Source organism: Oryza sativa, chromosome 9, assembly GCF_034140825.1.
Source record: "Oryza sativa Japonica Group chromosome 9, ASM3414082v1".
NCBI lineage: Eukaryota > Viridiplantae > Streptophyta > Magnoliopsida > Poales > Poaceae > Oryza > Oryza sativa.
In genome coordinates this window covers 5163737-5235432 of record NC_089043.1, presented here as the reverse complement: position 1 = coordinate 5235432, position 71696 = coordinate 5163737, and the positions used below count along the sequence as shown (strand labels likewise).

At 41.8% G+C, this 71696-nt stretch overlaps 4 protein-coding genes and 2 non-coding genes across 8 annotated transcripts in view; 3 read left to right on the top strand and 3 right to left on the bottom strand.

Annotated features, from left to right (window-relative positions):
* The window catches only part of LOC4346409 (polyadenylate-binding protein 2), a 5049-nt gene extending 2608 nt beyond the window's left edge, over positions 1 to 2441 (top strand). Inside the window, exons 6-9 of the mRNA XM_015756412.3 lie at positions 247 to 384; positions 1315 to 1485; positions 1607 to 1813; positions 1905 to 2441. Of these exons, the coding sequence (XP_015611898.1) occupies positions 247 to 384; positions 1315 to 1485; positions 1607 to 1813; positions 1905 to 2153 (765 nt within the window). The 3' untranslated portion in view covers positions 2154 to 2441. The remainder of the gene's footprint in view (positions 1 to 246; positions 385 to 1314; positions 1486 to 1606; positions 1814 to 1904) is intronic.
* A 1584-nt stretch (positions 2442 to 4025) lies between these two features.
* LOC9270469 (uncharacterized) lies at positions 4026 to 16367 on the top strand. Its single transcript, XM_015755992.3, has 3 exons — positions 4026 to 4419; positions 4491 to 4604; positions 15718 to 16367. Exons 1-3 carry the CDS (start codon positions 4303 to 4305, stop codon positions 16150 to 16152), a joined length of 666 nt encoding a protein of 221 aa, XP_015611478.1. The 5' UTR covers positions 4026 to 4302; the 3' UTR covers positions 16153 to 16367.
* Positions 16368 to 34699: 18332 nt separating this feature from the next.
* On the bottom strand, positions 34700 to 34771 carry TRNAE-CUC (transfer RNA glutamic acid (anticodon CUC)). The gene has a single exon. It is a non-coding gene; the product is annotated as a tRNA-Glu (tRNA).
* Positions 34772 to 42507: 7736 nt separating this feature from the next.
* Positions 42508 to 46589, top strand: LOC4346404 (probable inactive histone-lysine N-methyltransferase SUVR1). The gene is made up of 4 exons (XM_015755851.3): positions 42508 to 42672; positions 42941 to 43063; positions 45215 to 45507; positions 46330 to 46589. Coding segments are annotated over exons 1-4 (534 nt in total). The 5' UTR covers positions 42508 to 42555; the 3' UTR covers positions 46331 to 46589.
* Positions 46590 to 47126: 537 nt separating this feature from the next.
* On the bottom strand, positions 47127 to 47199 carry TRNAE-CUC (transfer RNA glutamic acid (anticodon CUC)). Its single transcript has one exon. It is a non-coding gene; the product is annotated as a tRNA-Glu (tRNA).
* Positions 47200 to 47602: 403 nt separating this feature from the next.
* On the bottom strand, positions 47603 to 57393 carry KIN4A (kinesin-like protein KIN-4A). Of its 3 annotated transcripts, none has more exons than NR_175402.1 (25): positions 56734 to 57393; positions 55482 to 55628; positions 54992 to 55141; positions 54656 to 54915; positions 54103 to 54253; positions 53876 to 54000; positions 53666 to 53702; positions 53294 to 53385; positions 53054 to 53164; positions 52835 to 52945; positions 52518 to 52611; positions 52242 to 52357; positions 51776 to 51871; positions 51570 to 51677; positions 51373 to 51489; positions 51197 to 51277; positions 50911 to 50982; positions 50541 to 50634; positions 50400 to 50428; positions 50220 to 50317; positions 50027 to 50122; positions 49567 to 49788; positions 49029 to 49185; positions 48560 to 48715; positions 47603 to 48484 (listed from the first exon to the last, which is right to left on the bottom strand). NR_175402.1 is itself a non-coding variant. In NM_001403707.1 (25 exons), the coding sequence occupies exons 1-25, from the start codon at positions 56854 to 56856 to the stop codon at positions 48257 to 48259; spliced, it is 3108 nt and encodes a 1035-aa protein (NP_001390636.1). In that variant the 5' UTR covers positions 56857 to 57393; the 3' UTR covers positions 47603 to 48256. The 3 variants fall into 3 exon arrangements, 2 of the variants coding, with proteins under 2 accessions (NP_001390636.1, NP_001390637.1); NM_001403707.1 differs by having other exon boundaries at positions 54103 to 54290; NM_001403708.1 differs by having other exon boundaries at positions 52242 to 52354; positions 54103 to 54290.
* Between the last annotated feature and the right edge of the window lie 14303 nt (positions 57394 to 71696).

Genomic DNA, 71696 nt, shown 5'->3' with positions numbered 1-71696 from the left:
TTGAGAGTAGCATTGTGTGTACTTTTTGCACGTCACAATGTGAGTGCGGGTGTTATTTATGCATAGAAGAGTGCGGTAGCTAATATTCTGTGATGTCTCGCATTTTGAATAGAATTCTGGCATACCAATAAACAAGCTGTCATTAGATTGAATTTTCTTGGCTCACATAACTTGCATGTTTTTCATTATAATGCTTATTATTACTTTCTGTAGTATGATGTTGGTGGCTATTCCTTACTTTTGCAGGCACAATTTTCACAACTGAGGCCTGTCCCACTTGCTCCTTCAGTTGGTCCTCGCATGCCCATGTTTCCACCTGGTGTTCCTGGAGTTGGACAGCAACTGTTCTATGGTCAGCCCCCTCCAGCGTTTATCAACACACAGGTAAATAAGGCTTAATTTTCTTATTGATGTGTTCTTTTGACATCTTCTCTTTCCATAATAATCCCCCTTTTTTTTGGTGTTGTGTGTTAGTGTGCACAATTTCTTTCTTTCATAAGTTTTAGTGGTATCTTCTTACTGCTTTCGCTTGTGACCATTTGCTTTGACTATTTGGCGGTTGCATAGTAATAAGTTCTTGCTGACAAATGCAAGATCATGATGTAACGTTTAATGCCACTGTTTAATTTCCAGTCCTATTTATAAAGATTATTCCTGTAAGAATATAGCAAACAATCATGTCCTAAAGGCTTTTATGATAATTATGAGGTGATCGAATGCTAGTGTTGTTTCCTTTGTGCATTTAGATTAAGTGGTTAAATGATATTGATTGAACTTAGACATATGTCTTACTGTTTTCTGATTATGTCTCATATATTGGTCTTAAGAAAATACTACATCCAACCTGAAAGTATAAAGCTTGCTTATATGTAGTAAGTGGCAAATAATTTTATCTAGCAAATTGATGTCTTCTTATTCTGTGTTGCATTTATGAATGTTATACTGGCGCTGTATTTTTAACTTTGCAACATTGATCATTTTCCTCATTTGGTTTTGCAACACAAGATGGTCATTAACACTACACTTCTTTTGGTTGATAAGACATGCAACACTAAGTTGTGAGCATTCAGTTGTTTAATCATGCATCTAGAGCTCTATGTTGCTTGCTATTCCTGTTTGCCGAGGAGACACAAAACTGTAGTAATATATAACCCGTCCAAAATTTGACACTGTTAGATGGTCAAGTGCAATTTACATTTGTTTCATAGGAATAGTCCAATAGTTTTTTTTTGTCTTGTTATGATGGACTGGGTGGATACTTAAGATTGTTTATATGATTTGCTGGCTTGACAATTTTACCTTTTTTTATTATAGCCTGGTTTCGGCTTCCAGCAGCCTCTTATGCCTGGGATGAGGCCAGGTGCAGGTCCAATGCCGAACTTTATCATGCCTATGGTTCAGCAAGGACAACAGCCGCAGCGTCCGGCTGGTAGGCGTGCTGGTGCTGGTGGAATGCAGCAACCCATGCCAATGGGTCAGCAACAGGTATGACATATTTGTGCGTGTATGCTGAACATATAATAATTTTCCGTAAGCATTCCTGTAGTGTTAATTTGACAATTCCCTTGTGTATCGAGTGCCTGCTGAAATATAGTTAATGCTGCAGATGATGGCTAGGGGCGGCCGTGGCTATCGGTATCCTACAGGACGTGGCATGCCTGATCCTGCAATGCATGGTGTTGGGGGTGGTGTGATGCCATCTCCATATGAGATGGGAGGCATGCCCATGAGAGATGCTGCTGCGTCACAGCCTGTACCTATTGGAGCATTGGCTACTGCACTGGCCAACGCAGCCCCTGATCAGCAAAGAATGGTTTGGGACCTCATGCCTTTCTCTGTTTCTTATGCATAGCGTGAACGTGTTCGTCTTGAAGCGTGACCCATTTGTTCATTGATTGTTGCAGATGCTTGGTGAGAACTTGTATCCTCTTGTTGATCAGCTGGAGCATGAGCAGGCTGCGAAGGTGACTGGCATGCTGCTGGAGATGGACCAGACTGAGGTGCTGCACCTGCTCGAGTCTCCAGAGGCTCTCAAGGCCAAGGTTGCTGAAGCCATGGAGGTCCTTCGCACGGCCCAGCAGATCCAGACGAACGCGACGCCTGAACAGCAGCTTGCTTCTCTGTCGCTGAATGACGGCGTCGTTTCCTCCTAAGCATAACGACGACAGCAATTTTTGATCCATATCTCAGTTATCTTATCTATCTAGAATTGAAAACGACTTGGTTACTTGGTTTATTGGAGTTTTAGTTTTATTGGTAGTTGAACTAGGCATTTAGGCAATGCGCGTGGATTGGGTATTTTGTTTGCTCGGATCTTTTATTTTGCTTTATAAGTTATCATATGGATTGCTACTTTATGTCTTCTGGTAGCATCTTTTATTTTGTGGGTGATGCATGATTTAGCAGTCTTGATCTGCACCAAATGAAGCAAACTTTGGCTACTTTGTTGGCTTCACCGGTGTGAGCATACTGCGTCTTCAGTCTTCACTTGCTTTAGAAATTTCCATTCGGTCCTTGCGGTGAATATATACGATCATCACAATTACACATTTTCTTGGCTGGTACTCCCTCCGTCCTAAAATATAATAACAACCCTCCTAAAATATAATAACTTTTAGCCCTAGAATTTGTCCCAAAATATAATAACTTATCTACCAATATTTTCTCCTTAACTAATTACAATTCTCTATCATTCATCTTTTTTCATCTATCTTAACTGCTCATCCAACTATAACCCTTCACCATTTATCGGAGGGAGTAGATAATTATAAACAGTTTATGCGTCCGTCCCCGTAGAGAATTACTAAGAGCAAAATGACCTTCACCACTTATCGGAGGGAGTAGATAATTATAAACAGTTTATGCGTCTGTTCCCGTAGAGAATTACTAAGAGCAAAATGAGGAATTCCTTTAGAACACAACATAAGATGGCGGATGGCCGCAGGTCTCTTATTCTACAGCGGCAGTCTCAAACTTGGCCTAGCCCAACGACGAGCAGAGTTATAGCTGCTCTCTCGGCCTAGGAGTGTTTGGGTCTAAGACTCTAAGGCAGGTAGAGAGATGGCCCTAGTGAGGTACTCTCTCCGTCCCAAAAAAGCCAACCTAGTACAACGAATCTGGACAAAGGGCTATCCATATTCGTTGTACTATGTGGGAGTAATGGGCTAGCTGTCCAGATTCGTTGTACTAGGTTGGCTTTTTTTTAGCACGGAGAGAGTAATAGGCTTGGTTAGTATTCTATTTATTTATAATCCACATATGTCGGCTTTCTTTTCCAAAGAAAAAACCATATTCATATCTGAATCAGCCACTCAACTACTTATCCAAATCCTCCAAAATTTTAATATCCAATCTGTTTTCATCTCTACTTATAAGCAGTATAGGCCGGTTAATCATAATGGTCACACATGACTACTATGATGATATGTTCTTAGATAGATGATGCAATCTTAGATGGTAGGGAAAATTTGTAAAATTCACCATAAACGTCACCTTGAGCTTGAGATTTCCTCTATAATATGATTTGTTTTAAACACCTTCTAATTCACCTTGGTTTGATATTCCTCCCCAATTAGCAATTACCATTATTCACATGTTATTTCTTCACGATCGTGAAATGGAGTTTGCTGTCATGAGAATGGGTAATGAGAATGAGTGAGTAACGATAACTAAGAGGAATCCTAAACCAAAATAAATTAGGAGGGGGTATTTGCGGGGGATATTAAACTCAGGGTGACATTTAGGTTTACTTTTGCATTTGAGGGCCCACAAATATATTAAGAAGAAGAAAATGGTATAGGGCTAATCTAATTTGCTCTTTGGTTTGAAATCCTAGGCTTGCCCTAAGCATATTGGCCCATATTTGTGTCTTGACAAAAATAGACACGATCATGACCGTTGGTCTGAATCGTGCGGCATATCTGATGGGTATTGAGGTCTTACAAGTAACAAATACTTGTTTGTGCAACCCTAGACCCACCATTATCTTGTCCCCCTTCCCCCCGCCGCCGCCGCCGCCGCCATTTGACCTCCATCTCTGGATTGTCATCACAATTTTTTTCTTTTGTCTAGCTTCTCTGCGCTCTACTTGCGAGGTTGATCACGATCAATAGGTCCTTGATTTCTTCACCATATCGTTGTTGCTGCCATCGTCACCGTTGCCACCACCACCACATCAAGGAGATTTGGTGTATAGTTTTTTTTTTAACAAATAAGTCGCCAGCTAGACATAGCTAGATAAGTCGCTGTCATCTTGCTCTCTTTGTTTGTGGAAGGTGGGTGAAGGAGAAGGAAGCAGATCAGATGGTGCGGCCGGGGAGAGGACAACGGCGGATCGATGCTGCCATTGACCACCTATCAGAGTATGGCTTTCCGAGGCCCATAATCCGTCAGACCATCAATGAACTCCTCGCGGACACGGTAATCTGTCTTGATGTTTTTCTAGGTTATCTTCGTGTCCTTAGAAGGTTGCTAATTGAACTTAATTTCAGCTGTATGGGAGGAATGGGTGGGTCTTCCTAGAGGAAGGCTCCTACCGCATTGTGGTCGACAGACTACTCGAAAAACAGGCAAATCAGCAAGAGCAGCAGGAGGAAGATGCAAAGGTTTTCTTTTCTTTCTTCCTGCGCTCATAGTTTCTCAGTTCCATTTTTATCTGCTTCGGTGTTTGTTGTGCGGAGCAAGTGTTTAAGTTGCAGTAGTGAGTGACGCAACTAGTAATGTAGCAAGAAATTTTTCATTAGGTAGTCTCACTTCAAAAGTTCATATAGTAACATCACATACCAAAATTTTCGGACACCGTAAATCCCATATATAGATATGAGTACAAATTTATATATATAAAAAAGATACAAATGTAGCAAAGTGCAAAACAAATAGAAGTCACAAATCAAACTTTGTTATGCTCTCCGTTTAGGGTTATTTTGTCAATATTGTTGAGCATGTTTTGCAATACAAGTGAACATCTCAAGAAGATAGACTCTTTATATCTGTTCATCAATGAAAATGAATCATGAACGTAATATAAATTGCACGAAGATAGTATAGTAACATTTTACTACCATTAATTCGGGTTTGCACATATGGACTTATATTTTCAGCAGTATTAAAATGTTAAAATGCCAGATGCATACGCTAATTTGGAGTGATTAGAGTGATCAAATAATTGGCCAGGAAAAAAAAACCAGAAAGCTATTAAACCCCAGTACCCCACCTAGTTTTCCATGGACAGACAAGTCAATTGTACTTCCTCCATTTCATATTATAAGACTTTATATCATTGCCCATATTCATATATATGTTAATGACTTTAGACATATATATGTATCTAGATTCATTAACATCTATATGAATACGAACAATGGTAGAAAGTCTTATAATATAAAACGGAGGGAGTAGCTCACAATCGTGAAGCGAGAGAGACGCGACCGGCTTCCACCGACAAATCAGCTAGATGAGCCCTATAGGAAGCCAGGAAAAGGGGCGAACGGTGGCCGAGGGGTTGGCGGCCAACGACAAACGCCGTGATGGCCTGATGGTTGACGGGCGGGAAGGGAGACATAGCCGGGTTCTCAAATGGCCTCCCGGGACCTCCACGGCTCGAGGAGAGGTGGACTAGTGGAGAGAGATGTTGACGCACCGAAGTGAGTGTAGGATCGAGATGTCGACTAGAGGGGGGGGGGGGGGTGAATAGGCGATTTAAAGAATAAATAACACCTAATCAAATCTAACCTAAGTTGCTAGGCTTGGTGAGGGTGAACTCTAACTAAGCAACTAAGTTATGTTTTGCAAACCTAGGGTGATAGTGGCTCAATTATATCTCTAGGAAAGTAAATTGCACAAATGTAAATGCGACAATCAAATGAGACAATGAGACAAGAGATTTTTCACCGAGGTTCGGAAACTCGCCGGTTTCTTACTCCCCGTTGAGGCAAGCCCAACTCCACCGCTCAACCACGAAGCCACCGCACGCCCCCTTCGTCAAGGGGTGGGCAAGGCGGGAGCCGGCCCACGGAGAGGACTACCCAAGCCTCGATCACTCGGGGTAGTTCTTCCTTCACTCCGAAGGTGGTGAACTCCAAACCACTCACAAACCGGCACTGGGCCTCCTCCACAATCTTCTCGGAGAGGTCACCGGGCAACTCCTCCACAAGCCGTCTAGGAGGCGGCAACCTCCAAGAGTAACAAGCAATGACCCGGTGTGGAGATGATCAAGTGCCACACTAGCTCTACAATGGAAGCAAATGCACTTGACTCTTGGCTAAACAACCCTCTAACACACTAGATGGATGAACATAAAGCTCAAGTGAGTGTGAGAGAGGTGCAAGGAGTGTATGCAATTGAATTGGGTGCCAAGAGAGCCCCCTTGCTGCTGGTGGGGGAGTATTTATACTCCCACCCACCAAAACTAGCCGTTGGGGGCGAAATCCCCCAACTCTGTGCTCTGCCGGTCTGACCGGAGGTATGTGGCCGGTCAGACCGTGCTACTCAACTAGCCGTTGTAGCCCTGTCAGAGGGCCCCATTGGCCTGGCCAGTCAGACCGGCATGGGGTGGCCGGTCAGACCGGCCTCGGCTCGGTCAGACCGCCATCGGCTCGGTCTGACCGAATACGGCTCCGTCGGCTCTGTATCGGCCATCCTGAGCAGCACCATCTCGGCCTCCAGGGGGCCGGTCTGACCGCGCAAATGCCACCGGTCAGACCGGCCTTATGCTCCGGTCAGACCGCCTTCTTGCGGCCGGTCAGACCGGCCAGGGCACGCCGGTCAGACCGCCACTATGTGGCCGGTCTGACCGCCCCTGGTCAGGCCGAACCCAGTGAATTTGCAAGTGAATGTGTGCGTGATGAAAAAAAGAGCACAAATGAAAATGCAATGACCTAATGTGGCAATTATAATCATCTCTTTGCTAGGTCATTACCCTTCTTAATAGTACGGCGAAACTAAAAATAAACTAGCAAATTTGATCGCCCTACACCTCGATCAATTCTAAATTAAAGCGCTAGTTTTACCGTCTTCTTTCCCTTTGCTTTGCGTCGTCAATTTTAATCCATCGATAATCATCCATGCACACATATGACGTGGACCTAACTTAAAATGTATAGCTCAAAGACAACGGTTAGTCCACAATTAGCACTTATCATTAATTACCAAAATTAACACCGGGGGCCTAGATGCTTCAGTGAGGCAACACGATGAATGTGTACACCACGGTGCCACAGCAAAGGGAACCACGAGGCTCAGGCGCTCAGCCCTAGTTAGGAATGACAACAGCTCTGCACCTGTCGGTTTCATCACCCCATTCCCACCCTGAGGTAAAGGGAATCATCCGTTCCCATCTCCATCCCCACGTTGTTGTAGGTTTTCCCGTCCGTCCCTGCAGCGGGTATGGGTCACCCATGGGTCTTTACACCCGACAACACTATCAAAATATAAAGTGCAAGCCAGGAACAATCCCCAACCCAGGTGACAATTAGCCTATTATTAATGTATTGAGTATGCAATTAGCAGTGAAATCATCATTAAATCGGCTGATTGAACACAAAATTGACCCAAAAGAATAGGCACAAGCAAACAGAGTGTAACTTCAGTGCTTGAAAACAAGTCAACCTTCCGTGCTGTTAGCCTGCTACAGAGCAGCAAGATGTTTCCTTCAAAGAGAAAGCCAAGAAGTTAACGTAGATAACTAACTCTGGTAGCATACAAATCAACTACTAGCTGACTGCTGGTTGGTGATGAGTCCGCAGTAGTGGAGCTAGACCTTGGGCGTGCGGCCTGGTTGCCTTGTCTCCTAGAGACATGCGGCGTGGCTTGGATCCCTTCACACGAAGGCGTCGGCCATCGGTATCGACTGTCGATCTGGTGTCGGCCTGGAGGTCCTGTAGGCTGGAGGCGACGAGGCAGCGCATGGATCTGGATGGAGGGAAGCGGCGGAGGAGAGGACTCTATCAACAATGTGAGTGTGGGATCTAGGGTTTTGGGGGCGTATATGGTGGTGTTCTTTTTTTCTAAAGATGAAGATGACGTTTTTTTACGCAAAACGATGTGATATTAATGTATGATTGATTGAGTTTTAATCATTACAAACTTGAAAAGTAGATTAATATGATATTTTGGAGCAACTTTTATATAGAAAATTTTTACACGAAACACACCATTTAGCAGTTTGAAAAGCGTGCCATGAAAATCTTAATCTTCATCTAGCTCTTGTTGGAGAAAGAACGGGACCTATATCTGAAGTAGATCATAACAGTTGGGTTTTTAATATCTATATGGGTGTGAGTTAGGCCAATCTAGATTGTAGGCCTTGACGCGTCCAAGTAAAGTGTCACTATTTTGGCAAACTAGACCATTGGGCCTAGGACTGCTGCATGGCCATATTGTACTAGGTAACCTACTACAGACAAGTCAACTACAAGCCAACATCGAGGCATGCATATGCATGCTCCTAATGATATAGTCATGTATCCTCGCACTAGAAGGATAGAATGAGATATGGTGGCACATGCCTGGTTCATTTGAATGATCAACGTGCAAGTATCCCTCAGCAGGGAAGGGGATCCTTTTTTTTTTGCGGGGAAGGGGGGATCCATTTGATCATGCTTGGTTCCTCAACAATGGAACAACAAGCCACACGATGGGTGTCGTGATGCCTTCTCCAAGCTTGGTAGCTTTTGTAGGACTGCCAAGTTTGGGGACGTCTCTAGGGTCTGCATTGATGGTCTTGGCATGATGCTCTTCTTCTATAAGTTCGGCGATCACTAGCAATGTCAAGAGTCTAATATATTTCTTGACTATTCAACAACTGGGAGAACTCACTGAGGCTTGTTCGGTGCTCTGGGTTCCCAACTCCTGTCCCACGTTCTCCGCGTGCACGTTTTTCAAACTATTAAACGGTGTTTTTTTTTGCAAAAAGTTTCTATACAAAAGTTTCTTAAAAATCAAATTAATTCATTTTTGAAAAAAATAGCTAATACATAATTAATCACACGCTAATGGATTGCTCCGTCTTCCGTGAGAGGATACAGGTTACTAACCCCAAGTTACGAACACACCCTGAGTCTAGATGAAAAGCTATGGTTGAGAACGATGTCACGTAGGTTCAGGATCCTAAGTGGCACAGCGTGGCTGTATGTTCTCAACATCACGCTTGTATAGCTGGTGTGCCATGGAAAGACCTTGATTTCACCTATCCTGAATTTATTCGCAATAGATCAATATAGGTCTAGAACTTCTAGTCTCGGTCCGAAAGTTCTCGTCAAATTACTGAAAGTTCTAGTTAGCAAGAATATAGCCCACGAAGGGGAAATCACAATAAGCATGATTTGCACAAGGTAGATACAACAATATGCTATGTAAATTGATAGGTAAACATTGCACAAGCTATCACAATGCAACCTCACGAAGAGAATAGTAACCCAAACACAATAACGGTAGAGAGAGAGAACCAATTCTTTTTACCAAAGTTCGGATCCAACGATCCTGTCTCCATCGAGAGGCTCCTACAAGCTGAGTTGCATTCAACCCTAAAACCCACCAATTAAATTGGTTCTTACTCAGTTTACCCCTTTTACTTATGGAGGTGGAGTAGAACCTCCAAAAACTTCCCAGGCTGTCCACAATCACCAGATGCTTGCGAGTGACATCTAGTTGACTAGGAGGATAACCTCGAAGAGTAAGAAATGCGCTAAGGAACAAGCTCGGTGCTGATCATGCCCCCATGATAAATCCCTACTTTTAACTTGCACTCAATCCCAAAAATCTGTCTAATCCCTGCCCACTTGATACACTAGAAGCTTTAGATCCAAGAATAAGAGAGATGGGAAATGTCTAGGAGGCTATGATAATCCGAGCAATATACAGACTGCTTACTAAAAAGTATAATGCGCATAGCTATAAGCTAACTACATCTTTAAAAATTGCATAGTAAATGACTTTAATAAAAAGCCTTTATGCAACGAATAAAGGAATTTTGTAAGGTATTGGGTTCACACAGTGCGTATATCGCCAAGACAAATATGCTAAGTTCCTATAAGACACACAACACCACCACACTTGAAAATATATTGCATATGTGGTGTAAAATCTGAGTAAAATAACACTCATAAATGGATTCACCAACCGCCTAAAAATGACCAATATATATTCAACCTAAACCATGATATTGGTTGTATCAAAAAATGCACGCATGTGACGAAAAGCAATGATATAATATAAAATCAATTGCTTCATGAAACCCAAACAATGTCTCTAACTTATAAAAAGTTAACAGAGTAGCTATATATATAAAGATTTAGTGCTTGCCACTGTTTAAATTGTACTCTGTACCAACCCCTAACAAGTTGTATAACAACTGCTGTATCAACCCCTAACAAGTTGTGTAACAGCTGAATAAAAGGATTTTAAGGTAATAAGTCACTTGAACTCGCACATATTGCCAAAAACAAATATGCTTAAGTCCATAGGGACATGCGATAGACCACACCTAGAATATGGGTTGCATACATATTGGGATTAGCCCCGAAATATGCCCATCAATGCCCTTGCTATATGACATGTATAGCATACCTATTAATAAGCTCTTGAGTGATAGATTTTCTGGGTAATGTAGATGAAGTGCATCTCACCAGAGCGCCCAAAGTAGATGCGATAATCAAATCCGGACTGGAGCAAGTACTCAACCGATGGCCCTCGTAGGGAATAATGATTGGTCCAATCTTTGAGCGTAGGAAGTAGGCACATGGCCATGAATTCATGTCACATATATCCAAAACAAGTCCAAATTGAAGGTATGATCCTTGTGCTTGAGCTGGTAAACCCCTAAAATCCTTGTGCTTGTGATTGAAGGTATGAAGTAGGCTTGTCCTTCTGTTGTAGTTGAAATAGTCCATTGGCGGCAGCTGATGTAGTTGTCATGGAGGCGAGATCACCAACGTGAAGATGATATCGCCCATCAGAAGTGACGGAGATGTTGGTGGTGGAGACGAAGTTGCCCATCAATGATGATGATGAAATCCACCAACCGTGGAGACGGAGAAACCAGTCAGCGATGGTATACGCAACCAACAGTAATGACGACTGGTGGCAACAGAGATGGTTAGCTGTGAAGACGAAGTTGCCCATCAACAGCAGCAGAATAGGCTAGGTCAAAGTGGCATAGCAGGATGTTGATGAAGATGACAATGTTAGTGATCTAGTCAGATTTTAACGTTGATGAAGTCCAGCTTCCTGAAGTAAAGAACCTGATGGATAGTAGTTGACCGAAGATGAAGATAATGCCGATGACGAAGGTGTCGATGGTGACGTCAATGATAATAATCCATCAAAATGTCGAGAATATATCCATGCTCGAGCAGTTTTCTTGACGTTGATGTGTGCGTGACGAAGATTGATGCAACACCTCTTGATTATGAAGATGACATTAGAACTTGGTATTGTAGCTATTGGAGATGCTTCACTTGGAGGAAAGTAGATGTTGATGCTGCTGTCCAACTTGCCGAATCTAAGTAGATTGGTTGATAACTCCAAACTCCATAGGCCCAAACTTGTTAAGCTCAAAGTCATATACGAGTTGTACTCCAGAGGGCAGAGTTGAATCTAACCAGGACATGTAAATTAAATCTTGAACTTGATATTTGTGAAACTCGGAGTAAACCGTGGAAGTAGCTGAGATCCAATGTTGCCGATGAGAATGTCAGAGTTGTTGAAGTAGAACGCTTGCTCTAGAATGAAGATGAAGATAATGACTCCCAAAGTTGACTCGTTGGCTGGTTAATTGATTACTTCATCTTGACATAACGTTTGTCGAGATTTAGACGTGTTTGTGCAGCCCCCGACTCTATACTTAGTTGGGAACAACTGAACATAGAGTCAAGAAACTATAGCTTCTTATTGTCGAGTAACCATCACTTGAGTAAAGATATGCGTTGAGGATGTTCGAGTAGAAATCTTGAGGATTGGAGCACCACTTGTAGTAGATTAGCACGACGTCATATTTGGTGGCGCATGCTGAGTGAAGTAGCAAAGCTGGTGAAGTAGAGGCGATCGGAATTGCTGGTGATGAAGATGATCGGCTGCAACAGAAGCAACAATATGTGAAGATGAAGTTGTCTAATAATGATGGCGAAGGCGCTCACCCGTGGAAGTGAGAGCACCAGTCGGTGGCGGCGTAAACAAGCTGGTGGTGAAAACATGGTCACCCATCAATGACAGCATAATAGGCCAGCGGTAAAGGCAAAGGCACTAGCCGGCTGCGGTGAAGACAAAGATGCCCATCAGCAGTGGCATAATCTCACAACCGTGGGGGCGAAGGCACCAGTCGACGGTGATGAAGGCAAGCTGGCGGTGAAGACGAAGACGACCATCAGCGGTGGCATAATCGCACAGCCGTGGAGGTGAAGGCAAAGGCAAGCCGGTGGTGAAGGCGAATACACCCATTAGCGGCGGCATAATAGGCCAGCCGTGAAGGTGAGGACATCAGTCGGCGGCGGCGAAGGCGACTGACGGTGGTGTTCTGACTGATGCATTCCTGAAGCATAAGAGATAAGCTTATAGACATGAATCCCTACTATGCATATCTGGATTTGGATCCTATAGTATAAACATGTAGGATGAGTAGTCTTTGATGTTAATATAATACTCGAGGAAAATTCAAGCATTTTGCAATATTTATAAATATGTATTTCTCCTCGTATCAATTTTAGTTTCCTTGAGTAGTTGACTTCCTATGTTTAAACACTATGCCCAACTAGTCATAGCCCCCAAGCACCGGGAGTCGGCTCAAGGCAATTCCCAAACATGCATAGGAGTAACATGAATTCGTCATTCATGGAACAGAGCTTTATAGATCAAAATATGTGCTAATTGGGTACTTCAACAATTATCAATAGCAGAAAATAAATGATTTTATCTCTATGCTTTTGATTTATTCGAGTAATACTACTAACGAAAGATCTGCGCTCGTCGATGGTGCTGGAACTGTGTTGGCGCGAACTAAGTCGACAAACACAACGACCTGGGAGATCTGCTTAACTCCAGTGCATGACCAAAACTTGATGAGATGTGGGTGTGCTAGTCAGTTTGATCCTACAACTGACAAGATATATAAATTGAAGATCACCAAAGAGCTGATCAGCTGACAAGCCGGTGGACTAGTTCCAGCCGATGCCCATACCAGCTGATGTCGATAGGGTTTTGAGCTATCGGCTATATGTTTGATGTAGAATCTGACACTTGATGTAAATAATGATATAAAGATAATCGGCTGATGATAATGTAATGTAACAATAATATAATCCAATCGGCTACTAATGGTAAAGTGTTGATTCGAAGGTTAAAACATGCATCAGCTGGAGGTCCGATGTCATTAAATCCAAACGACTAGATAAATAGTAAAACCTTTGTTGTGATCGGCTAAATCCTACTTGTATGTAATCCTTGTAAGCCGATGCAACGTCCAGATTACTCATCGGCTGAAACCCCAATGAAACCCTTATTGGCAATCAAAAAGCAGGCAAGAGATTATGGTTCTAAACACGACTAGGGCAGTTGCAGCGCAAAGTATGAAAAGAAACAAAAATATCTAGGCAATCAAGCCTTTGACTGATTTTCTGGGTGGTGGCAGGGGCGGATACAGGCATGGGGCAGCTAGGGCTTGAGCCCCATGCCTGGCTTCATGATCCCCATTATAATTTTGAAAAATACCATGTAATTTCTAAAAATATTTGAACTCTCATTAGTTCAGCCCTACGCGTGTAGATTTTCTGGCTCCGCCACTGGGTGGTGGATACCTTAGTTAATCTAATCTAGCAAGATAATTTAGTCGATACCTGCATAAACCCTAAAACGAATCTCAGCCGATATGAGCAAATTAAGATGCTAAACTAGATTTAACTAAGATATATGATAACTAGCGGTTGTAGAAGATAGATTAGAACGTCTAAAACGACGCCCTAATCTGCCAATGCAAACCGCTGAGACAAGTCATACCTCTTGTCAGAAGATCTAAGCTGATACCCTAAATCGAAGTAAGAATTCGTCGAAAAAGTAGAAATGTAAAAGGTGGCGATGCACCGAAGTTGTATTGATCGAGAGATAGTTTACAATAACCCTGGGTGTACATATTTATACCTATAGGTAGATACTAGTCCTTCTTGGACAAGAAAGAATCTTTTCTAAAGATAAAAGGAAAACATAAAGTCCTTATCGGACACTAAACACACTTTCCTAAAGATAAAAGGACACTAACAAACTATTCCTAATTAATAGTTAAACTGCCATACCGCATCCTCCTTGAACTCGGTCACTTCTGGATAAGCTTTCTTCAGTAGATTAATTTCCTTAACCGAATCTACTAAGAATCCGACTATTGGCGACTTGATAATTCCTATAAGCCGATTCAAATACTCTGAAGCCGATACTGACTCTAGGCCGATGATGACTTTGGGGCTTACCAAATTTCACTGTTAACACATGCCCCCCAATTTTGGAGTATGAGAACTCATGCTTCAAAATTATCTTCTTTCTGATTTTGATGACTCCAAAATTGATCGTCTTCTGTATATCACAATCAACTTTCATGAGCTGATACTGTTTGCATCAAATGAGCTAGGCTGTTGAACTCGTGGCAAAAGAATTTGTCCTTGGTAGGTGTTGATAGCCCTTGGAATGCAAGATCTGCTAGCTACCCCGATCACACTCGTTGACGGAAAACTCTCGACGCGACCCCTACCTGGCGCGCCAACTATCGAATCTGAAAATCGGCAATAATAAAAGGGGTAGTGCATGAGACCTAAAAGTGGATGGATGCGGAGACAAGGATTTAGAAAGTTTCATGCTCTCTCGATGATAAGTAATACCCTACTCCTGTTTGGGGATTGTATCCGTCGAGTGTGTATTATTCTGACGATCTAATAGTGGTTATGCCCTTGAGGGGCTCCCTGCCCACCTTATATAGGTTTGGGGAGGGTGGGGGGAGGTTACATAGCCAAATATGGCATCGGTTTACTTAATCTACTGTACAATATTACTGAACCAGGACTTTAGACCGTTCCTTTATATACAAGGAAACATAATACCCAAGTCATGATGTGTTACATATTCCATAAACATAATCTCTCCCATATATCCAGTCGGTTAACCCAGCCGTGTGGGTATATGGCACCCATAATCTCCACATAAGAGATCAAGAATCAGAAAATGCTGAAACATTTCACACAACGCTAAAACATCTGTGCCCATTATTGTCTCAATTTTGTGGGTGATTGTTTGTGAGAGTTGACGGCAAAGCTGACACCATTCCCCCCTTTTTTTTTTTTTACCTTTTTGACCGTCAGCTTCATTGCCAATAATATCAAGTGCTACTTCTATAGAATTCCAGTTCATATTGTTGTGCTTTTCTTCCTATAACCTGGTGTACCTTACATTTTTAGTTATCAAAATTATTGGTGTATCTAACATTTTTAGTTAACCGGATTGTTTGTTTATCTAACATTTTTGGTTAATAGGATTGTTAGTGTATCCAACATTTTTAGTTAATAGGACATAGATCAGTGCACGTTAGCCTTCAAACCTCCTTGATGTATTCTTTCCTTTTAGACCTCTCATGTTGTTTCTACTCTCTAATCTCATGATATTGTAAGTTATTTCCTATCATAACATGTTTAGTTCAGTTGGTTGCCAAACAAGTCATAATTTTCCATTGGGCTTCCCTTGTTTAAGCAGCATGAAGGAGGAACTACTGCAATGGAGCCGCTTCCAGAGAATGGCGTGCAAACCTCACAAGCTGAAGTGCCAGCTGCTGCATCTGAGCCAGCCAAAGTTGTAGCAGCAGTGGCCGATGAGATGCCCGATTCTACAACTTCAGTGCCACTCCCTATCACTGCAGCTAGACATACTGCCTCAACAAGGCGCCCATGCTATGGATGGCTTATTGAGAGTGAATCCGAGGATGATGAATTGGACAATGGAGTGTCAGCTGTTGAGCAATCTAATCCTCCATCTGCTACGAATCATAAGATGAGTAATGGATGGTCATATGTTGAGCAAGCAAGGCCTTCAGTTGCTATGAGACATGAAATGGAACCATATACTCATCATAGAGGGATGCTCTCAAAGAGGAGGCGGCCGAGCGGATGGGATGTGCGCCCATCCTATTAAGATGGTGTTGTTTCATTCTAATCATAAAAACAATAATTTTCTTTCAATATCTTTGTCTGATCTATCTAGATTGCAAACAACTTGGTTGCTTCGTTTATCTGAGTTTTAGTATTATTTGGTGGTTGAAAGAGGCATTTAGGTAATGTGTGGATTGGGTATTTTGTTTGCATGGATTTGTTGTTTTGCTTGTTATGTGGATTGATGCTTTAAGGTCTCCTGGCACTATCGTTCACTGTGATGTGAGCATCATGTTTATTTGGTTCAGGATTTCTTGAACATTTAGGCAACAACATTATGATAGATAATGTGTTAACACATCACTCTTCTGACCGGTTGGGAACTATGCAATTTTTATCTGTAGGAAACTAGATATGGAATTTCTTGTCGGTAAGGATTAGAGAAAACATGGAAACCTTTCTTTTTTGCCAAAAAGGAAAATGAGATCCTATTCAAATTGGTAGTTGTTGTTGCAGTATGCCTAATTCATGTAGTCTTGTAGACGAGAAACCTAATGTCTATAAGAAGTTAGAAGGTAAGTTAGATTGAAACTTTATAAAAATGTTCGAATAGTAGACATGCTACCATAGCCATTCATCCAAGTGCACCATGCACTTGACAGTCAAACACATGGTGCACATGGACAACTAGGTGACACCTACCAGCTAATACACAAGATCTAGGTGAGCAGTAGAAATACACAGAATTATTGGTTGGTTGACATATACAAGTAACGACTCAGCAACTCAGCAATTTGCTTCCCACTTTGTTAGGACTAGCCTATTTTGCTCCTTGAGTTATGGTCGCAAGGTTAGCCCTAAGCGTACTGGCCCAATGGGATTAGGCCCATTTAATGTGGCATTCGTACTTGACAAGAATATAATATTGTATCTCACCATCATGGTCATTGTTTTAAATTGGTAGCTCATGTTTCTATTGATGAGCATTATGATTTTGCTATTGTATAACCCTAGATATTTTTTCATCCGCCATCATCTCCTATATGGCTGATGCCCTCCACCACCATCGCCGCCACATTGGCCTCTTAATCACGTTACATTTATCTACCACATTGTTTACTCTGGTATCAACACCCGTTTTGCCAAACTTCTCCATTCTCCCGTTGATAACTAAACTTGCCAATCAGCACCACTTCCTCTTGCCTCACCTTCTACATAGATGTAAGATTGAGGTAAAAGCGGTTCATACACTTTCTTGTTATTTTTGACATATCATCACTGTCATTGTAGCCGCCTCCGCCGCAAGCCTGTGACGTGCTCTTCCTTATAAGGTACAAAGGGAGTAGTAACACAAGCACAATAATGATAGATAGAAAACCAATTTTCTTATTGAAGTTTGGATCCAACGATCCTATGTCTCCATTGAGAGGCTCCTACAAGATAGGTTGCATTCAACCCTAAACAGCACCAAGCAATCACAAAGACTGGGCTTGGTTCTCACTCAATTTACCCCTTTTTCTTATGGAGGCGGAGTTGAACCTCAAAATACTTCCTGGGCTGTCCACCAGATGCTTGCGAGTGATATCTACCCAACTAGGAGGATAACATCCAAGAGTAGGAAATGTGGTGATGAACAAGCTCGGAACCAATTGTGCCTCAATGCTAAAACGTTTCACACAATACTAAAACACATATGCCCATTCTTTTTTCACAATTTTATGGGTGATTGTTTGTGAGTGGGTGGTGAAGTTGACACCATTCCCTCCCATTTTTCCCCCTTTTTGACCGTCAGCATCATTGCCAACAATGTCAAGTGCTACTTCTATAGAATTCCAGTTCATATTGTTGAACTTTTCTTCCTACCACCTGGTGCACCTATCATTTTTAGTTATCAGAACTATTGTGTATTTAACATTTTTAGTTAACTGGATTGTTTGTGTATCTAACATTTTTTTGCTAACAGGATTGTTGGTGTATCCAACACTTTTAGTTAATAGGATTATTTTCTTTTTTTATATTTTTGGATAGCTTGTAGATGACTAATTGTTGACAATGAACGATTCTTTCGGGCCAGCATTCCTCAACTTAGACTGAAGACAAATTATAAGTAACAAAACTCAAGTATGATGCAAAAAATTTCAAAACTAATATTGCTATGCACATACCAAGAAATGACATACTTCAAAAGGATTCAAATGAATTTACTGTTCCTTCTGAAACCAGATTGTTCTAAAGTACCTCAATGATGATCCAAGTATACTTGATAGGTCATTTCAGAATCTTTGACTCCATTAGAGTTAGGTCCATTTCCATGAAATACTTGATTAGGGGATAACTCTTCTATAATTAATCAACCTCAGGTGGTTTAGTAACAATTTCCTAAAAACTTCATAGAAGCTACTAAGCAAAAAGCGCTTATGTCAATAGCTGATGAAAACTTCCCTTGGGTATCAACATCCTTTTTGCCTAACTTCTCCATTCTCCCTTTGTTGGCCAAACTTGCTACTCAACGCCACCTCATATTGCCTCATCCTTTACATAGATGTAGGGTAGAGGTAAAAGTAGTTGATACACTTTCTCGATTTTTGTGACATATTGTTGCCACAATCGCTGACCAGCCCATGTCATGTGCTATTCCTTTTAAGGGACTTGACTAACATATACCCAATAATCATCACCGATTTAAATCGTGCAACACATGTTTTGATGGACGTTAAGATTTTTCCAACAATATAATAATAAATGGTTGTTTGGCAACCCAAGGTAATTCTTCTTCCACCATCGTCTTCTCACACACCACCACCACTATTGCAGTTGCCACCACCTTTGCATTCCCCACCGCCCGACATCGATCTCCACATTATTAGCTTTGTCATCGCTGCTGATGAGGGATGTTAGGTCTCGATCTTCCGATCGGTATTGTCGTATTGATAAACAATCGATTTGGGCAGAGTCGCGACACAACTCGATCCGGCTTCTGAACGAACACGCTACTGAGCCCCGCAATCGCAGCACCACGTCTCCTCTGGTTATCAACCATGCCGAAACCCGGTTGACCTCGTCGAGAAGGCTAATCCTTGCATGCGAATCGAAGAACACAAGCAAGAACAAGATAGAATGCAACACAATTGCATATGAATGATTAAGCACTCGACTTTGGGGTTCTACAAACCGATCTAGCGGCGAAACTATTCTTGACAGATTACACTACAAGATAATTGAGCTATTGCCACCAAATTATTACTACAAAAAATAATTCGTAGCAATATATTGTACTATTGCAATGATAGTTTTTCCGTGGTAAATAATTATATTTTATTGCAACGATCTACAATCGTTGTTTTATTTAGTAGTTTTGTTGCAATAGAAAATGAGATATCGCCACAAAAAATCGTATTGTTGCAAAAAACATGTTCTATCGCCACAATTTTAATTTTTGTGGCAATTTACATAGTACATGGTACTTTTCACTATTTTTTGTTGCCGCGATCAACAAATTCGTTGCAATAAAAAAATTGTTGTCTCATAATTTAACTTAATTTTTTCATATGAACACGGATTGAGACAAATTTTATATGGAAATTATAGCTCTCGACGAGATCTACAATTTTATAGGTGATAACCTTTTCATTTGAAATCTTTTAGATATTCAAATCTATGATTCAAATCTCAGTTACGTAGGCTCAAATGGAACGATATGCATTTTCAACAGAATTGATGCGTAGGTGAGTTGGTAAAGGAGAGCTTGCGTGAAGGATAGGTCTTGGGTTCGTATCCTAGCCAAGACACAATATCAAAAAAAATAAATAGATAAAATAGATAGGATGATAGATTAATATTTGAACTTTTAGTTTGGTACATAAAACTAATGCCACATATGGAGTGGTGGCAATAATTTTTATTACAACGACGTGAAGTGTTGCAATATGACTTTTTGCCACATCCATTCCGTGGCAACATCTAAATTTATTACCACAAAATAAAAATCGTTGCAATAACCTATTACGACGCTATTTATTACCACGGCTAGAAACGATTTTAAAATTGTGGCAACATGCATCTATTGCCACAATTTTAGTATTGATGCCACGATTTTTTTCGTAGCAACAAATGATTTTTCTAGTAGTGTTAATCTAAGCAAAACCCGAATCTAAACGACACAATTACAAGGCCCGAAACCCAAAATCAAATTCGGACTAAATAAGATACGTGGCTTGTTTTGCAGATTCCCAGCAGCTTGGTAGGAATTTTGACGTGGGACCAAAACCATCTAAAATTAACTCCATAAGCTTTCCAAAAAGTACTCATGGGCCCCTAAATTCCTTCTAGATCAGCGGCTAGGTCCGTTTGAACTTGATGCTGTCAGGAGGCCCGAATCCGTTTTCAAAACATGTAGAACTTTATCTCGTCTTCTCTGGACCAAAAGTGACGTGGTGAGGTAGAAGTGGACTTGGAGAAGGTCTTGGTTTGGTCCCCAATCAACTTCTTTAATCATCCATGCATTCCTTACGCTCGGTCTCTTTTCTTTCGCCCAAGCAAGTACCTCTGCAAACGAAAACACACCAAACTTATTGTGTAGCAACGTTTGTTCAAATATATAACAAGTAAATCTAATATAGAATATATGCACCTTTGGTTGATTAATACACATAAGGTAGTCATGGTTATATCCGAGCTAGTTGTGTCCTCATCATCCTCCCCTTCTTGATTGGAAACCGTCCTCGGTTTCACCTTGTCATGGAGCATATTGAACTTATCTTTATCTATCATAACATCTGGTGAGGAACATTTCTTGATGGTCATATGGTTGGCTCCTGAAATCTTTGTAGTCGCAAAACCACAACACTCCCCTTCTTGCAAACCAACTTGTAACTCATTTAAACAACTAGAGGAACTAGATAGAGAATCACTTATACGCATGTGGTCCTCTAGACAACACATCTCATCATGAAAAGGAGGTATCATCAAATTCTCACAAATATATACTTGATGTACATTATATTCTCCTTTACTATCATAATTGCCAATAACATGAAAAATCACATCAGAAGAGCATGGCAATTCAAATCTAGCAAATAGTTTCTTCTCTAAAAAGTTGAGTGGACAAAGATCATCAAATTAAATATAACCCCAAGTATTTAAAGAAGATAACAATTTAAGCTCTTCATTCTCGCTAGCAATGTGAATAACATGTTTAAACTCAACACATGGTGGCTCTACTATAGAACTAACATGTTCATTCACTAGTTGTGGCATGGATATAAGTGAAGCATCACACAACTCTTCTTTATCACAAGAAACATCAAGCAAATTGTTTTGTGACAAAGGTATTTCAACAATTGTTTCCACTATAGGTTGCTCTAATGTAGCACAAGTAGTGGATATAGTTAGCACATCATAACTATGCATAGAGTTAGCACATCATAACTATGCATAGCTTTAGTAGTTGTAGCACCATTATTATTACCTTTCTTCTCATCTTCAGAAATTATAGGCGCTTAGTAATTAAACATTCCTCAAGCATGCACGGATCTATGGACAGGTCTTTTTGCTCTTCGTCTTTCTTCTCTTCCTCCTCATCATCTTCAACGTCGGAGGTGCTTATGTAGCCATCTTCCATAGCAATGTATGCACGTTGACTAGGGAAAACCTTCTGCACATGGCCAAATCCATGGCAGCGGTGACACTGAATCCTGGGCGTGCGTCCCGTCAAAGCGGCAGATGAGGCACTCTTGGTGGATACCTGCGAAGAACCTTCACCTGAATCTGTAGGTCGTGGGGAAGGTGGTTTTGGCGCTATAGAAACTCCGGACGCAACTGGTCACTTGCTCGTTGGTGGGGTCGCCCAGAAAGAGATGGGCTTGGGTAGCCCCGAAGATGGCTTTGTCCACGGCATGTACGTGCGCTGATCACGCCCCTGCAATTCCTTCTCTGCAAGCATAGCAAACTGAAACAACTGGTTGACAGTGTTAAATTCCTTATTTTCTACCATGTCCTGAATCTCGCGCCTCAATCCCATGTAAAAGCTACAAATGGAATCCTCAGTTCCCTCCACTATGCTACATCGCATCAATCCCTTTTGTAGCTCTCCATAGTAATCCTGTACAGATTTATCCCCTTGTTCTAAACGATTCAGTTTCTTGCTTAAATCTCTATAATAACATGGAGGAACAAATCTATCACGAATAGCTACCTTAAGTTCTTTCCATGTAGTAGGTAAAGCTCTCCCAACATCTAACCTAGACCACCAAATATAAGCAAACTCTTTGAACCCACTACTGGCTTGTCGAACTCTATGTTGCTCAGGCACAAGGTGGGCACTAAACTTTTGCTCTACTGTCATCTGCCGATCAAAGTATTTCTTAGCATCATAATAACCCAAAAAGACGGTATTTTAAACTTAACCTTAGAATAAGGATCATCGGGCACACAATTATTGTTGCCTTATTGGTATCGCTGATTTTAAGCACCACTCATACCTGTCATTGCAAACACAAAAACAATAACAAACAGTGAAGGTTATCCCTAATAATCTACTACGCGGTGTAGTGATGCCTCTCAACAACTCAGCCAAATGGAGCACCTTACCAAGCTCTTACAAGTGTCTTACTAGCAATGCTAAGGACGGTACAACCGGTGGTTGGTTCATGACACCTTAAAGGACGTGATGTGGCGATTGCATCAATCTAGCCGGTGTGAGCTCAACAAAAGGGGAAGAAGCACTAGCAATCCCTAGTCGCAACTCCCAACTCGACCGATAAAAACTTCTGAAAAGTATAAAAACGGAAACTCAACGATGAGACAATTCAATTTTTCAAGGTCCTGGTAACAACCGACGAGATGCAAAACTGGACCCAAAGCTGAAGTACAACTCACACAGACTTGAGTGATGAACCCTACACCTAAGTGATGAACATATACAATACTCAAAACTAAAAATTAAATCTAAGACTAAACCAACACTCGACCCGATGATGCAATCTAGAATTCAACAAAGCAAAATCTAATAGAACAATGCAACGGCTCAAATTGTCTAGGTAAAGAATAAATATTTTTTTGTGGCAATTTTCTAGTTATGCAAATATAAATTACCTAACGGGCAACCGCGCTATGATACCAACTGATGAAGGGATGTTAGGTCCCGATCTTACGATAGGGGTCGTTCTCCCACCCCTATCGTATTGATAAACAATCGATTTGGACGGAGTCACGACACAACTCGATCCGGCTTCTGAATGAACACGCTATTGAGCCCCGCAATTGCAGCACCACGGATCCTCTAGTTATCAACTGTGCCGAAACCCGGTTGACCTCGCCGAGAAGGCTAATCCCTGCATGCGAATCGAAGAACACAAGAAAGAATAAGATATATTGCAACACAATTGCATATGAATGATTAAGCACTCGAATTTGGGGTTCCACAAACCGATCTAGCGGGGAAACTGATCTTGACAGATTAATCTAAGCAAAACCTGATTCTAAACGATGACGGCTACTGAATTAATGTGATTAGGGACGTCCTAGGGTTGCCCTAGGGCGCACACTCTCTTGGGCTAAGCCCACGGCACAATTACATGGCTCAAAACCCAAAATCAGATTCGGACCGAATGAGATACGTGGCTTGTTTTGCAGATTCCCGGCAGCTTGGTAGGAATTTTGACGTGGGACCAAAACCACATGAAAGTAGGCTCCACAAGCTTTCCAAAAAGTACTCATGGGCCCCGAAATTCCTTCTAGATCAGCAGCTAGGTCTGTTTGAAGTTGATGCTGTCAGGAGGCCCGAATCCGAATCCAAAACATGTAGAAGTTTATCTCTTGTCTTATATGCACAAAAAGTGACGTGATGAGGTACAAGTGGACTTGGAGAAGGTCTTGGTTTGGTCCCCAATCAACTTCTTTGATCATCCATGCGTTTCTTACGCTCGGTCTCTTTTCTTTCGCCCAAGCAAGTACCTCTGCAAACGAAAACACACCAAACTCATTGTGTAGCAACGTTTGTTCAAATATATAGCAAGTAAATTTAATATAGAACATATCCACCTTTGGTTGATTAATACATAAGGTAGTCATGGTTATATCCAAGCTAGTTGTGTCCTCATCAGCTGCGTTTTTTTTTCTAGCTTCTCAATTTTAATTTGAGTTTTTCTGACCAGATATTGCTATTTTTGCATTGGCTTTCCTTACTATCCTTCTACATATATCTAAGGCGAGGGTGATCACAATTCATATACATCCTTAGGTATTCACCATACCATTATTGTTGCTACCATCGCTGTTGTTGCTGAAGTCACATCGGAGAGATTTGGTCAATAGTTTTTTGTTTAGTTGCTAGATATCCATTCATGGTTTTTGTATTTGGATGGCAAAGAGGTCGTATGTTGGGAGGATGATGGCACACAATCGATGCAGCTACTATATATGACCTACTCATTTCAATTTGTTTGTAGAAATAAGAGATGAAGAATCAGGAAATACTGAAATGTTTTGCACAACACCAAAACATTTATGTCCATTTTGTCTCATCAGGCGTCTGTTTGTGAGAGCGGGCGGCGAAGCTGACACCATTTCATCCCCTTGTTTTCACCTTTTTGACTACCAACTTCATTGCCAACAATATCAAGTTCTACATCTATAGAATTCTAGTTGTTGTGCTTTTCTGTCTACCACCTAGAGTATCTAACATATTTAGTTATTAGAATTATTGGTGTATGTCACATTTTTAGTTAACTGCATTGTTTATGTGTCTAACATTTTTTGGTTAACATGATTGATGGTGTATGCAACATTTTGGGTCAATAGAATTATTTGCATATCTAATATTTTTGGCTAGATTGTAGATGACTCATTGCAAACGATGAATGACTCTTTCGGGCTAGCTTTCCTCAACTTATACTAAAGTAACAAAATTCAAGTATGATACAACAAATTTCAAAACTAACATTGCTATGCATATATTTAGAAATGAAAAACTCCGAAAGGATTAGAATAAATACAAATTCGCCATTCCTTCTTAGAACACATTGTTCTAAAGTACCTCAATGATGGTTCAAGCATCCTCGATAGGTCTTCTCAGAATCTGACTCCAATAGAGTTGGGTCCATTATAATGAAATACTTGATTACGGGATAACTCTTCTATAAGTCACCAACCTTAGGCGGTTTAACACAAACGAGTATTTCACAGATAACCGAGAAGAAATTATGTTAATCGGCACAAAAAACAAATTGGTCCCTTCAACGCATAAATGGTTCATAAAAACTTCATAGAAGCATACTTAGCAAAGGTCACTTACCTTTCCCAATTCTATCAATAAGAACAACTTATGAAAACCACTCTATGTTGTGAAAGCATAGGCCGAGCGGAAACATCGATTCTTTCACTGGCTTGTACTACATCAAAGAGTGCTTACTGCAGGGACCATGCTCATACGCATTGGCCATGTAACTGAATATGCTCCTTGTGCTTGGACACTTTCGAAGATACCGATCACCTTTTCAGAAATTATGATTTCACAAAGAAGGTTTGGCATCAAATTTGCAACTTGAAAGTTTTTAACCAAGTCGGGATACGACAATGTTTGCTCAATATCTCCTTTTGTTATCTATTTAGATTGCAAATGAATGACTTGGTTCCTTTGTTTATCGGAGTTTTGGTGTTATTTGGTGGTTATAATAGACATTTAGGCAACGCGTGGATTGGGTTTTTTGTTTGCATGGATTGGTTATTTTGCTAAAATTTGTTATGCGGACAAACATTATTTTGTGTCACCATCATGGTTGATTATTGTTTGAAATTTTGTAGCACATGTTTCTATTCATGGGCATTATGGTTTTAACCCTGTATTTCTTCATCTGCTATGATCACCTCCAACACTGCTGCCACCACCGTCATCGCCAGCACCTTGGCCTCCAAATCTAGTTACATCCATCTAGCACATGATTTGCTTTGGTATCAGCGCCCCTTTTCACCTAATATCTCCATTCTCCGTTTGATAACCAAACATGCAACTCAGCACCTCCTCATCTTGGCTCACCATCTACATATATGTTGGAAATATAAGGAATTTACGATAATATTTAATCTAGAAATCTAGGGAGTAAATTACGACGACATAAATGGATTACTATCAATAGTTAGGATTTTTCCAATTAGACATGCTATGGTTGTAAACTATGGAAACAAGCATATTTAACTCATTTGCGCATAGAAACAAGATCAATAGAAAGAAACAAGGAGGAGAATAACATATGGTGCTGGAACAAAGTGGTTGTGACAATAGCGAGAGGAGAACCGTTGCCGTTCCTGCTGTTGCCATTGCCATTCCTGTTCCTAGTCTCACCACTAGACGTGATGAAGAGGAAGCTGTTGACATAGTTGTACTCAAGCACCAACGCAGTGCGGTTCCAAAAAACATGATTTTCTCTTCCTCTCGATGCAAGATCAAGGAAACGGGGGTTCCAAAGGCCTGCTCTCCTAGCACATGTGCATGCACTCGCCTGGATGGGATAATCATAGCATCAACATAAGTGAAATAGGATGAAAGTGTGTATTCTCTCCTGCGCGGGAGATCAAATTCATTCTTCTTTTATAGGAGAAAGGAAGATGAAGAGGAAATGACTCATGGAAGATGAACAGAAAGATAGTAACTTATGCATCAACCAGTCAGCAACCATCCTTCACTACACCACCATGAAACAACCATCAATTTGATATAATTGAAATATCAAATTGACGTTGGTTACCATTCCATTAATAAATTATTGCATTAATTCTAAAAAAACTCTTCATATTTACCTTTGATAACTCATGAGAAGATGAATACACAGATTCTAGCGTAATGAGCCTTGGAATTTAATTGATTTAATTGATTGCAATTGATTAATTACCCAATTAATTCAAACAGATGTAAGGTGGAGGTAAAAGTATTTCATACACTTTCTCGATTTTTGTTCCGTACCATCGTGATGAACCCTTAGTTCCACTCGACACTCAAGGCTGTTGTTGGCCCGATCTTTTGGTGAGTTGATGATAACTACGATTTCAAAGAAAGGTTGACGACCTGACTACAACCGTACAAGACGTTGTTGTGTTGCGCCTTTGCGATCGATACACCTCTCCGTGGGTTATTGATCTTGCCAGTGCAAATCAACCCTATTGAAGTGACCATGGCTACTAAAGATACAACCATTGCTCACATCATGGAAGAACAAGATGATATCAAGATCAAGTCAACCAAGTGCTGGAATCAAATTCGGCCACCTGCTACACTACTGAATTCAAACGGCCACCGAATCTGCGTACAACCTCCGTTTTCGGCCCGTGAGTACTTGATGGAAAGCTCTCGGAGTCTTCTTTCCAACGGATCTAGCCTCATCGCCAAATTCCATCCAAGCCATCCGCATATTAAGAAACAAGGTTCTGCGTCACCTGTCATGGGCCTTTGGCCTTGTAACTTCGTTTGGGACCCTGGCCCAAGTGGGGCCCATGTGGGGTGCACCACAATCTGGTGGAGCACGACCCTATGACCCTCTTGGTCATTCTCCCACCCCTATAAGTAGCTAGGTACCCCTTCAGGGTTGCTTGGGTTTTGTTTAGATGAAAGTTTAGCCATTGCTACTTCCTTGTAGCGCGCGTGTCGGCTAGATCGTCCGTCTGCTTGTATTCGAAACCCCAACTTATCGTGTGTATTCATTCCTATTTGCAATTCAGATTGCTTTTATCTTGTTCTTGCTTGTTTCTTCGATTTGCTTGCAGGAATAGGTGATTAACCCTGAGTTCCACTCGACACTCAAGGCTGTTGTTGGCCCGATTTTTCGGTGAGTTGATGATAACTACGATTTGGGAGAAACGTTGACGACCCGACTACAACCGTACAAGACGTTGTTGTGTTGCGCCTTTGCGATCGATACACCTCTCCGTGGGTATTGATCTTGCCGGTGCTGATCAACCCTATTCCTACAAGCAAATCGAAGAAACAAGCAAGAACAAGATAAAAGCAATCTGAATTGCAAATAGGAATGAATACACACGATAAGTTGGGGTTTCGGATACAAGCAGACGGACGGTCTAGCCGACACGCGCGCTGCAAGAAAGTAGCAATGGCTAAACTTTCATCTAAACAGAACCCAAGCAACCCTGAAGGGGTACCTAGCTACTTATAGGGGTGGGAGAACGACCAAGAGGGTCCTAAGGTCGTGCTCCACCACATTGGGGCACACCCCACATGGGCCCCACTTGGGCCGGGGTTCCAAACGAAGTTACAAACCCAAAGGCCCATGACAGGTGACGCAACACCTCGTTTCTTAATCTGCGAATGGCTTGGATGGAATTTGGCGATGAGGCCAGATCCGTTGGAAAGAGTACTCCGAGAGCTTTCCATCAAGTACTCACGGGCCGAAAACGGAGGTCGTACGCAGATTCGGGGGCCGTTTGAATTCAGCAGTGTAGCAGGTGGCCGAATTTGATTCCAGCACTTGGAGGACTTGATCTTGATATCATCTTGTTCTTCCATGATGTGAGCAATGGTTGTATCTGTAGTAGCCATGGTCACTGATGGAAATCAGGTGGCACATGCTTTATTGGGGGTTAACGTCTTACTAATATTTTACATATAAATAGTTGCTTGTGCAACCCTAAATAATTCTTCATCCATCATCATTTTCTGTCCATCCACCGCCACTACCATTGTTGCCACCACCTCCGCCATCCCCATCATCCAACCTCAATCTCACACATTATTAGCTTTATCATCGCCAGCCTTTTTTCTACCTTCTCCATTTCTATTTGAGTTTTTCTGACCATATCTTGCCATTTTTGCATCGGCTTGGCTTACTATCCTTCTACATGTATCTATGGCGAGGGTGATCACAATTCACACACATCCTCAGTTTTCGCCATTGCCGCCGCTGCAACATGAGAGATTTGGTCAATATAATTTTAGCAAGTAGATCACTATCCTTTTGTGGTTTTGTTTATTTGGGAAGGTAGGTATGGTGTCACGCCCCAATTTTCGTTCGGGATTGAAATCATCGACAAGGCCTCGATATCACACATGGGTACCATTCGTCCTCGCTAGAAGATGAATATCAGAGGACGAGGATGAAGAACTAGATGAAGAACACATGGTGGCGGTTGTGGTTTCTTGTTTGGTTGTAGAGTAGATGAATGGAAGGTCTTTGTACATGGTGTTGGTTGTGCGATTCTTTCAACTATGAACATAGGAGATGCTAGCGGCATGATGCTTGATGCATAGTAGTACTACTGTTCTATCTCGAGAGTGATACGGCAACGGTCTCTGTATAGACAACACTAAAACTAGGACTAGGAGTAGTATATTAGTATGCCCTTCGTCCAAAAAAAATCACAGGATAAATCACATAACAAGTTTAGCCTTGGATTGCTTACCAAAATTTTTGGCAAGAGTGGCTAGGCTAGTGTTTGGTTGCTACCATAGAGTATTCCTCCATGGACTTTGCCAAAATCAATCAAACCAAAAAACTGGCAACGCCAAAATTTTGGGTACAAACCCAATAAGTTACAAAATTTTTGGCAGCACCAATATTTTGGTATGGTTGAGTTTGGCAAAGAGCCAAACACACCGTATGATTTAATATGACGTCTTCCCTCTTTGAATTGGGTTCTAACACAATTTGATTTGTAGCTCTAAACTGAAAAGTGTGTGTTTGGTGTTTTCTGTTCCTATCTATCCAGTCAACTAAGAACGTGCATATTTTGTAATGCAGCAATTGGATGGAGCAATGGAGGACACACCAATCAAAAATAGCATGCCAATCGTAGAGATGCATGAGGTACCTGCTGAGGCTGAACCCACAGTTGAGGACATGCAGGAGGCGCTCTTCCAGAAGCAGAAGGAAGAACAGCTCCAGCTGCAGCTGTTTCAACAGGAAGAGGAACTGGAAGACCAACAGCCTCAGGTGGTTCGCTCTCTTTCATTTAATTTGATGCATTCATTTCTTGATGATCATCCAATTCTCATGCTTCATCTTACCATCAACTGGTTGCTGGGGGTCTAATCGTGTTATCTCTTTTTTTAGTAAAAGCTCTCTATATGTTGAAATGATCACAACTATCATAATAAACATTTTGGTTTTTTAGTTCTAATATATTGTGCATATTTGTAGTTCTAGTAACTATTTTTGGTATCAGAGAGTTTCTTTTATAATACATTGTGATGTGTAGTTAGTAAATACATATGTAATATTGCATAATCATCAAAATTTTATATTTCCATTGCACCAAAATTGACCCCTCTTAAGGTCTGAAAGTTTTCAAAACGAAAATCAAATGATCCGAATCGAATTGCCTCAACTTGATAATCTGCTTCCACCCACCCAACTCTGTGTGTGTCACACACACACACACAAAAACAAACAAACAAATGTGCCCACACAACACCGAACGGCAACACGTGTCAACAACATACAAACAATCAAACGCAAACTTATATCTCCACTGTACCAAAATTGACCCCTCTTAAGGTCTAAAAGTTTTCAAAACGAAAATCAAATGATCCGAATCGAATTGCCTCAACTTGATAATCTGCTTCCACCCACCCAACTGTGTGTGTGTGTGTCACACACACAAACAAACAAACAAATGTGACCACAAAACACCGAACGGCAACACATGTCACTAACAAGCAAACACAAACTAAATGCCGGGGGTAAGCAACCTACAGAGAAGCTCATAGCTCCAGCTAAACTCCACAAACTACATTCCTTTTCTATTGAATTAGCACTATTTAAAACACAATCATTGCGGTGCTTCCTAACGTCCCAAGCCACTAGGGATTATCAACGAGTTCAGTCCTTTGTGCAACTCTTCAGGATACCCCTTGATGGCTTTGCCCCACCATGCTGAGAAAGAACCGGTAGTATTGCATTTGCCTCACTTTTAAATATTGAAGATGAACTGTACTTTTACCCAATAGTATTGCATTTGTCTCTTTAAAGCCCATGTTTCCAATAATAGATTGTTTTAGTAGTTTCAATGGTGTACATGGTAATACTGCGACATGGGCAATGTACATTAATCCCTTTTTTTTTTTGCCAAATTTAAAACATATGGTTGCTGAAATTATCCAAAGTAGCAATTAAAGGTTGACTTTCCTGTCATGTCATCTCTACAGTGGCATAACCCGATACACAAAGCTGGTTAGGAGGTAATGTGATTCATTATTGCAAGTTTAGGTGCTTAAGCTGGTTAGGAGTCACGATCGGTGATCAGCCATTAAAACACCTGTTATTTCCATTATAAGAAACTAAATGAAGCAGTGCCAGAAAAACAGACACAATGAATTTGTTTGCTTAATCACTATACAGTGAGATCTGAAGGATACTAATTATTAAGATTAAATTTGAAGGCTATAAATTTTTGCTGGTGTGGGTTAGCCAATTTGCACGCTTTTTCTTGAATGTGTCGGCAGGAGGACTACCATGTTAAATGAAAAGGAGAGGAGAAATTAAAAGAAGCCGAATTTACAAGGTGGTACGGGGTACTGGTGGCCCCACTGGATGGCTGATTTAAAATTACATAGTGGATACTTGTGAATAATCTGTCCTAGATAGCTTGCTTATGCTAGAATAGAAGAATGTGCCTCCCCTTTTATCAGTTCACCATGACTAGTGACGCAACATCTTTCCTCGTCTGTCCATGGGCTAGTACAGATCAGGGATATTGTCAACCTGCATGTTTTATAGTGAATAACATAGTAGAGAGGGATTCGCGACTAAAGAATTCACATTTAAAGGGTGTAGGGCTCTTCCATATTAGGTGAATTGATTGTGTCTGAAAATGTACAGTAATTCCTGAAAATGATTTGTATTTTTTAGACTACTTCGTAGCTGACTTTGTTTCGTCTCAGTACATGTCTATTTCTCTGTTCTGAACATGGATGGCTGTCGAGTCTACATTTTCCAGACCTATCATTGGTTTTTCAGGTTCACCCACTGCTGCCGAAGCCATCAAAATTATCAATGTGACCTACCTTATTTGATAATTTGAAGAACTAAACATTACGTGCATGTTTGATATTTTGGTATGGTTGAGTTTGGCAAAGAAACAAACACACCCTACGATTCGATATGACGTCCTTCTGGTTTGAATTGTGTGCTGAAACAATTTGATTTGCAGCTCTAAACTGAAAATCGCGTGTTCAGTGTTTTCGGTTCCTATCTGTCCAGTCAACTAGGCAGATGCATATTGTGTAATTATTAATTGGAATTCGTGTGTAATGCAGCAATTGGATGGAGCAATGCATGAGGTGTTGGAATCAGCCAAGGATCAAACTTCACACGAGATTACTTGGTGACGAACACCAGCGACGACGCACGCCTTTTCCTTTCTGCATTGCAACACACACACGTATATGGAATGGACACAAGAACAGAAGCCTTTCAGCAACAAATGCCTTTTCCTTTCTCTGTTGTTCACTCACTTAATCAACTAATGATTACATGGCTTTATAAGCCTCACAAGCGCACATACTTCAGAGCAACCAATTTGCCTGAGTCTCACGCCACGTACGCGTGATTTACTTGACCCAGACTCTACCGCATGCACTTCTCCTCTAATCCATGCAACACATGTATGTACTTATCTACTAAGTAACTAACTAGCCCATTCATTAAGGCATGCAACATATGCATGTTCTAACTAGCTAGCCACTTGACCCATTTATGCATTGGCCAGCCTCAACCTGAACACATCAAGTTTCCAGCCATATGCAAACACGTCTAACACATGACGTGATCACTCTAGACAAAACTAATTAACAATAAAAGAATCATATGCAACAAGATTAGTACTAACATGAGGCACCATTGGAAAGTAACCTGTCAATCGTAGAGGTGTACGAGGTACCTGCTGAGGCTGAACCCTTAGTTGAGGAGGTGGATCCCATGCTGGTCGACGATCCAGCTACAGTAATCTGTGGCACAAGACGACCATGCTACGGGTGGCTTATAGAGTATGTGAGCGAATCCGACACTGAAGAGGAGATGCATGTTCCAAGTCAAGAAAGCTTGTCCTGTAAGCGGAAGCTGGGATAATTTTTCATGGATGTGGTCTGCAATCTGTTGATGAAAAGGTACATACAAAGTTCCAAGTGTGTTCATTATTTTGCTTCTCTTTTTACCTGGTACCTGTGTGTGCTGTTGTGGTTTTGGTATTCCAGCTGCTAATCATCATCTCTTATTGTTTTTAACAGAGTGCCTGGAAAAGAAGAATCAATGTGGTGTGCAAGGCATAAGATATGGCCCTTGCTTTTAAGGCAGTCTGAAGTTGCTTCTGACTTTGCTCAAAACAGTAGTTGTACAAGTATTGACACAAAGCAGCCAATTTGGGTTATTGGACAGAATGATCTGTACTGTTGACTGTAGACATTGAAAACATAGTATACTCCTACATATTTTAATAGGAGTAAAGTCTATCACCGGTCCCTAAACTTATATCGTTGTGTGATCCCGGTCCCTAAACTTGTAAATTGACCGTTCAGGTCCTCAAACTTGTTCGACTGTGTCATCCCAGTCCCTAAACTTGCAGATCACTTGTTTAGGTCTTCCAACTTGTTCAGCTGTGTCACCCCAGTCCCTAAACTTGGATTTGAATATCATCTGGGTCAAATAGGACGGTCTAAATACTTTATATTTAAAAATAATTCATAACTTTTTCATGTGAACTCTAATGAAGATAAACTTTATATCAAACTTATAGCCCGCGACGCGATCTACAACTTTGTAGTTGAATTTTTTTTATTTTAAGTCATTTTTTGTCCCAAAATGTAATTTTAAAATTAAAATTACAAAATCTATAAATATGCAACAATATTTTGGGACCCTAAACAGTTTTAATTCAAAAACTTTTCAACTACAAAGTTGTAGGTCGCGTCGAGGGCTACAATTTTGATATAAAGTTTGTCTTCATTAGAGTTAACATGAAAAAGTTATGAATTATTTTTTGATATAAAGTTTTTAGACCATCCTGTTTAGAGACCGGGGTGACACAACTGAACAAGTTGTAGGACCTAAACGAGTGATCTGCATGTTTAGAGACCGGGATGATACAGTCGAACAAGTTTGAGGACCTGAACGGTCGATTTGTGAGTTTAGGGACCGGGATGACACAACGGTATAAGTTTAGGGACCGGTGATGGACTTTACTCTTTTAATAGATAACAACGTTAATTTTTTTTATACATTTAACCATTCGTCTTATTCAAAAATTTTATACAAATGTATAAGATATAAATCATGCTTAGAATACTCTCACAACAAAATAAATTATAGTTACGTAAATGTTTCGAATAAGACGAATGGTCCAACGTGTGATAAAAAGTTAACGGCGTTATCTATTAAAAAAGGGAAAAAGGGAGGTAGTATTAGAGTACATAAGCTCTATGCAACAGGAAATGTCAAATGTGGGATTTAGTTGATCTGTGCTTTGCATAGATAGAACCTGAAAACGTACATTCGGTTTGAATTAGGACCCTTTTCCATGTCTTTCGTTTGTATGCTTCAAAAGTAAAGATATAACGTCAAAGCTAATGAAAATTTCAAAAAAAAAAAAGGAATTTCCGTTGCCGGGACTCAAACCCGGGTCTCTCGGGTGAGAGCCGAGTATCTAACCAGCTAGACTACAACGGATTATGGCCTCGCTGGGTTTTCTGCTCTATTGTATAGTGATGTGGAAAAGTCTTTACTGCCAACGAATTAATTTTTAACAAAGTCACCATGGATACGAATACTACGTCTACCACAAATATAAAATTAGTATTGTGAGTCTAAAATTTAAAACTTAAACCCTGGTGAGTTGATTCCACGTAAAAAATCTAACCGGTTAAGCTACATTTAATTTGTGATATATAAAACTTGTTACATTGGTCTGATCGAAATATGTGCCTGCCGGAACATAATGGACCTATTGTTTGATTAATGATGTGAAGTTAATATAATACTACCTCCGTTTTTTAATAGATGACGCCGTTGACTTTTTCGTACATGTTTGACCATTCGTCTTATTCAAAAAATTTACGTAATTATAATTTATTTTGTTATGAGTTGTTTTATCACTCATAGTACTTTAAGTGTGATTTATATCTTATACATTTGCATAAAATTTTTGAATAAGACGAATGGTCAAATATGTAAGAAAAAGTCAACGGCGTCATCTATTAAAAAACGGAGGGAGTAGCTGATCTATTGTATTAGTTGGTTTTTTATTAACTGTAAAATGATATAGATATTATTGGAGCCAGCAGCTGACTACACTATTAATCCAATCCTTCTAAGAGCTTTCTCTTAGGACAAAATTATTTTTAATAGTCCTTTTGCATTTTTTTCCATAAACACCCAAACAATTACTAGTTTTCCAAGGAAGATCGAATGGAACATTACTCGATCAGTTTTCATCTTTACTTGTTTCTTCTTCTTTTTTGAGATAAGTTTTTCATCTTTACTTACCATGTCGTTATGTATGTTATCGTAGGCATCAACGATGTGTCGCACAGAAAAAAGAAGGAGAGGCCCAGGGCACGCCTGCCTGGGCATCATGCCAAGAGACGCCAAGCCCGGTCTTGGCCGGGCTGGCAACGACGGTGTTTTGAGCGTCGCTTTCCCTCATGAGGGCATTGACGTGATGCCCCATTGCCTCTAAGGGGTTTGCCGGGTGAAAACCCAGTCTCGATTCTCCTTTCAGACCTCGACGTGTTTCCGTCACGGTAGCGGTGTTTCCGTCGCTCCTCTCCCTAAGGACATCATCTAGGAGACTCCTAGACGAAACCCCTAGATCTCAGTCCTCTTGTGTCGACGCCCTAGATTATACAAGTTGGCCATGTCGGAGGTCCTAGAGGGAGAACGGTTCCATCTTCTCTCTCACCCTCTCTCCCTCAATCATGGATACAGTACAGTTCAGTGTTAGTTGGTAGGGTTGGGTTTTGGGCCTCCTGGTTGCAGTCCCTTTGTTGGCCTAGCGGCGGCTGGTTCGGTGCTAGCCTTCTACTAATACTGTGTCGGTGATATGGGCCTGGGGGTACCTGGACTAAGGGGAAGGAAGCCTTTCCCTTCGCTACGCGCCCGGGTGGCCCGGACCCCTCCCCCCTCCCCGGGGGATCGGGCACTCGGCCAATGAGTAGCCAAAAAGCGGCTGCGCATTCCTGGGGGGCTCGGGGTACCTCGTCGTACCCCTCGGGCCCAAGGGACTGAGTCACCCCCGAGGCCCTTGCTCGGCTACCACGTGGCGGCCACATGGAGGCTTGAGCGGGCGAGGGCACCGCCTGCCAGCCGCATTTATGGGCGGCGCTCCAAGCGCCCTCCCCCCTCACATTTAATGCGACGTGGCAGGTTGCACACCGCCCGCCGATAGAAGTGCGCCAGGCGACCGTTTCTTGACCGGTCTGCGACCCGGCGATGGATGGATGGGATAGTCAGCAGCGCACCCACGCCCCACCTTGTGTCAGGCGGCGTGGGGGCTGGTATGCCCCGTCCCATCATCTGTAGAGAATAGGCGTGCAGGTCGGTACTCCCCACGCGCGTGAGCCCACGAAGTCATCAAGAAGTTATTGTGGAATGACGGGGGATGTCCCCTATGTCAGACGGAGGATTTCGGTGGGGGCCACCTGAAAGCAGCCGCATGAATCGCTTCCGATCCAAGGCACGGAATGCCTTTCGCTACCAGCATGTGGGCCCCTCTCTCAGGAGGAGAGCGTAGGAGCAGTGCATGTGGTATCCCCTTCATCAATAAAAGGAGGACCTTGCCCTACGAGCAAGGGGATGACTCTTGATAGATCGGATTCTAGGAAAAGGCCAGCGAAGCCCTAGCTAGTTCTCCCAGGATCCGAGTTCTCTGTAACCATTCGGAAATCAATGCACACACAGGAGTAGGGTATTACGCTCCATAGCGGCCCGAACCTGGATAATCCCTTTCTCTCGTTTCCTTCACCATCCACCTTGAAAACTTGATTTCCACTGACATACTCCCTCACACAAGAACGCGCTCTTCAGCTCTTGCACCCGGTCCCCCGGCCGAACTCACAAAGGGGGGGGGGGGTCTCATGGCCTCCTGCTAGAGAGGATCACCCCTTGACAGACTGTGTGTTGGAGCTATCGGTGAGCGGATGGTGGATTTTTTCTTTGTTTTTCTGGTTACGACACTTCAGGATTGTAATCTTGTAATTTTTTCCTGGTGGATTTTTTCTTTGTTTTCCTGGATACGACACTTCAGGATTGTAATCTTGTAATTTTTTCCTGCTCTATCTACATGAACTTCGCACTGTCTGGTTGTGGGTCGTTAAAAAAAAGTTGTGGTCGGCTAGTGGCATGGCGTGACGGTGAGCGAGGTCGATGTGTATCCTGGGTCATGTATTTCAATAGATTTGGGGATCAAACTATTTCAGTTCCTGGTTATGTGCTGTCGAATTATAACCTTGCTTTTGTCACGTCCCAAAATGACCTTAAAATATATCCTGTAAATTATGCCTAGAATAATTAAAATCCGTGTGAAAGCCTCCAACAATTAAAATGTGCAAAGTAAAAGTCAAATAAGGCTTAGGGGATTTTTTTATATTTCCTAAAGGCCTAAAATGTGTAAATAAATTTTAGTGGAATTTTCAGAGCACAAATAATAATTATTAAGAAATAAACCAAGTTGAAAAAGGTTTTATAAAAAGAAAAACCCTAAAAACCCTCCCTCCCTCTCTTGGGCCGGCTCGGCCCACTCTCCTCCCCCTCTCTCCTCTTCCCCCGCGGCCCACTCGGCCCCTCCCCGCGCGCGCGCCGCTGACGGGCGGGCCCGCCCGCCACCCTCGCTGATGGGTGGGGCCCACCCGTCATCTCCTTCCTCCTGCCGCTCCCGCCGCCTCGCCCGCGCCTAGCGCCGCCGCAACCGCCGAATCCGCCGCACCCCGCCGTCCCCGCGTGCAATAAAGTGAGGGGAAATACTCCCCGTGATCCCCTCTCCCTTTCCCCCCATTTTTCCCTCTCTCTCTCGCATTCAAACGGCCGGATTTGCTCCCGCAAATCTCGCCGGCGCCATTGATGGCGGCCGGACCTCCCGGCCGGTTTCCTTCCTCTCCCGGCCGCCCTCTCCCCCTTCCAATCCTATTTAAACCCTCCCCGCGCCTCCCTCGCCCGTTTCCGCCCCTTGCCGCACCGTCTCCTCGCCGGAATCGAGCTCGCGCCGTCGCCCTCTCTCTCCTCCGTCGCTGACGACCTTCGGCCGGCTCTCTCCGCTCGCCGGGACCGTTTCCCGCCCCGGCGTCGCCTCCTCCGGCTTCGCCGCACCGTCGCCGTCCCCGTCCACCCCCTCGTCGAGCTCGCCGACCGCCGAAGCGCCGCCGTCCCCGTCGACCCGAGCCGCGCCGCCGCCTTCCTCCTCTCCGGCCGCCTTTTTCGTCGTCGCCGTCGACCTAGGGTGAGCCGTGGACCGCCACCTCGTTTCCCCCTTTCCCTTCCCTCTCTCGGCCGCCGCTCCGCCGTGCCTATGGCCGCCGCCGACGACCATAGGGGCGCGGGCGCGCCGCCTCCCGCCGGCCGCGCCGACGTGGCCGCCTTCGGGCGCGCCGAGCGGCTGCCGCGTGGGGCCCGGCCGTCAGCCGCCCGCGCCCTCGGGTGCGGCTGACGCTTGGGGCCCACGGCGCCGGCCGGTGTGAGCCTGGGTGCACCCGGTCCACCGTGGACCGTGAGGCTGCCGCGTGGGCCCCACTCCCGTGGACTCGGTCCGCGCGCCCTCTCCCCTCGGCTGACGCAATAAACCATTTTTAAATTAAAATTTAAATGAAGAAATTCGTAAATATTCATTTAAAGAGCATATAAACTTCAAATGGCCATAACTTGGCCATTTGAACTCGGAATTGGACCGTTCAAGTCTCTAATTTTCCCTTAAGAAGTCAAGAACCCATTTTTGTGCTTTGTTCCTGCTTGTTATATGGAGTTTATTAGAGTAAAAGCCTTTTTCCTTTCTGCTAGTCGTGTAGACGCTGCAGCTTCGGAAGATCCGCTCTACGTGGAGGTTGAAGCCGACGTGTGGGAAAGCGAGCAAGGCAAGTCACATCATCCTTGAACATATTGAATCCCAGTTTATAAAATTATTTTGATTTAAATTATTGCATTATCGCTTTATTTAAATTCCCGCGTTATCATTGTTTTATTTAGCCATGCCTATTTGCCTTTGTTATGACCTTATTATTATTGCTATTGTTATTATTACCTTGTTCACCCTAGAATAAACAAAACCCCAGCTAGTGGGTACTCTATTTATGGTACCACTAGTATGAATTTAAGTAGATGCTTCGCTGCTTAATTAGGCAACATTAGGTGGTTTTACAACTCTAGACTTTGGGAATATTCATATCACCTGGACACTATGGAATGGTTGGATTATTGTGGAATTGGACTCACACCTCCCCCTCTATTCAAAATCCTCAAAATGGTTTTAGGCTGGGCTCGGGGTGCATGGTTTTGATAGTAGCACCTCGGCCACATAAGGACCGGTCTTCGGGCCTCTGTTGCAAAGCACTACCGTACTTCCACATGTCTAGTGGGTAAGGCTTAGTTTGTGGCTCAGTCTGGTTATAAACAAAAGTACACGGATGGAGATGGATGAAGTCGGGGGTCGATGGACATCTCTAGGGCAAATGAAGGCTACACGAGCTGCGGCCCGGTAGTCGAGATGTCATGGCACAGGGCTGGTGTCCTGCTGCTAGGGGCTCAGTCCTGCCTACCTGTCCCGGAGGTTCTGGCCGTAGGTGGGGTTGGGTCGGTACTCTTGTCTATGGCTAGGATGGGTTGGAAACTATGTCATGTCTTCCGTCCGTATGCCGTGGTGGTATGTGGCACGTGGTTACACGTGAGGAAGACATATCTTGTGGGTAAAGATGTACACCTCTGATCAGAGTATAACCTATTCGAATAGCCGCGCCCTCGGTTATGGGCAAGCCTAGCAATGTACCCAAGTTAGTGTTTTAATTCTTAAAACCTGCTTAACAACTAAAATGTGGAATGGTTGGCCTGGGTTGGCTTGGGACGAGCTGGGACCCAGGGTCGGGTTGCCAGTTCGGTCTGAATCATCGTAGGCCTTGGGTTAAGGCAGGTTCATGTGGGTTCATGGCCTTGATTAATAATCTTGTATAGCTCTAGGATCGTGTTTACCAAATCGCTTTGGGCAACTAAGTGACTTTTAAATACTGTTTACTGCAAAACTTAACCCCTATATTATAACTCCCTTGTACTCCCTTGCATTTATTCTGCACTTGTGGGTGTGTCTTGTTGAGTACGGTGGTTGTACTCAGTCTTGCTCAATTTTTCCCAAACCCAGAAGAGGAGTTCCTGGAAGATGAAGGCTTTGGTGTCTAGCTCGTGCCTGCCGTCATGCGCCTGTGGTCATCGCCCTAGTCTTCTGCTGTTTTTCGTTTGTCTCTTGTGTGCTGGGCCTTCGCCGCCCATGTAATAAATTATCTAGTTACGCTTCCGCTTGTTAAACTCTGTATTGTATCAACTTTTGGTGTAACTTGCCTCCTGGGACAAGGAATAATACACGCACGTAAGGAACGCCCGTTGGGTTATTTCCGGTCGTGACAGCTTTTTATGTACTTAGAAATTAAATTGTTAATTCATGAGTTATCGTGTATTTTTGAGAGTTAATATTTTGTATGTCGTGTTTAAATGTGGATTACTAAGAGCCTGTTTGGTTGGTGCCCTCACCTCCGTGCCTGAGAAATTTGTAAGCCTGAGTGGCATTCAAGTTTGTAATGTAGGCTACCTGGTCAGGCAGCTTGAGCCTGTGCTTGTTTGGTTGTCACTTGTGCCTGAGAAAAAAAATTCAATTAGATGTTTGATTATTATGCCGCTAAGTCAAGTATTAATATCCGACACAAATTTTTGCATTTAATTGCATCTGACCTACAACCAAATTCATCTAGTGCAACAGATCCCTACACAAATCAATCATAAAACAAAGAAAGGAAAAAATAATCTAAAAACAAGGGGGAACAAACAAGGGAAAAAGGAAAAAAAAGAAAGCAAAGATTGCACCCAGATTGTAAAGTCGATCTGCTTACTCAACCACGGGCGGAAGAAATCCTTGCCTGACGACACGATGCCTCCGCACGACGGCGGCACTGCTTTGCGTAGACACCAGGATCAACAAGGAAATCATCAAGAAGAGAAAAAAGAGAGAAGAACAGGAGCAAAGAGATCCCCAGATCCATGTCGCATCCATCAGAATAGAATTGCAAAATCCATGCATCCATCATAGAAGAGCATCTGCATGTGAAGCATGACGCAGCACTCCGGAGGGGTCTTCGTGTGGCTGCGATGGCTTCGTGCGACGGCAACGGCGGCGGCCTCGGCAGCTTCGTGTGAAGTTATCACGGCGGGGATGAGGGGATTATGGTGCTAATGTGTAGCGCGCTGCTGCGTCTGAAGCCTAGGCGACCGATTTTGGTCGTCTGGCTCAGGCTAATTCCGCGCCTGAGTTACATCAGGCCAGGCGAGGTGGAAGGAGCCTTAGGGTAGCAACCAAACACTCACAAATTAGTCTTAGGCATGTCTCCAGCCAGGCAACTTGTTGTCAGGGCAGCAACCAAACAAGCTCTAAACTACTCAAGCAAAGCAAAAGTGGCAACATGATGCAATACAAGGATTACATGTGCAAATTATATATATATATATATATATATATATATATATATATATATATATATATATATATATATATATATATATATATATATATATATATATATATATATATATATATATATATAGATACAATCCCTAGGGTGTTAGATCACATTGTCATCAAAGAGCTCCTCGACGTATCATGGAGAAGGAAGTATGCATACGTTTGTTTGCTTACTAAAAACAAAGGGCCTAAGGATCGCCAACCAGCGCCAATGATGGTTGTGTGTGTTTACGTGGATAGATCAAAAACCACTTTTGTGCTAGGGGAAGAACTCGATTATCCGTGCACTTACGGATAAAAACAAAAAGCGTAAGGATCTTTTACATCAACCGATAGGTTGCATGGATAAAAACATAAAGCGTAAGGATCCTTTACACCAGCCGATAAGGTGCTAGCTTAGAGATGTGTGTGTGTTGGAGGACCACAACCTCCTCTAGGATAAGGGAAGGAACAAATAGGAGATGAATGATTTAAGACTACCACCCCGTTCATACTCATAAAATAGAAAAAAATTGCCCCAAAAAGAAAAGAAAAGGCCCTTGTTCATTATGAAATTATTTATGACAGAAAAAATGGTGTGAGGCAGGCGGACCCAAAAGTGAGGCATGGCGCTGCATTTGATAGCAGAGGCATGAGTTCCGGAGGTGGGGGTTCTCTTTCGGTTACCCTATTTGGGTTGTCGAGTTTTGGAGTTTGGAGGGGTGAAGAGGAAACTTTCCGTTTTAGGCGCCGTCTTCCTCCGCTCTTTGCAATGCCCCGGCAGCGTCCCAAGAAGGGGGAGCGCCGGATCGACGCCGCCATCGACCACTTCACCCCCATGGGCTACGCCACCGCCGACGTCCGTGCCGTCGTCAAGGAACTCCTCCAGGTCGTCAGCTCAATCCCTCCTCCCTCCTGATCTCTCCGTCACCACAGGCCCGGGGTTTCTTTCCTCTTTTCTTTTTTTGTTCGATTGTTCTTGGGACCAAGAACCGCGGAAATGGTGATCAAAATTCCACATTTGCTGTGTTCTTGGAGGTGTCCAGATGCAACAAATTAAAGCTCGCGCCTTTCCTTGCTTCTAGGCCCTGTTGATCGATCGACAAGCTAGCTTAGCATTCTTGGTGATTTCTGTTCGTGTGTCGTGGTGTGAGCAGGTGTACGGGGGGAACGACGGGTGGCCGTTCCTGGAGGAAGACTCGTACCGCGTCGTGCAGGAGGCGCTCTTCGAGAAGCAGGAGCAGGAGGATCACCAACAGCAGCCTCACCCTCATCCACAGGTGCTGCTGCTGCTTTACTTCCTTCTACTATTCATCTCTCTCTTGATGATCATCCTATTCATTCATGTCCTCTATTTCCACTTCTGGCTGTCAACTATTTTTATATTTGCTACTACTTACGACTACCAAAGAATTTCTTCTTTTTTAATACATTACAATGTCCGCGTACTCATCAATACATATATGCAACAATCCACATTCATCAAAAAACTTTATTTTTCTGCTCTACCAATAGTAACATTATATCCAGCAAGTTCATCTTCAATTCTTAACATTATCCAACTATTCCTGTTCTAAAAAACCGGTATATCCTGTTGCAATTTCTGAAAAAAAAAAGGCAAGGGGAATCCAACCTAATTAGTGCTTTGCACCCAAATTTCCAATAATATATAGGTGGTTTTACACCTTGTTCTAAATCGGTTTTGTTTAGTAGTTTTGATGGTAACAGTAATACTATGACATGGGCACAATGTATCTGTTTGATTCAAGGGTTGATTGGATCCATGCCATTATAAATATGTCGATTCAGAAAAATGCCACGACCACTATGATCCTACAGCCACTACAATTTATCTATTTGTAGTTGTGCTACCGAAATTCTACAAAATTGGAACTGTACAATCGCTGTCACGTTTTCCATCCATCTCTTCCTTTTTTTTTCCGTTTTCTTTCCTTCTTTCTCCCATCGTCTTCCCGCACCGATGAGTGGCGGGACCGGTAAGCGACAGGGTGTGAGGCGGGACCGCAGCAGGGCATGAGGCGGCAAGGGCGGATATAGTCATAGGTGATGCAGCAGTCCCACTCCTTGCACGCTCGAGCATGGTGGCGACGAACTCGGTATGCAGCTTCACGTCGAAGAGGGAGCCGAAGTAGATGAGCGCAAGTAGATCCTCAACAGAGGAATTAGCGCCGGAGGAGGAAGGAAGGCGCGACGGTGGATGGGGAAGGGGCGGGGTGGGAGGAGAGCTCCTCGGCGAGTGCGGCGGCGAGCGGGGTGCGCATCCACTCGTCAATGAGCATGACGACAACGGGCTTGGATCAGAGCACCTCCTCATGCTCCTTGTTCAGCTTCCTCCCGTTGGTGAGCGATTCCTCCATTTGGAGGATCTTTTTGTGCTTCTTCCACAGTGCGTGGAGCCGTTTTGAGACAACACTAAGGATTGGCCCGTCGATGGCCTCAGCCGCCGCAGCCACCACGGCAGGGGCCGAGGAGGAGCTGGTGGAAGAGGTAGCCATGGGTAGGGTTTTGGGATTTGAGCTTGGAGATGGAACGACGAGGGTAGGGAAGAAGGGCAATCGGCTGAGGCCATGGGGTCCACGCGGAGCTCCATCGCCGGTGGTGTCGCCTCGCCTCAACTCCATCCAGATCTGGTGAGAGGGATAGATTCTCTCCTACCCTTTCCCCTTCCCTTTTTGCCACCGCCACCACCGAACCGCCGAGGTCCCGCCGTCGCTCGTAGGTCCCACCGCCACTCGCGGCTCGTCAGTGCAGGAAGAAGACGGGAGAACGAAGGAAGAAAATGGAAAATAAGAAGAGATGGATGTAAAACGTGAAGGCAGTGGCACCGTTCCAAATTTGTAAAATTTCAGTGGCACGGCTACGACTAGACGAATTGTAGTGGTATTTTTCTGAATCAACATATTTGTAGTGGCATGGATCCAATTAACCCTTGATTCAATCATTATTACAGTGACCAAGTTTTAGTAGATGATTTGAGGTCTCCTAGTTATTGAACATCATGAATTTCACTTCGAATTCTGGGCCTCGATGAGCTTGATCTGTATTTTTTTAAAAAAAAAATTGCTTCATAGCTGCACCTGCTGCTGCCATTTTTTTGTTCTCAGAACATGCCCCTTTCTCTGTTGCAACTTGCAAACATAGATCGTTCAGGCTCTTCATTTTCCAGACCCACCCTTAGTTTTTCAGTCACCCACTGCTGCCAAAGACATCTAGTTCTCAGTGTGAAGTGCCTTATTTGATAATTTGAGAACTAATCATTACGATTTGATATGACGTTCTTCCAGTTCGAATTAGGTGCTGATACAACTCGATTTGTAGCTCTAGACTGAAAATTGCTTGTTCCACGGTTTCTGAAAATTACAATCAATGCGTAGTGTGCAATTATTAAAAGGTATTGGCGTGTAATGCAGCAATTGGAGGAGGCACCATTGGAAGACAAGAGCATGTCAATCATAGAGGTGCACAATGTGATGCCTGCTGAGACTGAACAACAAGTCGAGGACGCGGACCCCATGCTTGTTGACCTGCCTGCAGTTGAAGCAACTCTGCCCCTTCCTGAAGCCAAAGTAACATATGGCACAAGGAGGCCCTGTTATGGGTGGATCGAAGAGTACGAAAGTGAATCCGATAACGAGGAACAGCCTGCCAGATTGATTTGTAAGAGGAAGCGTCCGAGTAGATGGGATGTTAAACCCATCAACTGGTGAGTTCTCGACATCTGATATCAGCTGAGCATACAGTATTGTAATTCAAGAGGTTATGAACTAATTTGGACAAGCTCCTTAGTTGCCTAATATAACCTCTTATTGCAGTTACAACTTACAATTTACAAGCATGTCAGTAAGGTTTATAAGCATCTTTAGCCACGTCTGCAGCTAGCATCTGATCTTAAGTCCTAACTAGGCTGTTAAGATCCTGGATTGTGATTAGATAGTTGTGACGAGTGATGCATGATAATTTCGGACAGGCAAAATCACGTAGCAATGTGCTGCTGAAATAAGTTTGTGGTGATCAATCTGTGACACTTTAGAAGCACTGCACACTTTTAATGCTGGCTAGTACTATTCAGTAAGACCTGAACTGTAGGTGTTCCATTTTTTTTTCCTATGGGTTGGTATTGTAAGGTACTGCCTCCGTTTCAGGTTATAAGACTTTCTAGCATTGCCCACATTTATATAGATGTTAATGAATCTAGGCACACATATGTGACTAGATTCATTAACATATATACGAATGTGGGCAATGCTAGAAAGTTTTATAATATGAAACGGAGGAAGTAGTTGTTTCAAAATTTCATAGATAGATGTGATGTGCAGTTTGTGTGGAAGAAATACTACTGATCTTTCACTGTGCGTGTTCCATTGTTTTGTCTTCCCACTTGTGTGGGGTTTAATTTTATAAATTAGAGCTGAGAACTAACCTTTGCCAATCCCTTTGTAAGCTTGTATGGATTGTGAACGAACCAAATGAAACTTCAGTCGCATTCCTATTGTAACCACTAATCGCCTCTTGTTGTTTCTAACAGATTATCTGAAAAGGAGGTGACAAGGCAATGTGGCTGCACAGGTGGTATGCTTAACCCTTGTTTTTGAGGCATTCTGGATGTGCTGATTTTTCATAAGTTTTGTATTGTACACAGCAGTAACAGTGGAAGTATTGATGCAATGTAGAGACTTTAGGTTATGCATGGTTGCATGCCAATTAATTTGCATGATGGTGTATGCAGACAGAGACATGATGGTTGATGTATGCAGAATCTATTCAAGTACTAATGTGGATTTTTCATTGATGCCTTCATAAATCATACTACCTCCGTTTCAAAATATAAGGAATTTTGGACGGATGAGACATTTCCTAAAACTATAAATCTGGACATAAATCATAATGTTATTTGGTTTTCCTGGCTGGATGTTGTTTGCATAACCTAGCCGTGGCACATGCTTTGAGCTGTGCCTTAGACAGAATGATCTGTTGACCGTAAAGCATAATACCAATACAGCAGGAGAAGAATGATTGTTTTCTTAAGCTTGAGATAGTTATGCCATAGAACAATTTTCTGTTTTCTTAAAGCTTTATAATTTTTCTGTGCATTTGGTTTGATGGAGTGTGAATGTGTGATAGCACGAAAGCCCTATTTCACCCAAACGCCCGAGCAAAGATAGCACGCGGGTTCGGAACTTGAATGACAAACATGGATGCTGAAATTGCCCTCTGAACTCTGAACCAGAAAAACAAAAACTTGGACAATTCTTTGAAATCAGACAAGGATTTGAGTCTTGTGAAGGCAACAGTGATTCTTTATGTTGGGCCAAAACGCATAAATTCCGTTGCCGGGACTCGAACCCGGGTCTCTCGGGTGAGAGCCGAGTATCCTAACCAGCTAGACTACAACGGATTATGACACAATAATTTTGTGTTAGAATAATTCCTCAGAAATTGGCATCTTTTCACGTTATTACCGACAAATGACTGTATCAGTCGACTGCAACAAGAAAATAGCTAAGATTGGCAGAAACAGACTAGCTTAGTTTTACATCGTTAGCTCAATCGACCCCGTGTCTGTGTTTTATTATACTATTGTCAAAAACATATGAACATTGTTAGCTCACTATTCGCAGCGAAAATGCGGATCAAACATAAAGTAGCGGTTTCTAGTATGTTTTAATAAATAGTTATGCACACTTGAACAGGTTGGCACATGTTACCAATGAAAAACACAAAACGTTGCTGTAGATGCTGAAATTCTAAGCAACAGTCGCTGTTGGCTGTTTGCCATCGAAGTTCAGAGTCTTTAGATAGACGTCGACACAAACTGCTCTCTATTTAGTCAAAGCATCAACAGCACAGAATACACAATTGGCCAAAATATAGGGGCACAAGTTGCTGTAGTACATCAATAGACTCCTAACACAAACCAAACCAATGTAATCTTAGTGTTGTATCAACAAAAAAGAAAAAAGGACAAGAAAATAAGCACTGCCCAAGCACCCAAAATCTCAACTTTCATCATCATTCTTGCAACTATACCCATGCAAGATCACAAAAGCACACCAGAAAGGACTTTACAAGACGCCATCCTTCGACAGATTTTTCCTTATATGCAGAAGGACAACAAGTATGACATCTCACCAGTTGATGAGTGCTGAAACATGAAGCATTGTGCTCAGTCAGTGCTTTCGCGAAGAACGGCCACTCCCTCCCTCGCTCACTCGCTAAATTTTCATCTCTAACATTCACACTCACTATATAGGCACAAGAAATTTACATCCAAAGACAGTCACCCTATGAACATATACTTTTTTTTTTTCGATCCCGTGGCTAAGTAAAATCGAAGCACGAAGGAGATCTCCTGGAGCTTTTAGCTGCATTGTTACCCTTGTGGAGGTAGTTAGCTGTGTAAACCGTGTCAGTCCATGTGGAGACGAAGAAAAAAAAGAAAAGAAAAGCCTTTTTCACATCACTCTTTGAGGTCTATGAGGAAGAAGCTGGGGTCTGGGTCGAGTCCTTGTCATCGTTTCGTCACTGTGTCGAATCATCTCGGACAATTTCCAGGGCTTTTGCCACTTCCACTTGAACTGCAGTAGCCACTGGTGGTGGCTTCTTTTCCATCTCCAAAGTTTTCCTGATTGCCCTGCTATTGAAACCTTCTTGCCAACAGGCAACTGTGCCATAGGAACCATCTGCATTGTACGTCACCAATTTTAAATACGAGAGAGGGAGATAGAACAAAGAGTATTTCAGGGGGGTAGAGATACCTTAAGATGTTGTTTGTTGAATGCAGGAACCCCTTTGCTGGGGCTATTTACAATTCCAGCAGAGTACTTCAGCTGCTTCTGTGCAGGCACCGCAACTGGTGACAATGGTGTGTTGGAGTCATCAGCAGAGTGCTTCACTGAACCATTTCCGTTTCCCTGTAAGATGCATAAAATTTCCATTAAGAACTATCACGATATTTGTTGAATATCTTGTACTCTTGTGACTATCAGTTAGGGATTCAAGTGACTCAATGTTTTTTTGTCAGTTCCATCTACTATACCCTATGATATGTTTTCTTCTTTTCGCCCTTTCAAGCAGGGCGTACGAGAGAATTTGAACATGGGTAATGGAGATGTTAAATACCCTCCTCACCACCAGATATTTGTTTTAGATGTTTAGGTAATCCTTTCATCATTCAACATTTTTTTCTACTGAGGGGTAATTGCTGTGAGCTCATAGAAACCATACTGGAGATGTAGTGGCAGTTACAGCTGCCTGCTCTCTTTGCTTAAGCTGCTTTTCCGTTTCCCTTCTACGTGATTCGCTGTGTCGAAGGATGGTCACAAGCTCTGTCATTTGCTCCTTCATTTCCTTGATCTCCATCTCTTTCTCCCTTACTTGGCATCTGATATTTCAACAGTGAAGGTTAGTTCCATACTTTTGTACAAATGATCATTTTTACAGAGTATCATAAAAACGGCTTTGCATTGTTCTTCCATTCACATTGTTGTCATGCTTTCAGGAAGAAATAAAGTTGCCCTTTGAGTTCAGAATTTTTTTTTTGTTATTCCTATTTTCAAATCAGTACCACACTCTTTTATTCGAATCAGTGCCATATTCTTAGCAAAATAACACTTACAGATTTTCAACTATTTAGAAAGAAAAAGTGAGATTTTTAGCTCTTTAGTAAAAATAATTTGTTTCCAGGTTCTGCAAATTGAGAAGTCCTACAAGGATGGATGCTACCATACTATTAAATAATGAAGCCAAAAGAATAAATACCAACCTTGCATCTGCAGCAACGTTAAATATATACTGCAGTAAACTCTTTGCCTCTGCCATTGAACGCAACTGATTCCACCGACCACGCCCAGAGAATGCACGCTCTCTTTCTTCAGCTTCTGAGAGTTGAGAAGCCATAGCAACGAGAGTATTTGAAGATATTGTCACCATGCTTTCAAGTGATGCTATCCTAGCTTGTCTTGCATTTGGTGACAAAGTATTTGCCCTGAGAAACAAAATGCAGCAATACAAGCATAAATATTTGGATGTGCTGATTGCACATTTTGAGAAAATATGAGAAATATAAAATACGGACCCAAATATAACAACCAGATTACAGACAAGGACATATTAAACGGTGCTCTTATATTTCTTAAACAGTTTGTGATAATATATGGATTAAAGATACTGTCCAGCTTAAAGGTACCTGAACTACAAAATAGAACTATGGGGATAACAGTTACCTAGAGTTTCCATTCTTCCCTCTGGGCGGACTAGCTGCACCAGACATGACATCTTCTTGTTTTAAAATGGCAAGCTCCTCACCAAGTGCAGCACGCCTTTAAAACCATTTAAATTAGTCATCATAATCATGCATTACATGAGGAATGATCTCTATAATTTACATTTGGGAAGGAAATAAAATGAATCACATACAATTGACTTTGCTTTTCATATTCGTTTCGAACTTCATGAACATGCACCATGACTTCCAAATCTTGCTCTAGCCATTTTTGCAATGATTTCTCAGTCATCTGCATTACAAAAAAAAGTATTCTCAAGGATATTTCCAAATAAGCAACTGATCTTTTTCTTTAAGTATGGAAAATAACTTACATGAGAGCCAGGAGAAGTACCATTCATGCCTGATGTGTTTGGAAGAAAGCAAAAAAAAAAAAAAAGAAAAAGAAGGAAGAGCTGTTAGATTGGGAGTATTAATTATAATGCGAAAAATGGTCGCAATGCGGAGAGAGATACCTGAGTTGTCACGTCCTGATGATTTCCGAGCCTCTAGTAACTCTTTCAGCCTTTTGGTAGCCATCGCAGCTTCTTCAGTCTTCCTCTGCAAAACCTGCATAAAGATGCAAAACTTTGATATTTAATATTTTATAAATAGACATGATAATATGAGGGAAAAACTTACACGTAATTATATAGCTAAGTAAGATATGAACTTTGACGAAAACTATGTCAGGGCAGCTAGTTACACATAAAGTGAAGCTTAGTATTTTAAGATAGTCCAAATAATGATAGTTTGGATAATGCCTACAATAAACTTATAATTTTTCCAAACTTTCACATTGACACTTTCTTTTCTTTGAAATACAATTCTACATAAGAAGCTTACCAACTTCTGCCGCTGATTAAGTGCTTGAAGTTTGTGGCGTTCATACTCATTTCGCCGCCCCTCTTTCCTCAACTGCATTCAGGAAACAGTAAGTGAGGTTTACTTCTCATAATGCTTACCACAAAAATAGTACAACAGAAACATTACATAAAAAGGGGTTAGAGATGAATCTCTAAGTAGATACGGTCACATCATTTTTACCCGTTCCTTGTTCTATATGAATTTAATTTAATGACATAGCAATTTTGCAGTTATTTGCTTTAACTGCATATTAAATTATTCATACCTGCAGGAGTTCCTTTTCACGGGTAGCCTTCCATTGCCGGAATTGTTCCGCTTCTTGTTTGATTTTATGTTGTAGTTGAACCTGATAATGGAACAAGGTTGGCAAAATTGTTATGACTTACGATAGTGTAAAATGTGATGCATTAGAACTTGACATGATGAGAAAGGGAAGACAACCTTCTGTGCCTTTATAGAATGAATTTCTTCCTGCAACTTCTTAGCAGCTTCATCACTCTTTTGCTTTTCCTTCAGAAGTTGAACTTGGTTCTCCTGCTTTTTCTTGAGGTCTAGAATCTGCAGGTCCAAGTCTTGTATGACCAACATGTACTGAACAACACGAACTGCATTCAAACAAATTATAAAGGTTTATTCACCTGTGCTTCAAGGGTTTTTAATTTTTGCAGCTGGGCATCTCGCAACTTGTGTGTTTGTCCATCAGCATTTAGACTTTCAACTTCAGCTAACAATCTGTCCCTTTCTTGCTGAAATTGTTCAGAACTTTCTCGTTAGCAAAGGTTAGGAAAACACAACTGTTGGATGAGTGAATATGCTAATGGGAAGATTTTTTTTTAAAACAAACCTGTACAGCTCTTTTCTCTTCTTCAAGCTCCAAAAGTTTCTTTCCAAAGTGTTGTTTAAGTGCAACAGTGTCAGATCCATACATTTTCATCTCAGACTGCAAAGAAATTGAGAAAATTTAAGGTAGGTCTTGGCAAGCATGAGCAGATTAACAAGAGTAGCATGTCACTGCATGTACATTCAGTGAACCATTAAAAATAATGTTCATATCCACACTTCCATCATATTGAAATTAAAAATGGTACAACCAATGATCCTTGTAACTTCTTTGACAACACGTTTAACTGTCACCATGATACAACATATGGAGATGAATTGAGTATCCAGAAAAATGAAGTTGCACAAGAAGCTTGATTGAGATATGTACAATCATATATCATCCAGGAACGAACATTAGCTCGTGTATTTGTTTAATCACCCCTAGAAGATTAAAACACATTGATTTATTTAAACGTTTTCTGTATTACCTCCTTTTGCTCCAGTTGTCTGTTTAATTCATTCAACTCTTTGCCCATGCTATCCTGCAGCATTGTGTGTTCCCATTCTTTGGCCACTTCATCATCAATATCTTTAGGGCTGCCTGCTGGAGGTCCAGAATTATCGCAGAATAAGGAAATTATCAAGGAAAAATAAAATGAAAATAGTAGTCCACCATGTTCACTGCTTAGTCATGGCTTAAGATGGGACTGAATAAAATTTCTGAATGCCAACGAGATGAAATAATGAAGGTGCTAATAGATTACCTCTTACTGAGTCAGTCATGGGGACATCAAATGGTTCTGTACTTTGCAAGCTTCTTTTGAGCCCTTCACCTTTAGTGTAACCAGTTCCAATTTTCTGAAAGAGATAAAAATAGTTATATGCATGGTTTATCATATACCATTTCAAGCGCAATTGCATGAAAACAATCCATAGTAGACAATGTCATGTTATGTCCCCTCTTTTATTTCCTTTGAGAGAAAAGGGAATCTATCATGAAAGAAGCCGTAGAAGAGTAAATTGTATGCTTGTTTTCAAATGTAAAATCTCCGAAAGCTTGCAGAAGAACTCATCAACATACTTGCAGTTCAGGTTCACAAGGATCAGTGTAACCATGGTTGCGAAGGTCATACAGTTCCCTGCAAAGGTCTTCATTTTTCTGTTCAAGCATTGAGATCCTTTCCCTGAGACCCTGAAAATGGAACCACTTGTTATTATACTCATACTGTTATTGTGAGTGAGTGTGCCTTATAGAACAAGATGGTCAAGGACACTGAGGATAGACGAGAAAAGAATTTACCTGAACATCATCTAAGACAACTCCTCCTCGAGCTGAAACGAGTTCTGCTTGCAAGTATTCAATTTGCTGGCGCATCCTTTTCATCTCATCAGCAACAGGATTTCTATTTACCTGAAAATAGGAAAGTAAATATAGGGATGTCAAATAATCACCTTGACGGAACCAAACCAATTAATTAAAGAAACATAACGCAGATAAATGTCAGATACTTTTCTGACGAGACCATTTTAATGAACTTACAATTGGCTTATTCTGGATGTTACGAGCGCGGTTAGCATATTTCAAAGTGTTCAGTGTTTCTTCAGCATTGATATCTGCTGGACTAATACAGGCTGCAGGAGAAAAATATAGATCCATGTCAGTTGCATGTAATAGTAATATCAACCAAAACAGTTAGTGAAAATCAAGGTACATCCGAGTTTTCTTATTTATGAAAACAAATTAAATCATATGACAAGATGCATTTTTTTTTACCGAAGATAAAATGAATAGATCATCGTTTTATTTTTTTTTATTTTAAACCCCAATTCTGGAACTTTGACAAGCATTATTTAGAAAAAATCCTAAATCATATAAAAATATGATTAAACAATCTCCAACCAAATGAATTACCTATCATTACAGTCTTGCTGTTTCCACCTAGAGAGTCCTATAATAATAAAATAGATATAAAACAGATTAGTTAGTAAAATGAAAGAAACTAAATGCAAAGATTCAAGTATTATATATGCTTAAATGTGAGCTGGCCCTACTTCTTGAACAGAGCTATGAATTCAATGCTTCTGTACAAAGGCCTGTGCACTTGGGTCAGAAGAATAATACCTGCAGAAGGCGAGTGAGTTTGCTGTCCCGGTAAGGAACATGAGCGCCTTCTTTCCTCTTTTTCTCATCACCGAGAGCACTGATGACATTGCCAAGAGCAAGAAGTCCTCTGTTGATATGAACACCTGATGACATGATACATAAATAAATTATACGGAGTATCTTGTTTCAAGACAAGATGGATGTTTGATTAGGGATTCAGATAGAACAAGCAACATGCCAAGTACCTTCCTTAAACCGAAGGCCATCAGAACCAGTTCTTTTAGCACGTTCTGATCCAGCAAGATCTACTAAGTGGAGTTTGGCACAGAGATAGTCTTCATTCATCTCTTCAATAGGCATTCCATCTAAAGTCATGATGGGATCTGCTTTGCGCATCTGCTCCAATGTGATTGTGAAGATGGCATGGGAACGACTATTACATGCCGAAACCAAAAGCATAAAGTTCATTAAAGTTTGTAGAATTTAGTAACGGAATATCAGGTAACCAATCTGATTGAATGTGTCCTAAAGCACTTGAGCAGAGAATTAATTACTTGAAACTAGACAAATAATTGGTTTCTCTTTTGAGGGTAGGACAATACATTGACTAATCCTGCAAAAAGGTCCTACACTAAACATAGAAGCAAGAAATCATCACAAACAGCTGTATCCTGCAAAGATTGCCAGTTTCTGACCATAATGATGCTAGTTTCTTGTCATCAATTATGGTTGATCAATGGACCTGCTTCCTCCTCTAAAAAAGGTAAAGGACGAATGATTAGGATAATGTTTGCTAACCTTGATTGGTTGTTCATGTTGGTACTTCCAGTTGCACGACTCAGAGATCCTTGCTCAAGGCATGCCGTCATTTCTTTCTGGGTAGTGACATGCACTTCGGTCGATCCTGCTAACGTTATGACCCCGTTCGACGCCTCCCGGATCTGAACAGGGGGTTTACCTGGAACCGACAACTTGGTTGCATGTCCATTTCCATTCTCAAGTTTGCCAACAGCAGCAGTAGCAGGATCAAGCAAATCCCTCACCTCTTCTTTCAGAATCTATCAAGAGAACGAGCACAATTGGATTCTCTACAATCCCACAAATGTTTGATTCATCCAGGAACAGGTAATTTACCTCAATAAACGAAACGCGCAGCTGGAACTCTACTTGGTTCTTGAGCTTGTCGATCTTGTCGAACAGCGTGGCCATGGCACGCGGGATAATCCCAATGTGTGAGCCCTCCTTGCAGGCCGTCCCCATGGTGTAGGTCTTCCCTGACCCAGTCTGTAAAAAGGAAGAGATGAAACAACCACCAAATCAATCAGCATTTTTCCAATCTCTTCTCTTCTTTTCCTTTTTTTGTTCACAGAGGATGTGAAAAAACAAGAAAATGATCTAGCATCATGAGGCAGAAACAGCTGGAGAAGAAAAGCAACTAATAAGCAAGTGTGAAAAGAAAAGGAAAAGAAAAGAAAAGGGGATTAGCAGGCAGCAGCAGGAGGAGCAGGAGCAGGAGCACATGATGTGGTGCTGGCTTTTGCATCTTCCCCAACATGGTGGTCCATGGTGGCACATGGGGATGGAGATGGAAGCATATGATTGGATGGCAATGGCAATGGCGGACCTGGCCGTATGCGAGCACGGTGGCGTTGTAGCCCTGGAAGAGGCCGTCGACGAGCGGCGCCACGCACTCCTCGAACATGGCCGCCGACGGCGTGCCGGAGCTGCCGTACACATGGTCGAAGGTGAAGGAATGGCTCCCGATCTGAACCTGCAACAACAAAACCCATCAGCAACAACAAAACAAAGAAAGATATGCCCTTTTTTTTCACCCCCATCATCACCACCGCCACCACCGGTAAAAAGATTGATTTGGGAGAATGAAAGAAAGTAACTTTTCATCATCTCCCAAAGAAATGAAATTGGTGGGGAACCCAAGAAAGATCAACAAACAACAGTCTTATGGAGAGCAAACCATCTTACCAAAAGAATATGATACCTAAGCCAGATCTCATCATTCGAGTTTGTGTAATGGAGGATTAGATTAATTAAGGAACCTAATTAATCTTGCTGCGTTTTGTCTGAGAAAATGACTTAATAAATCTTGATGGAAGAAAGAAAAGGAAGGGAAGGGAAGAATCCAACAAGGATGAGTGTTGGATGGACAAAACTGGAGAAAGAAAACCTGGGTGATAATTGCGTGATGCTGACAGAATTCCAGCCCCAGATAAAAGAAAGGGTATAGCATTAGCGTCATCAACATTGGACGCAACTTCACACCAAAAAATGAGGAACATTTGGCGCTGCCGACAGTGAAAAAAATATATACAATTTTATTCTGAAGAAGAAAAAAGGAGAAGGAAGACTCTAGAGCCTCATTTAATGATGATCAAAAGGAAAAGAAAACAAAACTAAGAGAAAGGGAAAGCGAACAGATGGGCATCTCTATCATTTCATAGGGAGCTAAAACAAGGAAGCAAGCTAGATTCTCCATGAATTTTGACAAGTTTTTTTTTCTGAATTAGAGGACCAAAATTGGGGGAAACAACAAGTCCTCTTCTGAGCTCCTCTGTTCTTGTACTCAACAGAGAAAAACAGAGTCAGAGATTTTTCTTTCTTGACTTGGACAAAATATGTCTCCAATCTCTGAATTTAATTAAAAATTTCAGGTAATCTTAAAAGAACAATGCAGAGAACTTATCATATTGTTTGGATTTTCCCAGGAAATCACGTCCCCCCCAAAAAAAATAAAATAAAAGAGAAATCCAGAAACAATTGACAGGATGAGAGTCAATCTAGTCTCTCTGAATTGGGACGTATAAACAAGAAAAAAGAAGCCAAATGAGTGAGTGATAAAAAGAGAAGAGAAGGAATACCTGCGGCTTGCCGGAGACGACGGAGACGCAGTCCTTACAGCCCTGAAGCTTCTCGTCGCCGATGAGCGGGCGGACATGGACGGCCACCTTGACGCAGCAATCCTCGCCGTGCTCCATCGTCATCTTCGCCACCGACCATACAACAGCCGATGCAGCACAGAATGCGAGGCGGAGCCAATAAGGAGGATTCTGATGAAGATGAGTGAAGCAAGGATTAAAGAGGAGCCCTCTTCCTCCTCCTCCTCCTGCTGCTGCTACTGCTACTGATGCTGCCACTTCATCATGGTTTCTTGGGTTGTACTGCAATCTCGCCGTGCAGTTGCAGTTGCAGGTGGAGTTGGGATTCAGACGGATGGATGGAGATTTTGGTGAGGTGCGGTGAAGAAACTTCTCTCACCCGCAATTCTGTAACAACTTCCACCACCACCAACACACTTGTTGAATCCTCCTCGATCTAACAGCAACAGCACCAGCACCAGCAGTTGCAGCTACAAATGCTGCTCTTGATCTTTGGATCTTGCTGGCTTCTTGGGCTCTTCTTAGGAGGAGGATGGAGCGAAGGATCCGGAGATGTTTGGTGGTGGGTGGAGAAATGGAAATGGAGGAGAAGAAGAGGAAGAAGAAGAAGGAAGAGGAGGAAGAAGAGTGTGTAGGTGGGGTGTGTCTTAGTTAATCTCCTTGTCCCTTTTCTTTCTTTCTTTCTTTCTTTCTTTTTCTGCTTTTGGTGAGTGAGTGGAGTGCTTACTGCTTATACTGCTGCATTTCTTACCTTACCACCACTGCCCCTGCAACAAGGACATGGCATCTTCTTGGTTGTTAGCTACTCCTACTACTAGAGTAGCAGCATTCCCCCCCCCCCCCCTCTCTCTCTCTCTCTCTCTCTCTCTCACTCATGTTCTTTCTTTCACCTCCCATTAACTAACTAGTCCCTGCGACAGTATGTGTGCACCTGGTAAATCCTAATCACCTGATTAAAAGTGGGTTTACTACTACCAAATTATGGATAGGTACATATTGAACTCTTGGTTGGGATTTTGAGTTTTCAAGGGGAAAAAAGTCTGAAGGTAAATGCAGTGACAATATCCATGCTCATCAAGGCAATTCTAATCACCTGATTAAAGGTGGGGTTTAATACCAGATTATGGATAAGTACAAATCAATCTCTTGGTTGGAATTTTGAGTTTTCAAATAACAAATAATCTGCTGCTACTAAATGCAGCATGATAAAATCGCTGCTAAAATATCTCTCCTTTCATCCAAAGCCTTTATTGCAGCTTTACAAAAAATTTCAAGGCTGTTCAATGTAGTTAACAGAGATTTTTCCTCTTTTTCCCTTTAACATCGCTTTTTAAGTATTTTCCTTGATAAGGTGAAAGTGAAGGGTAAATTGCACTAGTGTACTAGTGCTAGAATCGCTAGAACAACTACAGTTAGAGTTAGGCTCAGCAGCATCTGATGATTCATTCACTGGGAGTGGATTGATTATTTTTTTCTATTTAGCTTACTGTTCATTTTCTTGGGTTCAGGGCCAGCCAGGAAACTGAACTGACTGCTACTGAAAGAAAGATGGACAAACACAAGATAAAACTAGGGGAAAATTAATAGGAGAAGACAAGCTACTACTATTACTAGTGCCACATTGTGTCAATTTTATACTAGTATAAGAATAATCACACTGTGTAGCAACAACAACAACAACATGGAGTAAAAACAATTAGCACTACCTGACAATTAATACTCTCAACAGCGTGTCAAGATCATTGCTCACATGTGTTTCCAATAGGAAAAAAGAAATCCGTTGAACATCTCTTACCAAAAATCTGTTGTCGACAACTGACTGAAATACAGTACTAGTACTGATACTCAAGTATACTTTCGGTAGTTCCAAAATTGCGAGTCATCATGTGTTTGCCTACCTTGTCAAATGTCACAGAATTAAACATGGATCCACAGACCAAATTAATGAGTTCTTTCTTTTTATTGACTGAGGGTGCGTTCTAGCCTGAGTTTGGCTTTTCCAACTTCCTCGTTTACCTTAAACGGTGTTTTTTTAAAAAAAAAGTTATATAGAAATTTATTTAAAAAACAAATAAAATCATTTTTCATATTTTTAATACTTAATACTAAATTAATCTTTTGCATGTTGACAATTTCTTTAGCAGAAAAGCTGAGTCAAATGGAGAATCGTCCTATGGCATGAAAATTTTTTTTTTCACGCATTCGCTCACCTCGCCCCACAACATAACTGAAGTAAAGAAGAGAAATTGCTGTGACCACTGTAGTTGGAAAGCATGGAGTGACTGAAGATGGTCACTCATGGCCATTCATGAGGGATGTGTAAAATTTTGGTTGCAAGATGGGGGATAGACATTGGATCCGGACCACTATTGTTGACCCAAAATGAAGTAACCAGCTTCAATGCAATGCAAAGAAGACCCCAATTAACATGCAGACGTCATAGGGCAGCTGAAACAATAACTTGGAAGCTAAGGTGTCAATTCGGTTGTCTATTGGCATATGGGGGATGTCAGTGGATGCGTACATATGGGGAGGTTAAAAAGATTTGGTCCAGAATTACATGGCTAGTGAGCTGATGTTAACTCGTTACCTCCACTAACAGTGACTTAATGCATTGTTTATGCAAAGCTGGTGATGCCCCTCTCACAAACCCATTATCATATTGTTTGTGAAAAGAGCTTTCTTTCTTGTCAACAAATGGATGGTAGTTAGCCAATCTCATGTGGCTTCAAGAGCAATTTATTTTCTTTCTTTCTCTGCATTCTTATTTTATTTTCTTGTTTACACATCTTCTTCTTTTTTCCCTTTTTGCTGCTAAATTATTCAAGGGCAGAATTGTTGGTGAGATCTTGCAGTAAGGGCTAATTAACTATTGCTGACCTCACTGTTTCTTTCACCTTTTTCCCCCTTGCTACTTTGCACTTTTTTACATAAAATTTTTAATGAACCTAGTCACAACCATTACTTGGCATATGAATGTGGCTTGGGGACCACAGGTTTGTGCATTTATCAATTGTCCAACTAGGCACATGTGGACACAGGAAATTTCTCGGATCATAATTTCATAAGGTTATATGTAGTCTATGGTTTACATGTTACACGACCCACTTTTTCTGCTCAACTTAATTTATATATTCCTATAATATATATTTCTCTTTTGGGTGTTGGTTTTTTCTGCCAATATAATGCATCACATTAGTTTTGGTGGAACCCGTTTTCTTTCTTAGACGATACCAATACGAAAAACATATATACTTTCTCAAAGCTAGTCCACACACAAATTTACACACAGAATGCAACTATCGAATTAACAAAGTATTTTTAGTGTACCCAGTTTTATTATTTTAATATATATACTAATATAAAAAAGTCTCACTCTCTTCTCTAAGTTCACTCACCAATTTACACACAAAACACTATGTTCTGTCCTATTGAATACATCCAACGGCCACATTTCTTCTCATGTCCTGCATTTCAAGTATTGATAACCATTATTACATCACTTCAATGTAATCTATTCCATCTTCTAATGAAAAGAGTAAATTAGAGTCATCAAATTGAAATCAAAACAAAAATTAGGTATTCCTCTCCTAGCCATCGCCATCACCTCTAAGCTCCTTATACAACTCATTGTTTTGCATGGCTACATACAGTTCCTTGGTTGTGTATTACAAAATGTTATTTTTTTTAATTCTAAGCCCCCTTCAGGGTGGAGGATAAGCAAAAGATTTTTGGAGGATTTTTTTCCATAAAGACCTCTTTGGTTCATAGAAAAAGATTAAAAAAAATCATAAGATTGCCCTCCTACGTACTGTCCAATTCCATAGGAAAATATGGGAATTTTTCCTATTTTAAAAACCTTTTAAATTTTAAATTTTAAAAATAAAATCTTCTGAAACTTATTTCTAAAATTTGAACCTTTTTTGTCATGTCACCCCGCTTGCGAAACAACACTACCACACCATCTACAATGGGCGTGGCAGCTTTGTTTTACCATGCCATCCAGCTAGAGTGGTAAAATAACATTGCCACGCAAGCCAGAGCGGCGTGGCCAAATAACAATGCTACTGTCAGCCAGGCTGTCATAGCAGCATTGTTTTTCCACATCAGTTTGACTAGCGTGGCCAAAAGGTTCAGATTTAAAAATAAGTTTAGGGAGAGTTTATCTTTAAAATAAAAAAAAGGTTAAAATTAAAAATGAAAATATGCAAGAGGTTGGATCTCCTTAAAACTTTCTTTTGGTTCAATTTCAGGTGATTTTGATTTCTATATGATTGAAAAAAAACACGCCACTTTGATTATGTGCTTTTCATGTTCGTGTGTTTTTCCTATCATATGCTCCAAAGAGGGCCTAAACCTTAATTACGCTATGATTGTAGTACTCCTAAGCCATTCTTTGTACTACCATGAATCATTTTATTTACTCAGTTCTAAATTCTAATACATACTAACATATGTCCAACTGTGCATTAGTTACATGTGATCCTAAACTTCATTAATCTTAATGCTTGCTTTACGATGTATTTCGGTAAAAATTAGAAATTTTAATATTGTTGTATTGCATCCCCAGATTTATCGAGTAGCTAATTAACTTAATTTGATGCCAAGATATGTCATTCTAAATTTATCTTTAGATTATTTTTTTAAAAAAGAACATTTTTTTCATAACTACCAGTATGCTTCAATTTTAGCTACATTTCATAGAAGTGCAATGATAGTGTATGCTTTTATCATAAAACAACAACTTCGCTTCAATGACAGGTCTTGGCCCACTAGTCATACACATACGCAATAGTGATGATGTTACAAGTTGGGCCCATATGTCAGAGACATGTAGGGGATAAAAGTTGCAGTTTCTTGATAAAATTGTTTGCTATTATGGATGTTTTGTGAAATACTCACCTAAACTTGTAGCAGTGACGTAGGGGATGAAGTTGTAGTTTCTTGATAAAATTGTTTGCTATTACAAATGTTTTGTGAAATACCCACCTAAACTTGTGGCAGTTATAGTTTTGGCCACATAGTTGTAATTTGTGGATTTTGTTCTAATCTTTATATATTGTTGTTCAATGTAATCATAGCCTGATCCAGAAAGAAAATAATATAATTTTGTCTAATTGTAATGAGAGAATACATTATATATAACTGAATTTGTCCGAGTTTAATAATTTACCACCGATATTTTCTCTTTCTATAATATACCGACGACTTTATCAATTATTCTATAACAAGTCATTGGGCCGGGCCTTCTTTTGAACAGTGCCAAAAATAACCTTATGGACATACAAGGTCAATTTATCTCATTAGAGTTTTTCAAAAAATATGAAAATTTTCATGTGGTCTCCTTAAACAACATGGACATTTGTATATAAGTTTTAAGTTTTTTGCATTTATATTTTTTAAAATATAATTTATCAGCTATATGTTATATAAAATACTTTTTTGTGTTGTTTTTTAAATGTTTTTCATACGCTACATAAGATTTTTTTATGCTATTATATTTTGTGTAAGTAAATTATCTCCCATATACCACATAAAAATATTTTTTCTAAAAAAATTAAATATACCAGAAAAATCTTGAAACTTATATAAAAAATTATCACGTTATGTAAGGAGGTCTCGTAGTTTTTTTTTATAATTTTTTGAACCTCATATCTCTAATAGTACTTTGGGGTTTTTTTTTAAAAGGACTAGCCTAATGGTATATCTTAGAATATATATTGATAAAGTTACTAGTATATTCTAGAAAAGGATAATATCAGTAGCAAATCGTTGAATTAGAACAAACTTAGTGGCATAGAGAATTGAACTATAACAAACTTAGTGGCATAGAGTAAGGGACTCTGTCTTTGATAAAATAATGTGTACTACTAGCTTCTGACCTGTTTGAAAAAGTTCTCAGTTTGGTCCATTCAGAGGAGCAGAGCAAATTCATAATGTAAGTTTTATGGTAGCCGAAACATTTAATATTGCATTAGTTTAACTAATGCTTCCTATCTATATATTAGAAATACAAATTACTATTCCGTTCTTTTTAACTATCAAGAGATTTGATAATTTAATGTCACACTCGGAGTTTCCCCTTTTCTATAGTTTCTAATTTACCAATAAATTATCTATAGAAATTACTTTGGTTAACCAGGAGAAAACCCTAATTAACAATGTATTTAATAATCGGAAATATCAGGGAGAATTTTTTTGAATTCTCTTTGAATATTCAGAGCATCGGAATAAATGTTAATTTATTTTGTGAGGAGTTGAATTAACAATAATTTTCCTCTCCCGCCTTTGGTTGTGAACCATGCCCAGTCCAGTATTCTCTTTCCGTCCGCGGTTCCGTTTTGTATAACGAGCCGAGTCCGAGTCAGTTTCCGGTTCCGTTTCCGTTCTTTTCCTAAAATAGCACCACATTTCTTTTCCGAGTTGGGAAAGTCCTAATCCTAATCCAACTCCATTCCCCCTCTCCCTCTTGGCCGCCCCCCTTAACCCGAGTCAGCCTCCCCTCCTCTCCTGTTGTCGCGCCCCTAGCCGGCCCCACCTCCCTCTTAATTCTACTCTATATAAGCTATTATATCCCCCTAATTTTCTTCACAAATTTATTTGTGCCCAAACCCAAGCCGCCACCACCTCCCGTGCCCTAGCCGCCGCCGGCCGCCTCCCGCCATTGCCGTCATCGCCGTTGTGTCGCCGGTATTCCGATCTCCCTCTCTATTGGTGTGTTTACCGCTGCAACCATCAATTTATCTATTTAATCTATTCCATTTGTTTCTCATCTAGCGTCACCGTTGTTTTCATGTGTTGCTGCCAGACCACCGTCGTCGTCTCCTCCTCGCCGATCGTCTCGGTTTGGTGAGGAATTTTCCTGTGATCTCCTAGTTTAGGTTTTATTTTTCCTAGCGTTATCGTCGTAACCCTAATTGTTTATCCCGCAAAACCCTAGCATTGCCGTCGCGTCCGCCGCTGCCGGCCGTGCCTTGCCGTGCCGCTGCCCTGCACCGCGCCGCTGCCGCCGCACTGCTCTGCCACGCGCCGCAGCCACCGCCTCGCTGTGCCACAGCCGCCGCCACCATGCGCCGCCGCTGCCCTAGCCGCTGCCGTACGCCGGCCCAGCTGCATGCCGAGCCGCTGCCGTGTGCTGCCCTAGCCGAGCTGAGCCGCTGCCGCGTCTCGTCGTGCCACTGCTGCGTCTCGTCAAACCAAGTCACTGTCTCTACTGAATGCTCGGTAGCTGAGTCACAAAGCCGTAGGTGCATCCCTAAACTCCTACTGGCCTATTGTTTGCCATATCGAGTCTTTGCCGTAAACCGTGTCTAGTTTACCAGTTTAGCCATAGTCGTTCTGAGCCGCCGGTTCTGTTCACCGGTTCGGTTGACCGTTTGGATGGTCCCGTGTCACGAAGTATTGGCTCGTTGAGTCGCTAATTCGCGAGGCTTGCTTACCGGAGGTATATTTCCATTGATCTATTTATTTATGGGCATTAATATGTAATAAATGAATAAGGTTTTTCGGTTATTAGTAATAACGTAGCTCATATTGTAAAATTCATAACTAAATAATCTGAGCTCCGTTTTAACCCATTCAAGTTGAAGTGAATCCGGTAAAATGTATGAAATCCATTAAAAATGGTTTCTTTTGCTGTTTCAGTAGCCTTATTGCTTGTATTTCATGTATGCTTTGTTTGTCATTTAGATTCCGTCAGTTCTAGTGATCCAGTTTATTTCAAAATGGTTGCCGAGGTTTCGTCAGATCAAGAGCAACGCAGTTCATACATACAAGATTGATCATTATTTTAGAATGTCATGTGGGATGGATGCCTATTGTACTTAGCCTGCTGAATATCTTATGCCATTGATAACTTGGGCTACAATTGACTAGATGATTGGTTTAGGAATGCTTATTAGCCATGCTTATATCAATTAGCTCGCAATGGGATTCATTATAATTTAGTCCTTAATTATATTATGATGGACTACCATAGTTATGGTTTAATTAAACTAAAATATGCTATAATGGTGGGTTGTGGGTGTATGGTTTCGAAAGTCGTGTCCATGATAATTAAGGACCGGTTCTCGAGAATCCCAGGAAGATATACTCGTACTTACCATAGGCCAGCATGGGCTTCAGGCTAAATCTAGAGTATAACTTAACTTAGCTGACATACCATGGCAAGGGTAGAGGCGATGGTGCAGTTCGGACCTGGATATTAGTCTATGTTGTTTCTGGATTTACCTAGGCACGAGAGGGAACTGCCCAACTTGGCACAAGGAGGGGGTGAAACCTGAGGTGGGTATGTTCGGTTAGGGAGGGTTATATAACGGGTTTTGTCACGATTTCCCCCTTTGCAGTATCGTGGTGGTACTTTGGGGCATGGTAATATGTGTGGAATTGTGTCTTGTGGGTAAATTTGTACACCTCTGATCAGAGTTAAAACTATTCGAATAGATGTGCCCGCAGTTATTGGAATAGCTGTGCCTGCAGTTATTGGGCGGTCAACCAGCTCACTGTGATTAGTTCCACTATAATAATATGACTTTTTGAATTTGTGTAGTTCATGTGGTTTGGTTGGGCCTGTTGCAACGGGGTTTTAGCATTGGGCAGTGATGATTTAATATTGGTTAATTACATATACTATTTTACTTATTCAAATTATGATTTATAAATGCTGCTTTTACTGCAAATATCCAATGAGCCATTCCTTTGTGAATATCTTACATCATACCTTCCCTTTGGTATGACTTGTTGGGTACGATATTTTTCCCCACCCCAGAGGCAGAGATTGGTTCAGATGGTGAGTTTTTTTGAGGATTGAGCTTGTTCCGGATGTTTAGGATGCCTGTGGATTATGGAGGAAGCTACATTTTGGTTGTGTCTATTAGAAGTTTTGCTTATTTCCGCTGCATTTGTAAGAATTATTTATTATTTTTATAAGACGTGGATCTGTGTATGAATTTGTCGTTTGTATACTCTGGCTGGTCCTGGATAGGATTTTAATACACATTCAAATTCGGGTTAGCTCAATGATGGTCCATGATCTTAGAAGGAATGATCCACTTTCATTCAGTCGGATGATCCCACGTATCATTTCAAAAGTGTCAATTAAAGCAAAGTGGCAAAGAAAGTGTCAAATTATCAAAATTCTCCTACTTGCGCCACTGGACGTCAATGTTGTGTTCAATACATGTACTGCTTGCTCATTACATTTCTTAATTTTCGAGAGTACATCTCTCATATAATCGCTAGAAAAAATAAAAAATATATAGAATAATATATATTGAAGTACTTTATATACCAGCCTACTAATATCAGTACCATATGATAAATCAAAATATATTTGTGTGTATAAGTGATAAATGTTTTAAAACGTTTAATTGCATGCACTCAATAACTTCAAGGAAACAAAAATAATAGAGCCCTATCGGTTGGCCTAATAAGCCAAAAGAAAACACCAAAATTTAAATTTTTGAACTTGAAGTTGATTTTAAGATATTTTCAACGCGATTTTTTAAGTGTTGACTTTTAAGTCGATACGAATAAATGTGTAAAAGTTTTACTTGTAAATTAATTTTTATTCCGGCTTATTAGGGAATATGGCCACCTATGAGGCTCATAGACATCAAGCGATCTCGGTTAAGATCATTAATTCAGACAAACGCACTAGTATTGCGAGGGTTCGGATGTATTTAATCTTGAAAACTTCTAATGTACTAACCTTCAACTTGTACAATAATGCTAATGTTTTGATTTGACCATCTTATGAGCACCAGGTTTCTAAAAGAAGTACAATAATGCTAAATGTTTTGATTTTGGAGCATCATATGCACATAAAGTTCCAAAAAGGATCATGAGAGAGAGAGTAAATTTGTGATGGATAATTAGCATTTCCATATAGATAAGGTCAACCTATCCAGAGGTAGATTTCATTCCAGTCCTCTGTACCGTGCACACATATTTATTTGCTCCTATGTAAATTAATCTACACAACGATTAATTAATTGACATTCACCATATTAACTAGGCTATGAAGTCACGCATTCGCGTGACTCTAACCAACCTAATATACATTGTCAAAAATTGTAAAAGAAAATCATAAAATGTTAACTAAATAACCAATCACAACATTCAACCTGTTAATTCTCTAGTGACTTGCTCATTTCAATCAATCGTAATCTTCTGTCATTTAATTTTACCTATTTTTTAATACCCATGTTGAATCCTAAACATCTTACATATTGGGAAGGCAGTACAATGCAACCATTTCGAGAAATCAAAGATATATCAAATTGAGGGCTTATATGTAAAATGAATTTTATAGAAGGATCAAATTAAAAAATTGCATTGACATTTGGACCCGGTCTCTCCTCACCGATTTCTCTTATTTGGATTTGGAATCTAGAAGTCTCGTGAAGATTTGCTAACACCTGTGTTTTGTAATCTATGTTCATCCAACGGTGTATGTCATTTCACTGTTAGCATCCAATGGTTAATACTATTTTGAAGACGTGGCACATCCTTTGATGCATTGTGGGATTTACACTTGTACAAAAAGATCAGCTAGGCCAGGTATATAGAGTATGTTTTTTTAATCATCGAATCCGATTGGCACCTTCTGTGCCTAACCTCCACAAATTAACTCCGATGATTTCATAAGGAGATTGAGACATAACTAATTGTGCATGCAAGATACTCCATCTATTTTACAAACAGATGCCAGTTTAGGATGTACGCATTTTGCAGTACCTATAGTACGTCACTGCCGGTTCAAGTTCAAGTCCGGAGCGTCGCTCCCACCCCAAGGGCGACCGGACAGCGACACAACCCCACCACCGCCGCTACCCTCGCTCTTCCCCTCCGCCTCGCCGCCGCCCGAGCGGCCGTCGGCAAAGCCATACGACAGCAAGGACAGCGGCGGCCGGGCGCTCTTCTTCTTCCCCAAGAGCGGCGCTAAGGTTGGGGCACCGACGCGGCATGGGGCGCGAAGAAGGTGGCGCCGGCCTGCTCGGCCGGCTGGCAAGGTGAAGGAGGCAGGGTGGAGGAGGCGGCGGCGGGGCAGAGGATGTAGTGGCAGTGGAGGGGCGAAGGAGGCGGAGTTGGCGGCGGGGCAGAGGTCGCGGCGGTGGGCTCGCCGGCACAGAGCGAAACCGGATCTGGCTCCCCCAGCGCCGGATCCGATGCTTCACACCTGATCTGGCCTCCCCTGTGCTCCCCCGCATAGCTGGCACACGGGAGGAGGACGCAGTGGGCCAGGAAGGAGGTGACCGGCGATGGGGAAGGAGGAGCTGCTGGCTACGACGCTTGCTGGTGGCGACAGTGAGGGCGGCGCATGGTGGTGCGGCGGCGGGCGAGGCCCGAATCCGCGATCGATGGAGGCGCACGCGGAGCCCATGCGATGGCGGCGGCAACAGCTGGCGCGACAGTGGCAGGGCGGCGCGGCGCGGCGCGCGTGAGGAGGTAAGGCCGGCACGGTGGCGGCGGTTCGCAGCCGGCAGAGGCCGGCATGGTGGCGGCGGTACACGGCAGGTGGAGGCCGGCACGGTGGCGGTGGGGTGATGGCTTGTGGCGGGATTGAGTGGGGCGGCGGTGGTTCTGGTCGTGGTGGCAGTGGCGTCATGGTGACTCCTCCGCGACGGTGATGATGTCTACTCTACAGCGGCGGTTGCCGGTGGACAGGACGCGTGCGGCGGGCATTTCGGCAGAGGAGGCATGGACGACCACGGGCGGCTAGCCAGGGAGGTGTGGCAGATGACCGCATTTGGCCGGCGCGTCAGTGGCGGGAGGAGTGCTCAGAGGCTAGCTCGGCGCGTAGAGGCACGACCGGTGGTGGCGGAGATCGGCATGGCGCGAGGAGGCGTGGCCGGTGGTGGGAGGCCGGCTTGGCGCGATGAGGCGCGGCCGGCATTGGATGAGGCTAGCCTGGCGCGGTGAGGCATGGGCGGCGGCGGAGGAGGCTGGCACGGTGCGACGAGGCGCGGCCGGCAGTGATGGAGGCGGGCACGGTGCGAGGAGTATCTGCTGGTGGGTGCAGTGCGATCTACAGCGCACGAAGGCCAGCCGGTGGAGGGCACTGGTGCAGTGGTCGCACATGTCGGCAGAGGTTGGACGGTGGTGGAGCATCGGGGCACCCGCCGTGGACTCGTAGGTGGTGAGCGGCGGGTGAGAACCTAGCCCGGCCTCGGCCGGGCCGGCAGCGATGATGCTCGAAGCGTCATTCCCCTCCTGAGGGCATTGTCGTGCCGTCTCATCCTTCATGTGTGGATGCCAGGTGAAAGCCCAGCCTCGGTTCTCTTTGAGACCTTCACGGACGGCAGCGGCGGTGTTTTCCATTGCTTCTCTCCTTGGAGACGTCGTTTAGGCATGCCCTAGCCAAAACCCCCCAACCAATCGGTGCAAGCTCACTCTAGATTTCATTCTCTTGTGGCGGCGTTCTAGTCTCTACAAGTTGGCCACGTCAGAGGGCCTAGGGGGAGAGGTGTTCCATTCTTCTCTTTCGCCCTCTCTCCTTAACTCCTGAAGATTTGGATAGAGCAGGGCTTTGTGTTGATAGTAAGGGTTGGGTTTTGGGCGATCTCAGCCGTTTTCTTTGTTGGCCTAGCAGCGGTCGGTCACGCTTAGCGGGTGGCTGGTCCGGTGCTAGGCCTCTCCTTGTTCTGTGTGTTGAAGCTGTTGATGTGTGAGTGGTGGTATATTTTTTTCTTTTTCCTGGTTACGATCTTACGGGGTTGTAATCTTGTAATTTTTCTTCTACTGTATCAATAGAACTTCGCACCGTCTTGCATCTTGTACGAGTTATTCAAATAAAAGTTCAAGTCCGGACCACCCAATGTCTTAAAAAACAGTCCAGACCATTGAAATCCCTGCTAGCTCATTGCCCGTCGGTCACTGGACCAGTAGGGATGTTTAGCATCATTGCCGGTTCATGGCTTATTGGCAGGAAAATTCCCTCCAATGCCATGAACCTGCAGTAAGGGTTGGCTCACGTTAAACCGGTAGTGATGAATAGGAAGGGATTGCTCTTTCTGTACGAGTGAGTAGCCAAAACTTAAAATCCTAAATCACTAATATATGAAAAACTAATAAGATTTGTTTTGTGAAAATAGTATCAGTGAATTTTATATGAAAAGTACTTTAATGTAGCTATATTTTTCATAAATTGAATTTAAAAAAGAATAATTAAAAACATGTCGATGTCCTACGATAGGTAAAAAAGAAGGAATGGAATATCACTCGCTGGACCCTTGAAAGCAGCAGCCGGTAGAATTAAGGAGCAAGGAAAGAATCTCAAAGGTAGGGTGTGTGCGCATGTGGAGGGTAAACCTAACCTAAGGCAATATGCAGCCAGTGTGTCCACTGACAAGTGACAACTGTAGTCTGTAGAGTAGTAAAGTGTAGTAGTGACAGTGTAGAGGAGGCATATATGATGGGCTGGCAAATGACCTTACTTTCCTTAAAGCTGCAAAGCACCGGCTTGCATGAATGAACCGATCGATTTGGCTTCGGAGATGGATGGATCATTCAAGCAAATGCAAGTGCTGCTGCGCTGCAATAGTGAAATGCAAGCTCTGGACTGAGCACTCTTCTGATATCCTCTCCCTCAATAAAATAAAAGAAAAGAAAAGAAAATAAATGGACAGCTAAGATGCAAGCAAGGTCGGTCAAGAGAAGCTATGAAGCAAGCAAGTTAAGCAACCACAGGCAACTGCATGCACTATACAACCCATACACACCCAACATGCACATGACCACTAAATATGCCATGACCCAGCATGACCCCCTCCCTCACATGCAAGGGGGGATTTTGGATGCATTGTCCCCCACCCTAATTAAAATTAGGTTGTATTAATTGGGCTCCAACAATTAACCCCTTACTAACTCACAAAATCAAAAAAAAAAACATGGAGAAAACAGAACAGATAGACCAACTTAATTTGCCTTTGCAAATTAAAGTCACTAAAAGTGCCTAAATTAACAACTACTCCACTGGATTTACATGCAAGTCTTGTGTGTATATATATTTATCATTATTTATCACACACACACACACATAAATATATATATATATATATATATATATATATATATATATATATATATATATATATATATATATATATATATATATATATATATATATATATATATATATATATATATTCTGAAATATATATAAATATATTGCTCCACATTTCTCAGCATGTACACTAGCTAATTAATAATCAATGATCCTACAAGTAGCCACTTGTATGTACTACTAACAATCATGTGCGTGGCCTCTAGTTACTTGAGTGCTTGGACAAGGCCATTGTGTGCGTGTACAATTGAGGAATTAAGACCAAACAAGAGCAGCATATGAACATGATATAATGCACAATGTGCCAGAACAGTGATGTGGACTTGAATTGGCCTATGTTCAACAGCATGGCCCATTGAAACAGACTCGGGTCGTGCATTTCCGAGACAAATATTATGCATCAATGTTTTGTGTTTAATCGGTCGAATTTGCTTTGATGCACAACTACTTAGAGAGCAGTTGTCCAACTGAATGATGACTGATAATGATTTTTTTTATATAGTGTAATTCTGAAACCGGGACCGCGTAAATGTATATCCATTTTATGGGGTTTCTAGCAAGTACTGTTATTAATTTCATATGCACTGTTCATGAGTCCATCTGAAGAATATTCTCAATTTATTTAGGAAAGACAATTTTTCTTCAGAATCTATCGACCAAACTATGTATGTATGGATGGTGCAGTCAACTGTTCCGTTTTCCCCTTTTGCCAGCAATGTTTATTTAGGATTTTAGTACAACATATTCTTTTTAAATATATATCAGTGTGTAAGCAAACACACAAGCTACTGTGTGTCCTACTATAGTAGTTTTTTTTTACTTCTCTTTCTTAATTTGATCACTTTTTTTTTTGCGAGGACTCTTCCTTTGATCTCTTAAA

Coding starts and splice junctions, on each gene's coding strand:
- LOC4346404 (XM_015755851.3), top strand. CDS start 42,556: ATGCCCCGGCAGCGTCCCAAGAAGGGGGAGCGCCGGATCGACGCCGCC. Junction 42,673..42,940: donor TCGTCAAGGAACTCCTCCAG/GTCGTCAGCTCA, acceptor TGGTGTGAGCAG/GTGTACGGGGGGAACGACGG. Junction 43,064..45,214: donor AGCCTCACCCTCATCCACAG/GTGCTGCTGCTG, acceptor CGTGTAATGCAG/CAATTGGAGGAGGCACCATT.
- LOC9270469 (XM_015755992.3), top strand. CDS start 4,303: ATGGTGCGGCCGGGGAGAGGACAACGGCGGATCGATGCTGCCATTGAC. Junction 4,420..4,490: donor ATGAACTCCTCGCGGACACG/GTAATCTGTCTT, acceptor ACTTAATTTCAG/CTGTATGGGAGGAATGGGTG. Junction 4,605..15,717: donor AGCAGGAGGAAGATGCAAAG/GTTTTCTTTTCT, acceptor TTGTTTAAGCAG/CATGAAGGAGGAACTACTGC.
- KIN4A (NM_001403707.1), bottom strand. CDS start 56,856: ATGACGATGGAGCACGGCGAGGATTGCTGCGTCAAGGTGGCCGTCCAT. Junction 54,916..54,991: donor TGCGCGTTTCGTTTATTGAG/GTAAATTACCTG, acceptor TTCTCTTGATAG/ATTCTGAAAGAAGAGGTGAG. Junction 53,703..53,875: donor AACTCACTCGCCTTCTGCAG/GTATTATTCTTC, acceptor TTATTATTATAG/GACTCTCTAGGTGGAAACAG.